At 40.9% G+C, this 72,089-nt stretch overlaps 1 protein-coding gene across 1 annotated transcript; it reads right to left on the bottom strand.

The window, feature by feature from the left end:
- Window positions 1–17,930: 17,930 nt before the first annotated feature.
- On the bottom strand, window positions 17,931–33,311 carry NKAP (NFKB activating protein). The gene is made up of 9 exons (XM_057717908.1): window positions 32,777–33,311; window positions 30,189–30,269; window positions 26,105–26,175; window positions 25,776–25,916; window positions 24,057–24,120; window positions 22,740–22,849; window positions 22,567–22,642; window positions 21,300–21,449; window positions 17,931–18,264 (listed from the first exon to the last, which is right to left on the bottom strand). Exons 1-9 carry the CDS (start codon window positions 33,160–33,162, stop codon window positions 18,090–18,092), a joined length of 1,254 nt encoding a protein of 417 aa, XP_057573891.1. The 5' UTR covers window positions 33,163–33,311; the 3' UTR covers window positions 17,931–18,089.
- Window positions 33,312–72,089: the final 38,778 nt, after the last annotated feature.

The following is a 72,089-nucleotide window of genomic DNA, read 5'->3' as shown; positions in this document are numbered from 1 at the left end:
ATTTACAAACAAGTATGCAATTTCAATTATGACCCTAAAGGACTGTAATACCAAAGGCAGTAGGAAAAAAGGGAAGACACTGGAAACACTGAGCATCACTGCCCCCAAGAAAACAAGAATCTTTTCCATGTGTTTAAGAGTTTCTTTGGAATACCTGCCTGTCCCCCTGTGTACCACCTACCACATGGCTGGGGAGTGTCTCTTTCACTCAGCAGATAAGATGTTTTCCCATCTAGATTTAGTACCCTTTGTTTCTAGAGGCCAGAAAACAGCGCAGGCCCCCAGAAGCCCACTCCTGCCTCTTACCTCTAAGAGCTAGTCTTTGGGGCAAGGTGGGTCAAGTCTCTAGGGCAACTCTGGAATTTTCATCCAGTGTCTGTTTAAGGGTGGTGCATAACGTGGTTATGAAACAGAGCATCAAGGCATCGCCATCAAAAGTCCAGCCACCCAGGAACAGCTCTGCCACAGTACTTGTGTCCTGAGCACAGCATGGTTCAATGAAGCACTCACCCTGTGGCAGACCTCCATGCTCAAGGACAGCTGGAACATTCTGAGAGGTTTTTTTTTTTTTTTTTTTTTTTTTTTTTTGGCACACGGGCTTAGTTGCTCCGTGGCATGTGGGATCTTCCTGGAGCTGGGATCGAACCCGTGACCTCTGCATTGGCAGGCGGATTCTTAACCACTGCGCCACCTAGGAAGCCCTCTGAGAGGTCTTTATGGCATCATGACTCTTAGGGATCTGCCCACCTGGAAATGACTGGCACGGTACTCAGGGTGTATGGCCTTTATGGATGAAGAATGGGCCTCAGTTTAGGAAAGGCCCTGGGCTCCTACCACCTCCTCTCCCTCCCCGGGACAGTCTGGTGGCCTTTTAGACTGGAAGTGAAGTCACTCTGCCACACTTACTGACAACCTGCCCAAATCCAAGATGCCTTGCTACAAGTGACTCACTGGTTCTCTTTTCATGTGAGCACACCTTATCTTCCCAACTAGACTGTAGGTGCACTGAGGGTGGGAACCTTGTCTCACTCAGCTTACTTCACCACAGGGCCTGCCACCTGTGCACTCTGCAGTACTTGGAAGATACGCGCTGGGTGACTGGGCTCACTTGACAGGAGAACATCAGCACTTAGCCAGAGCTTCATTGCTGCGAACTGACAGCCTTGCTAGGCATAGGCAGGGAGGGGAGAGTGAGAAGATGAGAGAAGGGAGTGACGGGGTGACCATGAGGGCACAAGAGGAGGCGGGGGCAGGAACTGAGGGCTACAGGTGTTCAAGTGTAGAAACCAAGGCCCAGGGTGTGGTGAACTTGCTCCTGCGCTGATGGCAATCACCCTACCTAGCACCACCCCCTCCCCCCCAACTGTCCTCAATTCAGGAAGAAGCTGACAGTGACCAAAGCAACTCCTTGCTCTAGTGAGCACATCCTGGGTACATGTTTGCCCCATCTCCCACATGCGGGGGCGCAAGTGAAGCCCCTGCCCTCTCCCTCCCCTGGCAGAAGGAAGGAAGCCCGGAGGTGGGGCGCACACGTCTGACCCTGCGTCAGTGGTCTCCCAGAGGAGACCGCGCACACTCCGCACACTCACCAGGCTGCCTCATGGCAGGTCTGGGTCCACGGGTCTTTGCGCACAGGGTCTGCCTTCTTGCAAGCACCAGGCTGGATCAGGCGCCAAGGCCTGGGCAAGGGCTTGGTGCTGTAGGGGTGTGTGGGAAGGGGGGCTGCCGAGGCTTATTTCCTGCTCCTCCTCCTGCCCCACCTGCTCCTCTCACCTCTGCCCTCCGCCTTGGGGCTCTGTGCCACCTCTTCACACTCATCTGCACTGGGGAGGAAGCATCCGAGGAGGGCATGGTTTGGAAGAACCTGTACTCAGAGCTGCCTGAGAGTTCAAAAGGCCTCTCAATCTGGACAGCCCGGAGGCCAGAATTTGTCGCTTCAGTGAGGGGCTTGGCTGGGGGTAGGAGGTGAAGTTCTGGCCCACTCACTTGCAGCTCCTGCTTCAAAGAGGAGCCTTTCTAATCGGGCTGGGAAATCTCTCCTGGCTCCCCCACGAAAACATTTTGCCTTCTCATCGCTGGCCTGCAAGTCTCTTCTCTGGGCAATTAAGAATCCCACTGCCTGCCTTTTCAGTCCAGGTCCTCACCCTGGGCCTTGCACCAATGGCCCCAGGGCTTCTTAGGAGAGATCTTGCTGCCCCTGCCCACAAAAGCTTGGCGTACAGGAGGCTGGAGCTCTGCCCTTGGGAATGCAGCTACCATGGGGCCTAGTGTTTCCAGTTTCCCCTCTTTCCCCCAGGGAACCCAGCAGGAGAGCAGGGCTGTGGATCAGGGCCTGCTATGGCACTAGAAGGTTCATGGCAGTTGGTCTGATGGACTGTGGGAGTCAGATCAGCAAACAGAACCGAGGCCAGTCCTTCTCATCAATCGTTTTTGTAGATCAGGAGCCTGCGTGCTCACTAATGCCAGCGTCCACACGAGTCCTCCTCCTTCCTTGGCTGCCGGGCATTGGGCCTAAACAGCGAGAGCTCAAGACACACCTGCCCGTTATTTTAGGCACATTCTCCCAGCTTTGGGGAAGTGGCAGGCTTTCTGACTCCCGTACTTTTTAATTCTGCCTGTTATGGTTCGTCTCTTCTTCATCACGACTGTGGTACCTAATGGTTATTGGGCACTGTGGACAAAGAATGCTGCCTGCCATTCTGGTAACCAAAGAATGTTGCCCACCATCAAGCCACCAGCCACTGCAGCTGCCCCCAGTGGTGTGCCCTGTGGGCAATTCAGGATTTGGGGGGGGGAGGGAACAGGACAATGGTCCTAGATAGTTAAGATGCATATCTAAGGAATGATTTCAATGAGCCCAGGCTCTGGCATCTTCCCATACAGAGAAAAGCACTAAAATCATGAGTGATTTGAGATTTTTTTTGTGATTAGCAGTAATCTCTTGTTTGACTACATTTTTTTTTTTCAGCAAAAACTCCTATATATCCTGGCTCCTCCCTTACCTCTTTGGGAACAGTCCCTCAGAGCTCTCTGAGAAGCTGTCTCATGGGCTATAGTCCTCAGTAAGGTCTCTGAATAAAACAAAACTTAAAACTTTTAGGTTGTGCTTTTTTTCCCCCAGTTGATAGCACTTAGAGTGTGCTGTCCTTGTTCTGAGCGCTCTGCATGAATCGCTTCATTTCATCTTCTTATCAACTTTATGAAGTGACTCCTATCAAGATCCCCGCTGTACACATGAAGCTCAGAGAGGTGAAACGACCTGCCTAAAGTCACAAAGCCAGTGTATGGCAGAGCTGGGATTTGAAATCCTGTCTGTGACAGAGTCCGAGTTCCTCCAACTAAGCCACAGTACCTCCCACCCCTCTCCCTCCCCAATCCCATCCCTATCTCACTACACTATCTCAGCGGCACAGTCTCTGTGTGTGGGTCCCAGATCTGTGTGTGTCTTCCAGGCAGTGAGCTCTGCATTTCATCCTGGATAAAGAGGACACTTAACAAAGCACTTTCTTTATTTGGATTGAGACCAGTTGTCTTACGGTGAGAAACCAACCACTCCATATACAAAGCACAGTGGTTAAGGGCAGGGGTTCTGAGACTTAGGGCTTTCATGGATTAAGAAAACCAATAAAACAAAACTGAATTCTAACTTTTGACTTCACCATTTAAAAGAACAATATACTACTACTACTAGCACTACTACTAATACTACTACTAGAAATAATATCTAACCATTATAGAGAGAGCTGATGATGTATCAAGCCTAACAAAGACTGTTCTCAGTCTTTACATGAATTATCTGATTTGATCCTCATAAAGAACCCTATTCTGTAGGCACTGTCATCCCCATCTTACAGACAAAATAACTAAGAAATGTTAAGTAAATCCTTCCTGGGTCTGTGCTGATAACCATTACAAATAAGCTCATCCTTGATTCATAAAAGACATCTTTGAAAACAGTCAAGCACACAAGGGAGATTCTAACCTCAGAATTTGGGAATAAATAAGTAAAAGCTCAGTCAATGAAGTTGGACAGCTCTGGGTTTGGGTTTTGGGCAACTTATTTAATACTCTCTGTGCCTCTGTTCAACTGTAATGAAACCACTAACACCTACCTCATGGGGCTATTGTGAGGAGTACATAAGCCCTCCCCACAGTGACTGGCACATAATGAGGACCCCCAATAAATACCAGCTGCGAGGCTCACTCAGCCCTGGCACAGCCCTGCAAACCCATCTGCCAGGAAGAAGCTGGGTATGCACAGGACAGCTTGGTCAGGTCAGAGTGTTGCTGTGATTGACTATCCCACTCACTAATGGAAGCAGTCAAACATTTGGGCTTTGCTTCCCATTGGTTGAAATTGGCGTTGCCCTGGCAGCACTTGTAAACATTCCAGCTGGGAATCCTGGGGAAAAGCTGCCCAGAGACTCTTTCTGAGGCTTCCCGGACTACTACTGTACCAAACAAGGATCTGGTCACTCAGGTATGGAGGGTTATTAAGGGTGGCAGGGCTCCACAAAAAGGACCTGCAATTGGTCTCCCCATTCACCATTCAGACCACAAACTTGACCTTGGCGCTTCACACCCATTCTGCCCATCTGGCCTCTCATTAGGAAGGAAAGGGGAGAAAAAGAACTAGGAGAGGCCAGTTGGGATGCTTTAGATTTGTGCACAGATGTGTGAGGATAACATCTGAACTGCTTCCTGAGCCCCGCTCCCTGCTTTCCCTCTCCCGTTGGAGCACAGGGCTTCCTGGATCCTTCCATAGACAAGGCCCCCACCTCCTCTGCTAGCTGTTGAAGGGCACAGATTTGGCTTCCGGTCAATTCATCATGAGGCAATTTGCTGAAAGCCAAGTCGCTGAATGACCAAGTAGCCAAACGGGCCATTTTCTGAAGGATCACACTGCTGTATGGTTAAATCACCAAAGCCCACCAAATCTACCAATTTACCAAAAAACTATTGTCTTTAAGTATGGGGTTTACAGCAAATTGCTTTGGCCAAATTGGCATGGGCCTGGGGCTGGGGAGGGCCTCCAGAAACCCTTCCCCCATCCTTCCGTCCCTCCTCGCTCTGGGATGGGCAGCCAGAGAAGATTCTGTTTTCCCCCAGAGGATGACCCTGTCCACCCTACTCCCCAAGTTGCAGCATCAAGGAACTGAGGCAGAGTCAAACTAGCTTAAAATGCTGACATGAAACCCAAATGAACATGACTCAGCATTATTCCTGGAATGTGTAAAGGCTATACAAACCATTCCTGGCCTCATGGCCAGGGGAACTGGGTTGGCTTGTAGAGCACTCACCACACCTTGGGACCCATGATGTCCAGAACGGGAACAAAGGGTGACCCTTCTTGAAAGAGGCTTGCAGAGAGAGAGTAAGCACATTCTGGACGGCAGATGGAAATGTGAGATCAGGGCCCCACGACTCTTTGTGAACCTTGGAGGGAGGAGAGTGGGGCGGTTAAGAGCACAGGCTGTGGAGCTGGATGGTCTGGTATGAGCTTGGCTTCCTAGTTTCACATGGTAACAAGAGTCCCTCTCTTTATGACTCGGCCCCAGCAGGAAATTGTTGGCATACAGAAAGTAGGAGAGGTTGAGAAGGGTTAAGTAAAGGAAATATTTACAAAAGTGTGGGCAGAGGGTAGGGAAAGGAGGGGCAAGTATGGCTCCCCAGGGCTGGTAACGGTGGGGCCATGGGGTTGAGGGGACGGAACGGTTACCCTCATCAGACTGAGAAGTTGTGGGAGAGCTGCCCCAGGACAGGTGGACACCTCCTCCATGCAGCCAGGCACAGGTGATCCAGGAGGAGGAAAGCCCCCGGGGAATACATACCTGGAGCTCACTCTTCTCCCTTCAGCCTGGTCTCCCCATTGTGTGGCTCCTGCTGGAAGCCAGAGGGCGTGGGAGAGCCCACTGCTGCAGTCCCCGCCGGCAGGTCTGTTCCAGGGCAGAGAGCAGGGGAGGTGGGGAGAATGGGCCTGGAAGGGCACAGGGAAGGTCTCCAGCCACGATCTCATAGCGCTGGGCTGAGAGCTAAATGGAAGGAGGCACATTAAGCACCCCAAATTGAGAATTGCTATTTATAGAAAAATAAACAGCTCCCCTGGGAGCGAGAGAGAGCCACTTTCATGTAGCACCTGCCATATGGGGATTGCCTGCAGGGGATTTATAACTGGCACTAGAAGTAAGTCACTACTGCTCAGTGAGAAGACTTCAGTATAGCAGGGAAAGAAAGAATCCAAGACTCAAGGGAAAAAGATGGAAAATGTGCAAAGACTTCTAGCTCTGTGATGAACCCTTTACAGCCCTGATAACTCTAATTTCTACTACCTCAACAAATGGTTAAAGCACTTGGAAAATTATAGTTATCATTTATAAATAAATATCTTATTAAAATAGGAGCAGATAAATATTTTCTGCATAAATCTCAAGCCATGAACCAGCATCTTACTTACTGGTATAACACCAGAAAGCACGCCCACTGAAGCCCCATGCAAAAGAAGCACTCATCATCTCCACTTTCACTTCTACTTTTCTGGAAGTGTTACCCAAAGCTAACACTTACATATTGCAGGAAAAGAGATGGCAAAAAAACGATAGTTTCCGGCAGATAATCGTATACCTGGAAAATCCAAGAGAAAAAACCTGAAAAACGAACCCCTCTGATACTATACTGCCTCTAATCATTTTAATTCACTTTATCTTTAAAGAGCCACATGCCCTCAGTGGCCTAAAGCAGGGATTGAAGTTCTAATAAAGACTCAACTAGAAATCAATATTGTTAGAACTCTAAGGAAGTTAGGAATCATTCGGCTACGTCTTGCTTAAGTCTTCATAGTTATGAGAATTGGAAAATCCTTGGTTTTAAGGAGTAGTGGATCTCAGCAGTCAGGCACAAAGGGTAAACAGTGAGCCTTTCTCCTATCCCAACCCCTCATCCCCTCCCTAGAGGCAACAACCATTTCCTGTATCTTGTGATTCTTCAAGAGATAGTCTGTACTTAGACGAGTGTGTTCACACACACACACACACACACACACACACACACACACACACGTGCTCGCAAAAAGTAACTTCTTGAATTTCTTTTTCCAGTCAAAAGAAAATGGATGCGACTAAAAGTGTGAAATTTCAGAAGGAAGTAGATGTGGACAAAGGTTCTACAAGCCAGATGACAGATACAGAAGACACTCACAACATAACTGAACTAGCTCTAGATATAGTCAAGAATGCCATCACTGCTGCTATCAAGTCCCTGGAAGGTAGGAATCCTGTTTGGGTACCTAAAGAATGCTCTCATTATGTAACACCACACTAGGAAGCAACTAATAAATTCACATCTTGTTTGCAGAAGCTGAAAACCCCATCAAAAATATCGACTGGATCACACATGGTGAATTCACAGAAGAAAGGGGCCGGAAACAAATTGAGGAGTTCGTTTCGGTAAGTCCAATGACCACTCCAGCTTGGCCCACAAGGGAGAAGAACAATGAAAAGGCTCCTGTTTGATGAAAAGTGGAAGTCCTTCTAGGAAGCCTAAGCGATGACATCACGGGCGACCTGAATAAATAAAAACTGTCCTCATCTGGGTTGCAAAATCAAGATGGGATAGTCTTTGAAGGTGAAAAGCACAATTGTATTTCCCAGTGTTTGTATCGTCCTCACTGTATATTTCCCTAGGAAAATCGGATATTCTCAGCTAAGCAATTTCCCCATGCTGCTGCTCTAAATGGGGGCCTAGTCGCTTAAGGAGGGAGGTGCCCGTCTAAAACAGGGGTTCTCCAGCCCCAGCTTTAGAGATCTCATATTTACAGAGGGGATGCACACAGATCACGTCTTTTTGATTTAGGTTTGTAATGTATTCACTGTACAGTCAGCTGCACACGCCCATGAATTCCTTTTCTTTTTCCTCCTGGTCCTGGCTCTGACCTATTTGTGTGGCTTATCCCGGCAGCTCTGCGGAGAGGGCCCTGGGCTGCTTTGCATAACTGGCAGGGTGGATGAAGAAGAATGGCCTGAAATCCCTACTCACTGTATTTCCTTGGAAGGGAAACCAGTTGAAATTGATGGAGGCAAACTCCTCCAGCCTGGGAGAAGTCTCCAGCTGTCTCTTGTTCCCCTGGTCAGCCTATCCAAGCCTTCCGCCCTAAAGGCACTTTCCCAGGCCCAGGAAGGCCCGTCAGGTGGAAAGGAGGAAAGGTCAGGGGTTCCTGGGTCCACACCCTCCATCTGTGATCCAGCGGCACGACTAGCCGTTGCCATTGCAAGGGGTATCAGAAGCATAGTGAAGAGAAACGATGCAAAGTACTAGTTATTCTTGGGCCTTCCTGCTCCAGAGCACATCTCCCATTTGGGCACAGATTTGGCTTCCGGTCAATTCATCATGAGGCACAGTCCCCACCCCCCCAAAAAAAGATTAAATCTGGTATCAGAAGGCTTGTGTGTTTGTGGGGAGGGAACCAGTACGCTTACACATTGCCAGTGGACATAATAATTGGTTAATTTTCTTTAGGAATGCAACCTGGCAACAAGAATGCACAAATAAGTTCTTTATATGAGAAAAACTGGAAAAATCCCCCATGCCTATCACACACTTAAAATATTTTTATAATAAGACATCAGGACTTCCCTGGTGGCGCAGTGGTTAAGAATCACCTGCCAATGCAGGGGGACACGGGTTCGATCCCTGGTCCGGGTAGATCCCATGTGCTGTGGAGTAACTAAGCCCGTGCGCCACAACTATTGAGCCTGTACTCTAGAGCCCATGCTCCGCAACAAGAGAAGCCACTGCAATGAGAAGCCCGCGCACTGCAATGAAGAGTAGCTTGCCGCAACTAGAGAAAGCCTGCACGCAGCAACGAAGACCCAACGCAGCCAAATAAATAAAAACTAAAAAAAAAAAGTGTCCCTGTTTAGACGGTAAATAAAATGGTTACTTCATTTATTAAAAAAAAAGAAAAGACATCATTATTTAAAAAAAAAAACTAGGCAGTCAGGTGTCACGTCAGAATGGTGGATCAGCCTGTACCCAGGATACTTTTATTTTGAAGAGTTTAGTCTTTTTCATTTTCATTTGGGGATCTTTTTGACCAGAAAAGGTAGGGAAAGGGTTTCTTTTTAATAAATATTATGTGTATCTGGTTTGGGTATATTTTGTTTTCTTGAATCTTGATTTAACTATTCAGATACAATGACCTGTTAATAAGCCTCAGTTATCTTCAGAACTTGGATTTCTTAAGTAAAACTTTAGGTGTTGTCCACATACTGCTCATAAGATACCTGAGCTTCTTTAAAGCTTTTCCTAGGGTGGAAATTATTTTGCCTGCCCCTTTTTATTTATGTTTAGTGATAGCCTAACTTTTATGCAAGGTCATGATGGAGAAACAGCACTTGAACCTTAGTCCAGTACTCATTTACTTTTTTTTTTTAGGTTTTATGTATATGCTTGCATTTTTAACATTGTGTTCTGTCCAGTTTTTGTGAAAATGTGTTGCTGGTGTGAAAGAATACATTTCCTATATGAAAACATTTGTTTAATGTCAGGTAACTTTCATTTGCTCAGCATTTTGGGTGTTAATCAGAAATTGAGCCTACTTTAGCAAGAAGGCACGGAACAGTTGGGTTTGGAGAAGCCTAAACATGGTAGCTTCACTGTTTCAGATATACAAGTGCAAAAGCACTCATTGCCAAGTTCTTGATCCACTTATGTCCCAGGGGAGCTTTTTTTTGGAGTGGTGAAGTTTCTGTTTGCATGTTACAGTTCTTTATGGGAACTCTGTATGCATGCGAGCATTCTTGCTTGCACTGTTTTCCTTACTTAAGAAAAAGAAGTTTCAGTTGGCTAAAAGATTATCTTTTATGTAGGACAAAAAAATTTTTTTCATAAAGAGTGTTAAGGGGGTAAGAATAAGTGAGCTAAGCACAATTTTTAATTTAGACTCTGAAAAGGTATATTATTCTAAACATGTTTGGTATGCCCATATAGGCCTTTAAAACAGTTTGTAAGTTAATGACTTGTTTATCTAATGTGCACTGAACATTTTACATTAATACTGTACTGTTTTACATTAATACTGCATGCTTTTCTATGTGAATTGAATAAAAGATGTTATACTGTAAAAAAACAAAAAACAAAAAACAAAACAAAACCAAAACTCAGTGAGCAAAAAGACACAAAGCAGAAAATGAAAATTCCCCTTCCACCCCCACAATACCCAGATCTACTCCCTCAAATGTCACTTACCATCGATAACAGTTTTGTGCATATACTTCCAGATGCCTGTTGATTTTGAGTGTCCAATAACATGTTAATTGGCTAAGCCATCCATGGTAGAGTAGCACAATGAGATGCTGTTTCCTGGAAGTGAGTATATGAAGCAATGTTATGTAAAAATGATAAAACATGGGATAAAACACACTCACTGCACAGAGATAAAAATGGAAAGAGATTGGTCTCATGGAGACAGCTGAATTTACTGTGTCTAAGGCTGCTTTAGAAAATCCTAGAACTGAGACATCTGATATGGTGGAGAGAGCACTGAGCTGGCTGCTCTGGAGCCTGGGTCCCTGTCCCAGCCGCTGTGTTGGACTGTCCCTTCCTATTTCCAGGCCCCAGTATCCTCATCAGCAAAGTGAGTGGCTTTTTAAAATGATCTTTAGGGACCACTCCAATGCTACAAAGTCTGATTGTGTGACAAATTAAACAGTAGGCCTGAGAAAGTATCAAGTAACACAGAAAGGTTGGGGAAAAAAAGGCATGCTCCAATGGGCCTCATGGGGTTGACTGCTGGACTCCTTCACTGAAAGGAATAATGATCTATGTAAGAAGACACAGACCTGATCTCAAGGAATCTAGAGTCTGGTGCTCCTCTCTGGCTTACTGAAACAGCCAATTGGGTATGAGCTGAAATAAAGTGAGCTGAGGTAGAAGGCCAGCCTACATTTTTTTTTTTTTAAGGAAGGCCTGAAGTCGTCACCATCTCTTCCCAAACTCTCTCCTCACATCACTGGGATTGTCAGACAATCCTACTTCCTTCCTTCTGTGGACCTTCATTTTGATTCAGGATCTTTTTCAGGAAGCTTTCTGTGCCCCAACAGCCAGTGCAAGGGTATTCTGTGCAAGGGTATTCTGTTGAACTTGTTGAATACCTCTGGCATTCAAGGCCTGGTGCTAAGACTCAAAGCTACATCATATCTCGTGTGGACCCTAGGTGTTAGTAAGACTTGTGCATTGGATCTGAGGGGGTCTGGAAGATCTCTTGCCTGACCTATTCCTTTTCTGACCTTATTTTACCTACCGCCTAGACTGCATGAGGTGAGTCTGATTTTCCAAAACAGCCTGTGAAATCAGCCTTCTTACATTCTAGTCACACCTTTAGGTCTTGTGGAGTGAGCAGAACACATGTTCTAAGCACTTTCTAATTATTTTCCAATTAACCAAAGTTGTCTTCCAAGTAAGGGTCTTGAAGGAGGTCAGTGTGTATGTGTGTGCAGTGTGTATGTACACACATCTGAGCGTGGGCCCCTGAGCTCCAAAGCCCAATCTCAAGTGATGTCTGCACTACTCACGACAATTTAGCTCCACCTTTTCTCTCCTCTACCCATGGAGATAAGCTGGCAGTTGACTCTAGTTTGAGTTCCAGTCAAATGTGTTAGAAATGGACTCCAGAAGCAGGGCTGTAACCCCTACCGTTGTGCGTTGCCTTCATCTAGAGTACTTGCACAGAAGTCTGCTTTTCTTCCTCTGTGTGCTTTTTCTTTTTTTTCTATGAAACAGAACTGGGAGTACCAAGGCCGCTGGATGCACTACACAGAGCTCTTAAGGAGGGAAGATGTGATTCACAGCTTCCACTACATCTATTGTGTACGCTGGAGCATCCCAACTGCTCGGAGACCCATAGCACAATTCAGTGCCAATGTCTACTTCACCATCAAGATCAACAAAAACAAACCTCCGGTAAGCGCTTCCTTTTGTGCTCTGTTCCCTTCAGTGAGGTTTTGGCGAGGCTAGAGGCTTCTCTTTGTTAAGGCCATTGATGGACCCTTCTTTGTGAAACTGAACAGTCGTATTTCTGTCCTCATCTCGCTTGGGCCATCTGCAGCACTTGTCATAGCTGATCACTCCCTCCTCCGTGAAATGTTCCATTTGGCTTCTAGAACAACATTCTCTCCTGGTTTTCCTCCTGTCTCACTGACCATTCCTTCTCTACTGGTCTACTTGTCTCTCTTCTTCTCTCCGACCTCTTCATGTTGGAATGTCCCAAAACTCAGGCCTTGGATCTTTTCTCCAGCCTCACTTCCTTGATGATCTTATCCAGTCTCCTGGCTTTAAATGCTACCTTTAGCTTATGATTCCCAAATTTCTATCTCTGGCCCAGACTTCTGCCACTTGGATATTTAATAAACATCTCACTTATTGTATCTAAAACTGAACTTCTGATTTGCCTTTCCAGGTCCGACCTACCTGTGCCTTTCTCAGCTCGGCTGGTGGCCAAAATCCCTGGCGCCATCCTTGACTCTTCTTTTTCACTCACACCCACTAGGAAATCCTGTGGGCCCCACCTTCAAAAACAGGCCCTGCATCCAAGCACGTCTTCCCATTCCACCTCTACCACCCTGGGCCAAGACACCATCATCTCTCACCCAGGTTATTTCAGTAGCCTTCTCACTAGTCTCTCTGCTTCCACCCTTACCTGCATCCTCTTTTCAGCCAGCCAGAGAGCCTTGGGAAAATGAAGTTACGTGATGCCTCTGTTTGGAACGTTCCAACATGCTTTTCAAACTTCAAAATGCATGTGAATAACTCAGGGGCCTTGTTACAAGGAAGATTCTGATTCAGCAGGTCTGGGGCTCGAACTTCTGCACTACTAAGAAGCTCCCAGGTGGTGGTGATGCTGCAGGTCCACAGACCGTACGCTGAGTAGTGAGGGCCTACAGGCCTTGTGTGATCTGATCCCTTGTTATTTCTACTTTCCCGTTACTCCTTCCCCCTGACTTACTCTGCTGCAGCCACTCTGATTTTTCTGCTCCTTAAATAAGCCAGGTATAGCCCCGCCTTAGGGCTTCTGCACTTGCTGTTCCCTCTGACTGGAACCCTCTCCCCTGGGTACGTGCACAGCTTGCTGGCTCACCTCCTCCACTGCACTGTCTACCCCCACCCCCATGCTTTTGCTTTTCCTCCATAACACTTTATCACCTTCTGATCTTCTGTGTAATTTCTTATCTTGTTATACTCTGCTCCCCCACCAGAATGTAAGCTCCATGAAGGCAGGGATTTTGGTCTTGCTATAAAACAAGGCCTGGCAAATAGTAGGCACTCAATAAGTACTTGAAGGAATGACTGCTTGTAGCCACTAGGTCAACCATGAATATGAAATACATTGATAGCTGGTGTGAAAGGAGTCCAAATAATATCCATGAATCCCAGGTTAGGGTCCTTAGAACAGGGTTGGTACCAAGCATAATGCCTGGAATAAAGCAGACATAAAAATGTTATTTCTCCTTTGCCTTTATCCTTTCACAAGTTATCTGAGGCTCTGCCTGACTCCAAGGCTTTATATATGACTACATAGGGAGCCAACTTTGTCCTATATTCATCCTATCCTAGTACAAACTTATCTAGTTGAAGAGTCTGGAACCTGGAGTGCTCTGAAGAGGTAAAATATGTGAAGTTCTCACCTCCTGGTCATATACCCCACCATTAGCTGTCTTGCTAACTGGCAAGCTCTAAGATTGGAAAGTGAGGCTGCTGGAGCTAAACAAGACCATGAGCAGAGGCCACACAAAGACAGGGCTTGGGAGCGTGGCTGTTGCTCAGAATTCCAGGTATAACTGTGGAGGGGACACTGGATGGGGAACACTGAGACAGTATTATAACCTAGATTTTTATGCTGCTTTTAAAATGTTTTTGAACCATGTTCATCTATATGGTTTCATTCTTAAGCCGTCCCTACAAGGTAAGTTGGTACTGTTTGTTGAGTAAACTGGAGCACGTAAAGAAGGCACATGACTTCCTCACGTTCCTAGTAGAGAGCACAGCCTCTCCTGACTTGTTTTCCATTTTGTGGATACTCAAGGTATTTGTTGCCAAAAAGATCTTTCGGGGAACACAGGTTTGAAGTGACAAAGAACTACCACCTACAGACCTCCAATTCACAGGGAAGATGAATTCTAGAAATTGAAGAGTGTACTTATGGACCCGTGTACCAGTGGAAAGAATCATGAGTTGGTATGACTGGTCTTGGCTGACAGTTGTCTTTTTCTCTTAGGATACACCAATTGATGTCTCTTATGTCTTTGAGAGCCATTCATTAGTTCACAGGTAATGAACATTAAGAGACTTATTTTAAAAGGGTGGTGGGAAAAGGTCATCACACTCCAGGAACCCAGCAGGTGCACAGCCACGGATAATCTACATAATGGTCACTTCTCTTCTTTGGACCACCTACTCCATTAAGATGGGCTGAAAGTAGGATGCTGCCTTTGTTCTAGAAAATTGTTTTTATTTTTAGTGTCTCGTTTTTCAGTGATTATAAATTTGAGGGTTAATTGCTGGAGTAGGGTGGGCTCAAAGTAGGTCATGTCTGTTGTTTCTATGGGAAACTTCACAATCACATGGAACTAACTCATACATAATAATTCCTTTTACTTGTACAGCAGCTCTCTTAAAGAATCTTTACATATAACCTCATCAATACTTTTACTGAATGGGCCTAAGGAACAGAGACAACCTTTGCCCCCACCCAAAAAAGGCATTTTGCTCACTGGGAATGTAATGGAGTAAACAGGTAATCAATCAATCCCTGGCTCAATGTTTTGTTTCATTTTAAAAGCTTTTGTTGTGTTTGTTTTTCTTCCTCTGCAGACCAGGAATGACTCGCTTTCGAGAAAAATGGCTGAGGGACATTATTGAGGCCAAATATATTTTAATGAATCCAAATATCTTCCAATTCAATACTACTGGAATCTTCCAGAATATTTTAGGAATAGATTTCTAATTGGAGTGTATTAAAAATACGATACTGCACATCAAACCACAGAATATTTATTGAATAATAAACTTGTGGCACACAATCCAGCTGCACTGTTTCTGTTTACATTCATTCATTTTCCAGTTGGCAACTTCCATCACATTAAGCAGAGTAATCAGTAAGTTGTCTTCTATTTTCTAAAAGGTTTTTCCCATCACTATCTGCATCGCTCAGTCTTACAGGTACAAAAGCTGAGTTTAGAGAGTTGCTAAAATTCACCTGTCAGACCAAACTGAGATGGTCCTTGGCTGCTTGTTCCCCCATCTGAGCCTAAGTCTCCACCCTGGACACATCTCTTTCATGGGCACAACTAGGGAACAGAAAAATGGTAACAGTTCTACAGCTCATAATATAACCAGTCTGAAGGGGTTCCCTCACAGACCCCTTTATATACTGCAAGTTAAGCCTCACTTAAACAATACATTCTGAAACTCTGAAACTGGGCATGCTGCCTACCACAACACAGCATCACCACTGTGATGGCACCAGGGTGGCTTGAGTATTGGGTGCAATAAAACAGGGAAGGTTCAGTCGCCACCCTTACTATTTCTTGTCTTCTTCCCATCCTCACACCAGATCATCACTTGTCCCTACGATCCCTGTGAGGCTGTCTTGCCTGGCTGCAAGGTTTTGAAACACCAAAGACAAAATTATGAGTGATTACTTACGGGTACATCAGAATACATATTTATGTAGACAAGCACTGGAAAGGAACACAGAATACTAAAGACAATTGATGGAGTAAGACTGGATAATTTTTCTTTCTTCTTCCTTTTTAACTGTTACATTTGTGCACTAAATTAAAAAGGAGGGAAAATCTCGTCATAGCAACAGGTGAGGAGGTGGGAAGCTAGGTAAGTCTCCTTGGAGAACAAAAAATATATTTCAAATACAATACCTCTCCCATTTGACTTATGACTCAGGTGACTAAAACACAGTTTGAAGCAGTAACTCTAATAGGCTGAAAATAACATACTTTTAGCCCTTTTATTCTTCCCTCCTCTTTCCGAAAGAAAATATGCTACCAAAGCTATTCTTTGGTAGAGCTTTCCTGAAAACACCTTGATGAAAGACATAAATCTGATAAAATTCTGAAATATATTAATACATTTTCTTTCATTTACTCAACAAGCATTTATTGAGTACGTACTCTGGAGGAGACTGGAGAATCCAATGAAAATCTACAATATTCATATATGATAAAATTGTTGCATTTAAACTACCTTGCCTACTGAATGAAAATCAGAGAATAAACCCGTTCAGTCTCTAGGAACCAGTAACAAAAAGTAATGTTCTTAGAGAACAAAATTCATTTTTCATTAAAAAATTTTTTTTGGCCACCAGTGCTGCTTGTGGGATCTTAGTTCCCTGATTAGGGATTGAACCTGGGCCCTCAGCAGTGAAAATGCCAAGTCCTAACCGCTGGACCACCAGGGAATTCCTGAGAACAAAATTTTAAAATGGGGAATATAAATTTAAATTTAGGTTTTATTACACAGGGAAGTGGATAGATTACGACTCACAAATTTGGGACCTACTTTCCTTCTAACTTTTGGAAATAATAGATTTATTAGGCTAGGCAACAATGATGATAAATCGAAATCACTTCAAATTCAGGGATCATAAATGTTGCTGCATGCCAACTGGATGTTTGGTTCATTAACTGTGGATTAAGTTAGACATCTTCCTAGAACATAGGTAAAGTAGTAAAAATTTTTATCTATACTTTGATAAAGTATATAAAGTACACTTTCACTGCCTTGTTTGAAAACTTTAAAAAAACCCACTTTAACCTACTATAAGGAGAGGGCATTTTATAACAGCAAAGTCAGAAATTCCCCATTACTTGGATAATTTAAATTTATCCTAGGCACAAAATAATGCAGCTCAAAACAACCTTAACAAAAACAGCCAAAACTTCTACTATCCCCTCCCCTCTTCACTCGTATGTCCTAACAACTAAACTTGAACAAAAGGAGGGAAGGAAAAAGATCATAATCTCATAGTCCCAGAATTTTCTATTTCTCCAAAACTTAAAAGCCAACAGTAGCCATAAAAAAGTGATAAAGTGAGGGTTCTATATGAAGTTAAAGATTAAATTGAATGACAGATGTAAAAAATAAACTGAAAAGTTTAACAATGCTTAAAATGAAATCTGCTTATTACATAAAGGACAGACTTTTAAAATGTTTAATATCATGTTAGCTTCGTCCTTATGAAACAACCAAGTTAAAACAATGAACTCATTATATGTCTCCTTACTAAACTCCTGACCATTGGAGACTCCCATTCATTTCTAGTATTCAAAGAATGATCTAAACACAGTTCAGATGGAAATAATGTACTTATATTGGCACAACAGTAGACTTCCTAATATTTTATATTTGAAAGAACCATCGTTAAGTAATCTATTAAGAATTTTAAAACTAATGTTCACATTTTCAATTCAACAAGTCTGTGGGTTAGTTTGCTTTTTGGTTTGTTTGTTGGTTTGGGGGTGGAGGTAGGGACTAAAATAAAAATACATTATTTCCAGAGCTGACAATATATTGTAATATACAAGTGAATCTTCAAATTTCAGATTTGCTTTTTTCAGCCATGCCTTCATTCTGTTAACGAAAGTGGCCTCCTGTATGTTTCTATCAAGTCTATTTATAACACATTCAACATAGAGGAATGATAATTTCTCACCAGTTTAGCTGGGGTGGGGTGGGAGGTGGGCCTCATGTAGCGCTAATGGTAGCACTGTTCCATGGTGTGAGAGTTCAGTTTCTCATCTCACCACCACTTTCTCTCAATGCTACCTCCCCCAAAACAGTAGAATTTCACTTATAATTTGGATTTTTAAGCCAGAAAGTTGTTTTGGTCAATCTAAAATAACCCAAAGAGCCTGCTAAAGTTGTATCAATAAGCAGCTTTTTCTAGGACTGAAAGAATTAAATAGAAGGCACCGTAGCACTTTAAAGCTTTTTCAGATCATAATAATCTTTTTGTGTGTATACATGGAACCCAAACTTTCTTTTTTGTTGTTAAAAATATCTGATGAACAATCAGAAAATCCTTATTTGTCCTCTTTTCCTTTAGTTTTTCTGTATACCATCTCTCGAAAACTGGCCAGAATCTTGTTTTCTCTCTTTCGTCTCTCTTCTTGGTTAAAGGATGCAAGGGCTCTCTTCTCGTCAGCACTATAGATCTGGTTCTCTTTTCGCAGTCGCACAGCCTCCATTCGGCGATGCCTGGAGATAATTTTATTTTTGGCTTAATTTCTCAGTAATTATTCTCATAGTGCTTCCTCACTAATCCTTTCCTAATACAGAGTGGTCTATTTAAAAAGCTGACAAATAGAAACTGTTTCTGTAATGGGTTAGATTTTCAAAAGATCATTCACTTTATCTGCTGACACGTCCTTTGATTCATTTCTAGTATTCAACTAATGATCTCTGAGGTTCTATCAATAAAGTGAATGTTATTAATTTCAAATACTAAGGGCCTAAGTCTAGTTCTGTTGTTTCCAGCAAAACAACTAGGTACAGGCAAATTATTAAACTTCCCAAGTGATATGCAGACTTGACAGAAGGACAGATAAAATTTAAGTTGTCATCTAGCAGGTGGAACTTCTTCAAAATTCTAATTTATCATACAACCAAAAGAACCAGGTTTAAATCTACAAATGAATTTTTGGGTGAGTTTTGTGGGTAAATTTGACTTCCTTAGAATCCAGTTGCAGCTCAAAGAAAAGAAAGAAGGGATTTTAGCACAAGGGCCAAATTAGGAAAGTAAAGGGGCTGAGGCGGAGGGAAACTCTTACATCATCTTCAAAAGGTCTGCTTATTTAGAGGGAAAACGTCATGAAAACCTGCCTCTTTTATGTATATGTACCCAATCCTACGCAATCAATTCAAGATGAAGCTTGAACTATGTCTAGAAAAAACAGAGCAAACTGAGTAAGGAGAAGAGGGGAGAATCACTGCAGGTTAGTGTGAAGGTGAGGGAGTGGCAGGTGGAAAGTAAAGCTCAGAGTATAGTGAGTAGAGTGGTTTACCTGGAACAGAAAGTGCTACGGTGAATGATGCTGTAATAAACATCAATGTACACATCTCCTAGTACATGGGAAAGATTCTCTTGGGTTTGTAGGTATGGAGTTGCTACATCATAAAATATGTGAATGCTCAACTTTCCAAGTTGCTGTCAGACTGTTTTCCAAAGTGGTTGTACCAATTTATACCACCACTAGCAATACTTAAGAGATCCTGTAGATCCACATCCTCTCAAATGCTTGGAAATTGTTAGAACTTTGAACTTTTGTGTATCAAATGGGTATAAAATGGTATTCTGTATGGTGATTTCCATTTCCAATGATAATGAACACCTTTTTATGTATGTGTAGGCCATATATTTTTTTTCTTCTGACAAATGCCTATTTGTATCATTTCCCCCCTTTTCTTTTAGGTTGTTTATAGGTATTCTTTAAATACTGCCAATACTAACTCTTTATCAGTTGTGTGTATTACCAGATCTTATCCCAGCTTTGTCTTTTTACTTATTTTAAGATGTCTTTTGATAAACAAAAGTTCTTGCTTTTAACTCAGGCAAATTTATCAATATATTATTTTATGGTTAGCGCATTTTTTGGTCTTCTTTAAGATATGATTCCCCACCTCAAGATCTAATAGGTATCTACTCATATTTTATACTAAATATGTAATACTAAAGTTGTTTTTGATGTTTAAGTCCTTAATCTAGCTGCACTGATTTTTAAATATGGTGATACAGGATTCCACTTTCATCTCTTTCCATTCAGATAACCATTTTCTCCCTGCTCCATTTACTGCCTAGTTCTTTCTTTCCCCACTATTCTGACATACCAGCTTTTCCATATAACGGAGTTCCATACATGTGTGGCTCTGCCCCTGGGCTCTGTATTTTATTCCACTGACAGTTCATTTGTTACCCTACTCTTTCCAGAGTGCTACAAGCTTCATAATAAGCCCTCATATCTGGTAGGGCAAACCATCTTCTTGCTCTTCTTCAGAAGTAAGATGACTATTCTTGGCCCTCTAATCTAACATAAATTTTAGAACCATCTTATTACATTTCATGAAAAACTCGGTTGTGATTTGGATTGGAACTGCACTGAATCTACAGATTAATTTCAGAAGAACTGACAACTTTACAACATTGCCTACCTATTCATGAACATGATATCTCTCCATTTATTTAGGTCTTCTTTAATGTCTCTTAATAATGTTTCATACTTTTTCCTGTAAAGGTCTTGGACATCTTTTGTTGAGACTTATTCCTAAGTCCTTCATATTCCCTGATACTATTATAAATGTTTTCTTTTTATTTAATTACATTTTCTAGTTGTTTGTTGCTGGTACACAGACATGCAACTGGTTTTTCTATATTAACCTTATATCCAACTATTTGTTAAACCTTCCTATTATTTGTAATTCATCTGAAAATTCTTTAGGATTTTCTATGTAAAAAGTCATATCATTCACAAAAAATGACAGTGTTATATCCTCCGTTCCAATTCTTAAGCCTCTTATTTCTTTTTCTTGTCTTACTGGTCCTTAGATATAATGTTTCCAAACGTCAGTCCTCAGAATTCCAAGATTCTGGAGATGCTTCAGGAGTCCTGCAAATATTTGCCTCTAATTTCATTTTAAAATGTTTACCCACTTTTAAAAGTTTATGAAGTTTTAAAAAATCCAAAATGCAGTTTGATTTTGGTACTGAGACCCTATTAGTTTACTCCCCTTGTTCTTCCTGGGACTTTGCTTTTTCTTCCCAATTTTATATTCCTTTTCTCATGCTGAAACTGATTTCTGTCATAATGCTTTCCTGCTCTTCATTCTCAGAGTCCAGAGAACTAGAGAGTCCATGTTCTCCGACTCCACAGAGAACTAGATGCAAACTCAAAATAGGAAACGCTGTCTTATGAAAATGCTTTCCTAACTACCAGAATGCCACATTCCTCATGCGGCAGTGATAAATAACCGAATTTAACTATATCCTCCAGAGGATAAACTATCTGTACCATAATATGAACTAGAAAAGGACACTGGAAAGACTGATTCTTTGGAGACACAGTTGGGTTGCATACCTACTTGGAATTTTAGACAACTACATTTATACCAATAAAACCAATATTAAACCAATATTTATACTCTACTTTTCATTAGAAATGGTCACTTAATGAAAATCTATCACCAAAATATAATTTTGGTAGTGCGAAAGGAAACTGACCTCAATGCTAAGAACATACCTGCTACCGCTCATTACGTAACCCGAGCATTCAAATGATGCAATTTCTTCACTTGTCAAGCCAATTTCACCTCTCCGTGGGATACGTTTTCCAGCTTTTACATATTCAGCCATAGCTGCACCTTCACCAGGTAACAGAGCATGGCCGTAGCTACAAAGTAATACAGAAGTCAGAAGAGGTTCATTATAAAAAGTTCATCATCTAAAGAGAGCACAAAAAAACCATTTCTCTCAGAAAACAGTAGGAATTAACAGTTGCTGGGCAGCATGCTGGGAAGCCCAATGCAAATTACTTTAATTTAGAGAATATTGCACTGTGACCTATATCACTAACCCAGAAATGCAGAGATACTTTGGAAGAATAAAAGAACTGATGTTAGTGAGCATATATTCATGGTTTACAATTGCTTCTGCCTCCAGAAAATTTCTTTTGCCTCCTTCCCTTTAAAAAAAAAAGTAAAGGGACTTCCCTGGTAGTCCAGTGGTTAAGACTCCGTGCTCCCAATGCAGGGGACCTGGGTTCCATCCCTGGTCAGGGAACTAGATCCCACATGCTGCAATGAACATCTCGTGCAGCCAAATAAATAAATCTTTTTTAAAAAAATAATAAATAGATAAAAGATCAAAGTATTAAAAATTTTTAATAAAAAAGAAATAATATATCTCAAATTAACATATTTATTAGACTTATAACCAATAATAATGCTATACAGTAACAGTTCTCTAATAACTTTCATTTACAGGGACTTTGAAAACTACCACCCCTTCATTCAATTCATTGACTTCTTCCTGAATAGCTATTAAATTCAAAGCTTGTAATATAAAAATAATCTCTGTTCTTGTGGAGTTTACATATTAATAAGTATACAACGCTAATCCAATGTAGAATATATCATCCATTGCATAAACGAAAGAAAGCTGTGAGGACTAAAGGATTAAAGAGGGGTAGGAATCACACCTACCTGTGGAGGGAAGGTACTGGGAATCAGCATGTGCCACCTCCTTTGAAAAGGGCTTTGAAGAATGTTAAGCATTTTAACAGGAAGAAATTGGGAGTAGTGAAGAAATCAGGGCTGGGAAAAGTAGGGAAGGCATGTTGGGGGAAGAAATAAGGTGAAAGTGCACAGTGAATACCAGGAAATTTTAGTTTAGCTCAGTTGGAACCCTGGTTCTAAATAAGGGAGTAGAGGAAGATAAGCTTGGAAGAGTAAGTTAGGACCATACTTTTGGGAAGGTATCTTAGAGATTATAAACACACTCTTACTTACTTCAAAGGTTTATCATCTTGAGAGGCAAGTGTTTTGGGAGCCTCTGGGCCAATCAGATCTGAGGGTTCTTCAGGCTCTGCATGAAAGATTTTCAGAAATATATTCACATTCTGACTAATCAGTTAATTTAATGTTTTATCTGTTCTGAGTCAAAGTCTATTAGAACAACCTACTTGATCGATCCTTCCAGGGATTCTCTAGAAACTCTTCTTGGGACTCTTTAGAACTTGAATCACTGGAATCTTTTCTGCTCTTCTTAGACTTCTTTTTCTTGTATTTCTTCCTGTAATGATCACAATTTGATACAAATTGACTTAATATTCCCATGCTAAAGGGCATCTTATTTTTTCAAGGCAATGAAAGACTTATTGAAGTGAACTGGATGCCCAGCTTATTCAAACTTATTAGACAAGAATTTTAATTTAAAAAATCTAACTTATTTAGCCAAATCATGTCTTGCTATAAAAAAAATATCTCTAAGGGAACAATAAAATATAGTTCTCATGTTGTAGAAAGATAGCAGAAATAAAGCAGTTTAAAAAACAGCTCTTACCAATTTGAACATCAATAATTTTCAGTGTAATGGATTAAAATACATCAAATATGTTTGAATCCTTGGGTTGATGATACTAAAAAACCCCAACTCATTATTTTGAAAACTCATAAAACAAAAAAAGTAAGCAATTATTCTGCCCTTTCTATACCAACTATACTTCAGAATAACCAAAGAGTTAATGAAGGTAGGCTTCTTATATAGAATTATTCTACCTAATACATGAAGAAAGAAAACCAGAATTAGACTATCACCATTTTGCAATCCCTAATGAAATAGGGACCTAGACAATGACTATCGATGCCTGTTAATATGACAAAGAGAGACAACCATACATTATCTGCCTCTTGCTGGAAGTACACAGCACCACCTACAAAGTATTCCTGCCAAAATCTCAAATCTGAACCTTATCAAGTGTCTTGACCTATCATCAATCTACAGGAAATACAAAGGACAGAAAACATATTAAGGACACCATAAGAATACAACCAGCAAAATCCATACTGCAGGAAACTCTCCAGGACAAATGATTTTGTTTCTTCTACAAATAAATTGCAGGAACAAAAAGGGAAGGGGAAGCTATCTATTTAAAGAGATGTAAGAGACATATCAACCAATCACAATTTATGTACATTGTTTGGATCCTAATCTGAATAAATTATACCAAAAACTACTGAGAATTTAATGAAGAATTATTGTTAAACATTTTAGGCGGATTAACAGTATTCTACTGTTTTTTTAAAGAATGCCTATCTTTTAGAGAAACTTGCAGCTTTATGGATGAAATGATATCTGGGATTGGTTTCAAAATAATGGAGGGACAGCAGAGACTGCCAATGAGTTGATAATTGTTCAAGCTGGGTGATGGTTGCATGGAAGTCCATTATACTATTTTATATACTTTTGAACTTTTCCATAATAAAAATTAAAAACTGACGATCTGCGTTTCTTCTTCTTTTCCTTTTTCTTGGCTTTCTTTGCTCTCCTTTTTGTATCTTCATCTGCAAATTAAAACACATTATAATTAAGAAAATTTTAACTCTAAAACCCCAATACTTTTGAGTAGATAAATATCTTACTACTCTACCATTTGTTGTTACAGAGAAATTAATTCATTCAAATATTTGTTTCTACTTGTCAGGAAATGTGCTAGGCACACGAGGAATAGACATTAAAGTTGCACGAAGCATTTGCTTATATAGGGTATTATTATTAACTTTATTGCATGAAATAATAGTATTGTGATTAGACAGGAAAATGTCCTTATTGTTTTGAGAGTATATAGAAATATTTAGGGTGGCAGTGTGATATTTGTAATTTACCTTGAACATCTCAACAAAAAAATCCCTATTTGAAGCAAATATGTCAAAATGCTAACAAACCTTAAACCTGAGTGACAAGTACTGTATATGGCATTAATTATACTACTCCCCTTACTTTTCTGAATGTTTGAGTATTTTCATGATGTGTGTGTTTGAGGGGATGCTTTCCAGGAGCTCAGTCTAGTGAAGGAGACAGAGGGAAAGAGGTAAGTAGAATACGACAGGGAAGCATGGATGCTCTGGGCGTACAAAGGAGTCTCAAAATCAGGCTGATTTGGGGAGGGTGGTTGAGGAATGGTTGACCAGGAAAAGGTGACTCTTAAGCTAGTTCTTTTTAAAACCAGTTTTATTACAAAACGTTGCAATGAGTAAGCCAAGCCACATGCAGGGAGAGACCGGCATTGTAGGCGGACGGACTCTCTGTACCAAGTGACTGAGTCAAGAGAAAGGATGTGCAATATCAAGGAGATAGAAACTCACTCTTAGGCCACAGAGGACGCTGTAGGAGAGTGACAGGGTACATGTGATAAGAGAGATCAATAGGGATCTGACTTTACCCTGAAGGCCATGGAAAGCTATGGGAGAGTTTTAAGTAGTGACTGCCATGCTCAGATTTGTAAAGCTCAGTCTTCCAGCAGAGAGGAAGAAAGGTGACAGTGAGGGCCAGGAAACCCAGGTGACATGAGAGGAAGGGGTGCCTTAGTGTAATGTGTCCCCAGAGGAGGCACCCTCTGTCAATCATCAGCAAGGAGAGGGCACAAAAAGGTGGTTTTTTTGTGATGCACTGCCCCACAGGAAGTGTCTTCCATAAATCAGCTGCTGGTCTGAAGGGGGTCGCCTATGGTGTGACTTTTTGAAAACAGCACAAAGGGGCCCACGGAGTGTGAGAATCTCACAAAAGAGCCGCTCCACTGGGCTGATGCAGCCCCTGTGGCTTGGTCTGCACCACACGTCTCTCAGACTAACCCCAACTTGGTTCGATGCCACATACCTTGTACAGCTACACATGACCAATCTGGAGTCACACGGCTTAGGTTTGAATCCCAACTGTGTGACCTTGGATGTGGTACTTATAACCTGCTCCGGGCCTCCATTTCCCCATCTCTAAGATGTGTCCTACAGTGACTGTGTGGATTAAATAGCAATAATGCATATCAGGCACTAGCAGGGTTCCCAACACAAACTCAGTGAGTGTTCAAAACTCTTGGCTAGTATGGGTTTTAAGAACCTTCTTCTAAAATAAGATTTCAAGAAGTAAAACTAGTTTTGAAGCAAGGCTCACAGAAGGATGTTGGCTTTTTTTTGTTTTTTTTTAAGGATGTTGGCTTTCTTACCACTGGAGTCTGTTTCAGAATCAGAGTCACTGTCACTATCATCAGAATATTTCTTGTGTTTCCTTTTAGATGATTTTTTCTTTCTCCTTTTCTTGGATCTTTCTTTTGAATGACTAGACTTCTTCTTCTTCTTCTTTTCTTCTACATAAGAATACAAATAAAAAACTAACTTCTAAAGAAGTATTTCTGAGCATCAATTTTACTGTATTTGAATTAATGAAAAGGAATTGATGACAGACAATTTGAGTAAAAGTAAAGTCTAATGTTCAACTATTTATAAATGTATTTTTTAAACTTCTCAATAAAAAACTTCTATTTTTAAAAAATACCTTCTGAAGTAGACGCTGAAGTGGTGCTTTTCTTTGGCTCTTCATCCTCTACTGGTGTATGTTCATCAGAGCTAAATTTAAAGAAAATGGTAGTAAGAATCAGAAAAGTGATAAAATATGGACCATGGAGTATAAAAACATAGACTTAAAAATTTTCAGTAACAAATTGATTGTCCAAGAACCATTCAAAGCCAGCACTGGACTGCTTTTATAACAGTACAGTGTATAGGTCAACCACCTTCATAATAATAGAATAATCATTTACATTTGCATAATGCTTTCGAGTTTACGAACTGCTGTTCACACTGAAAGCAGTATGGAGGATTTATATTTTCAGAAGAAACCACAGGGCGAGTGCAGGGAAACCGGAACCATAAGGAAAGATGAAAGAAACTGGAGATAAGAAGGCTGAGGGAAGACTTCATAATTTAATTCTACACGTGGAACAGATATATGGTAGAGCAGCAATTGTTCTGTCTCCCCAGGGCAAGAATCTAACACATTACAGTATAAAGAGATTTCATCCTGTTGTAAGAGAATTCTGAAAATGAGTATTATTAACATTCTGCAATAGCTTAAAAGGGAATTACCACATCGTATAGTCTTTTCCTCTGAAGATCACATCTGGAATAATTAGGTATTGCCTCAAAAATTATTTTTAGGATTCCTTTCAACTCTAATTCTTTGAGTTCAGATTCTTTAAGTATTTTAAAGGTATCTGTTAGAACAAGTTTCAGTATCTCCACATAATAAAGATAATATATGACAAGCTCACAGTTAACATCATACTCAGTGGTGAAAAGCTAAACAAGACAAGGATGCCCACTCTCACCACTTTTATTCAACACAGTATTGGAAATCCTAGCCAGAGCAATTAGGCAAGAACAAGAAATAAAAGGCATCCAAACTGGAAAGGAAGAAGTAAAACTGTCATTATTTGCAGATGACATGATATTATATAGAGAAAATCCTAAAGACTCCACCAAAAAAACTGTTAGCACCAATAAATGAATTCAGTAAAGTTGCAGGATACAAAATCAATACACAGAAATTCACTGCATTTCTATACACTAATAACGAATTATCAGAAAACAAAACTAAGAAAACAATTTCATTTACAATTGCACGAAAAAGGATAAAATACCTAGGAATAAATTTAATCAAGGAGGTGGAAGACTTGTACACTGAACACTATAAGACACTGATGAAATAAATTGAAGAAGACACAAAGAAATGGAAAGATTTTCTACGCCCCCAGATTGGAAGAATTAATATTGTTAAAATATCCACACTACCCAAAGCAATCTACAGATTCAATGCAATCCCTATCAAAATTCCAATGTATTTTTCACAGAAATAGAACAGCCCTAAAATTTGCATGAAACCACAAAAGACTGAGTAGCCAAAGCAATCCTGAGAAAGAAGAACAAAGGTCGAGACATCATGCTCCCTAATTTCAAACTCTACTACAAAGCTACTGTCATCAACAGTATGGTGCTGTTATAAAAACAGACATATAGATCACTGGAACAAAACAGATGGCCCAGAAATAAATCCATGCATATATATGGTCAATTAATTTATGACAAAGGAGCCAAGAATATACAATGAGGCAAAGACAGTCTCTTCAATAAATGGTGCTGGGAAAACTGGACTGTTACATGCAAAAGAATGAAATGGACCACTATTTTACACCATTACACAAAAATTAACTCAAAATGGATTCAAGACGTGAATGTAAGACCTGAAACCATAAAACTCCCAGAAGAAAACACAGGTGGTAAGCTCCTTGATATGGGTCTTGGCAATGATTTTTTGGGTTTGACACCAAAACCAAAGGTAATAAAAGCAAAAATCAAGAAGTGTGACTATATCAAACTAAAAAGCTTCTGCACAGCAAAGGAAACCATCAACAAAATGAAAAGGCAACCTACTGAATGGGAGAAAATATGTGCAAATCATATCTGATAAGGGGTTAATATTCAAAATATATAAAGAACTCATATAACTCAAGAGCAAACAAACAAGCAATGTGATTAAAAAATAGGCAGAGGATCTGAATAGACATTTTTCCAAAGAAGACACACAGATGGCCAACAGGTACATGAAAAAATGCTCAACATCACTAATGAAAAGGGAAATGCAAATAAAAACCACAATGAGATATCACTTCACACCTGTTAGGATGAATATTATAAAAAAAACAAGAGATAACAAGTGTTGGTGAGGATGTGGAGAAGAGGGAACACTTGCACCCTGTTAGTGGGAATATAAATTGGTACAGCCACTGTAGAATCCAGTATGGAGGTTCTTCAAAAAATCAAAAACTGATCTACCATATAATCCAACAATCCCACTTCTGGATATATACCTGAAGGAAATGAAATCAGTATCTCAAAATGATACATGTACTCTCATACTGATTGCAGCATTACTTACAACAGCCAAGATATAGAAACAACCAAATATCCACGAACAGATGAATGGATAAAAAAACTGTAAGAAATACACACACACACACACAACACACACCACAGTAGAATATTACTCATCCTTAAAAAAGAATGAATTTTGCCATTTTAGACAACATGGATGGACTATGAGGGCATTTGCTAAATAAGTTAGACAGTGAAAGACAAATATCATATGATCTCACTTATATGTGAACTCTAAGAAACAAAAAATAAAAAACCACCAACCTCACAGATACAGAGAACAGACTGATCGTTGCCAGAGGACAGGGGCTGTGGGGGTGGGGCATGGGTAAAATGCGTGAACGGTATCAAAATGTACAAACTTCCAGTTATAAAACAAGTCATGGGGATGTAATGTATAGCATGGTGACTATAATTAATAATACTGTCAATAATACTGTATTGCATATTTGAAAGCTGCTAAGAAAGTAAATCTAGAAGTTCTCATGACAAGAAAAAAATTTTTGTAATTATGTATGGTAATGGGTGTTAACTAGACTTATTGTGGTGATCGTTTTGCAATATATACAAATATTGAATCATTACGTTGTATGCCTGAAACCAATATTGTATGTCAACTATACCTTACCTCAATAAAAAATAATAGGGGGTAGGAAAAATAATTTTTTAAGAAGAAAAAAGAACTTTCAGATAATAATGCTTTATCACTCTGTTACAAATTACAGATTTACCTGTCAAGCACATTGTCTCAACTCAATGTAAAGAAAACACAGGAATAGAGGAGAGGGAAGAAGCAGCTTATGAATAGCACCAAAAAGAAAAAAAAATAGGGGAAAAGAAAAAGCATTAGGCCTTCAATAATACTGTATACAGGAAACTAAACAAACCCATATCAGTATATTCATTAAGAAAAAAAACCCTTGTAATGCTAATGTCTGGCATGCAGTCAGTTACTGGATTGAGAAATAATAATTCAAAATAATATAAATGTATTTGTTTCAACACTGAACCCGTCTATGAATAGGAAATTAGCATCCCATGAATTACAATTTATTTTTTATTTTTTTTAAATTAATTAATTAATTAATTAATTTCTCTGCTGTGTTGGGTCTTCGTTGCTGCCTGCAGGCTTTCTCTAGTTGCAGTGAGTGGGGGCTACTCTTCATTGTGGTGCATAGGCTTCTTAGTGCGGTGGCTTCTCCTATTGCAGAGCACTGGCTATAGGTGCCCAGGCTTCAGTAGTTGCAGCACGTGCGCTCAGTAGTTGTGGCTCAAGGGCTCCAGAGTGCGGGCTCAGTAATTGTGGCACATGGGCTTAGTTGCTCTGAGGCCTGTGAGATTTTCCCAGACCAGGGATCGAACCTATGTCCCCTGCATTGGCAGGTGGATTTTTAACCACTGCACCACCAGGGAAGTCCTGAATTACAATTTAAAGAGAACAATTAGCATGCTAAAGTCCACTAGGAGCATGTTTTAATGCTTAGGTATGTTCACTGTTTTTAAAACTTAAGGAGTAGAACAGCATACATCACAAAAAAGAGAGGAAAAAGAGAGCTGTAGTTAAAGTTCTTCACTTAACAAAAAACTTGACAATAGGCTCTGGATTTAAACAAATGTTGCACTTAAAAACATATTTTTAAATCACTTACTCTGGTTCTGGATTCTTTGGAGAAAGTCCCCATACTTCAGGAGCTCCCAATTCTCCAATCCTCTCTCTCTCACTTAATCTCCTAGAAGAGATAGGCAGGTAAATTATAACTCCATAGCTAAACTGTTTCCTAAATATATAATAAAATTCAAAGGAGTCCAGTTAAGTCCTATTTTCCCTTTATATTTTAAACTTTAAACTAATAAAAACTTGGTGTAAATATAAACTCAACACTTAGGACCTGATGTTCTGATAGTACTACCAAATGGTACAGATTATAGACAGCCTGACAGGCTGGGCCAGAAATTCAGCCACGGAGACTGTCCAGTGTGTCCCTTCTGCTGCATGCATGACATAGCTCCTAACTGCTCCTTTCATCTTCTACAATATGTGACAGAGACAGTCTTACATTTGGAAATAACTTCATTTGTTTATGTACCCTTATGAAAGTAAAGAGAATTCTCTACTTTTGATAAGGTCAAACCTTCTGTCTTCAGAATTTTTGATAAGGTCAAACCTTCTGTCTTCAGAAACTCAGGAATTAGTGAAGAAAACAAAAACGAAGCATTAGAAGTAGAAAATAAAGGTAGCTCTGAAAGTGAAAGAAAAGTTTTATTTGACAAAAACTGTACTCAATGAGATATGGCGTTTGTTTTCTGTTTTCCTTTTAATTCCTTTTTCAAAAAGGTGTAAATTCTCTTACTCTTGGAACACACAAAAATTTTTGTTTTGTCTTATGTTTGTGATTTCTTCTCTTAATTTTCGATATTACTCATAAAAACACACACAAAACACACAAAAAACTAAGGCTTAATTCCTCAAAGTGTAGTTGTTTAAAAAAAAACCTTACAAAATAAATTGGTTTGATTTTTTAAAAATAAATTATTTTTTCTTCTTTATTCAGAGTAAAAGGTAAAATCATGCAGACGTAGACTCAGGTTTCCTACTTGAAGTAACATAAAATCTAATAGGGGACATACTTATAGCCAAACTTTGACTATATACATACAGGACGAAGAATGCCAGACAGGCTGAAAAGAGCAAGCAGTCAGGTTCTTATCCCTCCTGACACCTGACTTCATCTGTACTCTTAAGATAAATTATTTATCTTCTAAATGTATAAATGCAAATTTCATCCAAGGAATTCTGACACCTTTTGGTAAGGAATGTCTAATAAGGAAACTGGATGCTTTTTGATGGACACAGCCTGGGGGTAACTTTCTGGAAATTATAATTTGGAGAAGTAGGTCTCCAACCTAACTCAGGATTGTTTTTACTGTTTCTGCTCTCATGCACAAAACACTAACAGCTAACACTTAAGGACTATTCATTATGTTCCAGGCACTAAATCATTACAACTGTAAAAAGCTTTTGTGCTAATTTTATCCCCTTTTAAATGGGGATAAACTCAGAGAGGTTAAGTAACTTGCCCAAGGTCACACAACTACTAAGTAGCAAAGGACGGCTTCAAACTCAGGTAGTCTGATTCTGGAGCCTGTCCTCTTCATCACTATGCTTTATTACTTCCCACTCCTGGAAGAAAAATATTCATGAAGACATCTCCCGGCTGTTGAAACCTTAACCTGCCCCTCAATGCCTATTATATTTTTAACTTCTTTTTTTTAAACACATACAGTATGGTAAAGCACTCAGTACAGTGCCTGATACATAGTTTAACACTCAATAAGCATTAGCTGTTAAGACTTACAAAGCATATAACTATAAATGAAGTACAACTTTTAAAAATTGTGAATCACTATATTGTACACCTGTAACTTAAAAACACGCGTACATCAACTATAATTCAATTTTTAGAAAGTAAAAAAATCTTTAAAACTTACAAAGCAATAATTATAACCCCTTTCCTTTGTCCTTGTTAAACTATTCATTTTCCACTCCAATACTCACTCTCAGAGGAGATCTGATCTCACCCTGACCTCATTTTTCATAGTCAAGATTGAGACCACTTAACAAGATCTTTCTCAGTGTAGCCCAGTCTACAGTTTAGCAGATGACTTTTCCTACATTATTCAAACATCTTGTTTCAGAGGTTTTCCTCCCCTCCAATTTAAACCTTTAATCTCAACCCTTCCCAAATCGCCATAAAACAATTCCACTCACTTATCCTTATCTCACTTATCTCAAACCTGTCTGATCATTCAACAAACAATGGTTGCGAGCCTACAAAGTGCTAGGCACTGTGAATTTTGCGATCAGTAAAACCGGGCTCCTTTCCATGAGCTCAGTCTAGTGGGGAATGAAAACACGTTCACGAATGATAACGACACAACCAAGTAAATGCTATATAATTCCGGTCTGAGGCTCTTGGCCTTGTCCGCTACAAGCCAGGAGGCAGGAGGGGGTAGCGGGAGACCGGGGCACTAGATGAAGGGGCCCGAGGATGAGTGAAAACCTGAGTAGAAAAGGGCGAATAAGGCATTATCGTGGCTGGACTTTAGGAAGGGATGAAAATCAGCGCAACTCAGGGAGAGAGAACGAAATGGGAATAGTCGGGAGCGGGATGCACGATAAATCGGACACCGAAGGCTAGTGGGCTCGTGAAAGATAAGGTGCGTTAGTCTCACTCACTTCTGCCGCAGGCTCTCCTCCCTCTCCTTGTCCAGGAGGCTAGGCCATGGCTTGTCACTCCCGTAGGGGCGTGAGTAGCCGCCATAATAGGCGGACGAGGAGGCAGAAGCGAAAGGGGCGCCCCGCGGTGCGGAGGGCCGCTCTCGAGAGCGTGACCGCGAGCGGGAGCGGTAGCACTGGTTTCGGGAGCCTTGGCTGGGGCCACTCAGTTGATGGCTAAGGCCATTTCGGTCCCCGAACCGAGAGCAAGAATGTGAGCGAGAGCGGCGGCCCCGCGGGGAGCGAGAGGATTTGCTGGGCTTAGGGCTCTTCGACGAACTGCGACGCTTCCCCCCGGAGCCCGAGACCTCCCACTCCGGGCTGCGGGAGCCAGACACCGGAGCCATCGCCGTTGCTGGGTCCCCGAAGCAGTGGGAGAGCGGGGCGCGCTCGCGAGCCTGGGAAGATCTCTGTTGCCTTGGCTCCCAGAACTAGCAGCCGCACTACCACCCGAACGTGAGCAAATCTTGGAAACAGTTCCGGGTACGTCGGCAAATTCCTTCCCCGGACCTAGATGGTCCTCCTGCCAATGAGACGGGATGTGTGTATCCGTATAAAGAAGCCGGTAGGGCAACCAGGTCGGCTCATCCTTCGGGTTCCGAATAAGGCTGCTCAAGTCTAAGTTCTGCTGGAGACGTTGTATTTTTGCATCCTTGAGTTAAAATAGTTGAAGGGATGACAGGCCACAAGACTCATGTCACTGAGCGGCCTATGAACAATAAGTACGGTGTAACTGAGTGAGTAAATAAATAAATAATTGTGTCTATGTATGTGGACATTAGAACGCGCGTGCGCGCACACGCACACACCCACCCACACCCTGTTTTTTTTCTCTCCAATTCCAAACAAATTAAAGGGGGTTTATCTAAATTGGTGGAGAGCTATAATGTCTAAGCCCCATATTGCCCAGTTAGCTTAGAGGTTACAAATTCTCTTTTAATGATTTGAGCCTGATACGTTCCGATTAGGGTCGCAGCACAGAGGTAAACTGTATATTTATCCCTCCGCCAAGCATCGCTACCAATGTGCTCCAGCAAAAGGAATTTATAACCCCCTCCTTGTCTAGCTCCTTAAACTAGTCCCATCATATGTGAGAACCAAAAAACAAAAAAACAGTTGCCTGCCATTTCAATAAACTAGGGATGTTGCTTGCCCTCCCTCCAACCACCAGCCACTGCAGCCGCCTTGACCCCCCACCCCCACCCCACCCCACCCCACCCCACCCCCACCCCCACCCTACCCTTGAGGGGAATTCAGGGTTTGAAAAAACAGGGTACTAGCTCTATATAGTTAAGATGCGTATTTAAGGAATAATTGTAATGAGCCCAGATTTTGGCATCTTCCCATACAGAGAAAAGCACTAAAATCATTAACTTGAGATGTCTGGGTTTTTTTGATTAGCAGTAATCTTTTGATGTTTCAACTACATGTTTTTTGTTTCTGTTTTGCAGCAAAAACTCCTATATATCTTGGTGCCTCCCTTACCACTATGCAATAGTTCCTCAGAGCTATCTGAGAGGCTGTCTCCCAGGCTATATTCCTCAGTAAGGTCCCCAAATGAAACATAACTGGCAACTTTTAGGCTGTGCATTTTTCTTCAGTTGATATATACTAGCTCAGCAATACATGGTTAATGGTCATTATTTCCATTCATTTTATACTGTTTTGCATGAAAGCATTAAAACTAATTATACTGACTTTAATGTTTTAAATTTATTTTTTAAAATGTTATTGACAGTCGATTTATAATATTAGTTGTATCTCATAGTTTTGATTTGCATTTCTTTGATGATTATCAATATTGAGCATCTTTTCATGTGCCTGTTGGCCATCTGTTCGTGTTCTTTGGAAAAATGTCTATTCAGGTCCTCTGCCCATTTTAAAATCAGATTGTTCATTTTTTGATATTGAGTTGTATGTACTGTTTATATATATTTGTAAAGAGAACTTTATTATTATTTTTTTTGGTTGCGTTGGGTCTTCATTGCTGTGTTGGGCTTTCTCTTGTTGCAGCGAGCGGGGGCTACACTTTGTTGTGGTGCTTGGGCTTCTCACTGCAGTGGCTTCTCTTGTTGCAGAGCATGGGCTCTAGGGCATGTGGGCTTCAGTAGTTGTGGCACGTGGGCTCAGTAGTTGTGGCTTGTGGGCTCTAGAATACAGGTTCAGTAACTGTGGTGCATAGGCTTAGTTGCTCCAAGGCATGTGGGAATCTTCCTGGACCAGGGATTGAACCGTGTCCCCTGCATTGGCAGCCAGATTCTTAACCACTGCACCACCAGGGAAGTCCCTGTTTATATAGTTTGGATATTAATCCCTTGTTGGTCATATCATTTGCAGATGTTTTCTTCCATTCAGTAGGTTGTCTTTTCATTTTGTTGATGGTTTCCTGTCTACTGACCTTAATTTTTGAAGGCACAATGAGTTTGCTGTGGGAATTATTTGTTAAAAATTATTTCCAATTATAAAGTGCATTTAATGGTAGGAAATCAATAATGATAATAGTAATGGACACCATTATATTGAGCACATTCTATGTGCACAGCACTTTACGTGTAATATCTGTATTCCTCATAAGAACCAGGGTTAATATTCTTCTTTTCAAAGTTTTAAAAAAAATGAGTCTCAGAGAGACAAATGTGCCACAAATCAAGTAGATGGCCAAGCTGAGATGCAAACCAGGATATCTAAAAAGCCCAGGTTCTCAGATGGCAATGAAAGGTGGTAGAACATTTCTCCCTTTTCTAATCTCAATCAATCTCTCTACCACCCTTGATGTCTTCTTCCATCCTATACCCCATTTCCTTCCCCGCCCCTCCCCTGCCACTGCTGTGGAAATTCTGGATCCAGTCTATCAGTAGTTAGATGGCCTCTATGGCTTTCCTCTTAAGAAGTAACCTATCAGACCATTAAAACTAATGCCCTGGATTATTGGAAATCTCCTTTTTTTGGAATTTAAGAGAAAGATGTACAATATAATGTTAAATGGAAAAAGCGGACCACACTCCTGGATATCTTCTATGTAAATACAATTAGTCATGGGGTGAGGACTAAGAACTGAATTAAGAGAAGTTATATGATTTGGGATGGGGATTTAGGGAAATTTCTAATAAGACAGTTTTCAGTGGAAAACTTATGCCTAACTTTTGTAACACCTGGCTGTACACTTTCACATCAATTGCCTATAAAAGCCAACTTTGGAACAGTGTTTGGTCTACCTGCCCAATGGCTGGTAGGCATGTATTTTAGTTCCAATGAGAAACCCTACCCCTACACCTCTGATTTGCATGTTATTCTTATTGCTCAGTTTCTTTGGAGCAGCCTGTGTTTTTTGAAGAGGAAGTGAGGAGAAAGCCAGAGCACACAGGCACGTATAGGTAGACAATGGAGTCAGCAAAGGTTGAGTCCTGTGGAAACCCAGCCCAGCCAAGAAAAGGAATCATTCACACTCACATTGATTCGTTCTTTACAGGAATTAAATCATTTGTGTGTTATGGGCTATGAGGGCATTCAAATTCCATTAACTACTTCTCTTTGCAATCTGAGTTGCCTGGACAGGTTCATGACTACCACCCAGAGCAAAAAGGCAGGGATCTGGGTTGTGGAAGTGGGGGTTGAGGTGGTAGAAGTTAGGGGGACTCTTTTGTAGTCTGTGTCCGTTTGAATTTGTAGGTGCTTTCCAATTATACCAACAATTCTTTAAGAAGTTGCAAGACAGGACTTCCTAGGTGGCGCAGTGGTTAGGAGTCCGCCTGCCAATGCAGGGGACACGGGTTCGATCCCTGCCCCAGGAAGATACCACATGCCGACAAGCAACTAAACCCATGTGCCACAACTATTGAGCCTGTACTCTAGAGCCCATGTGCCACAACTACTGAAGCCCATGTGCCTAGAGCCCGTGCTCTGCAACAAGAGAGGCCACAATGAGGAGCCTGCACACCACAACAAAGAGTAGCCCCCGCTTGCTGCAACTAGAGAAAGCCCGTGTGGAGCAATGAAGACCCAACACAGCCAAATAAATAAATAAATAAATAAATACAAAGTTCCAAGACTAGGGACTTCCCTGGTGGTCCAGTGGGTAAGACTCTGTGCTCCCAATGCAGGGGGCCAGGTTCAATCCCTGATCGGGGAACTAGATCCCGCATGCATGCTGCAACTAAAGAGTTCACCTGCCGCAACTAAGACCCGGCACAGCCTAAATAAATATTAAAATAAAAAAGAGGTACCCTGGGGAAAGTAAAGCAATAACTTGTGGTGGAAATCCTAAGCAGGCGGATTCTTAACCACTACGCCACCAGGGAAATCCTAAGGGCAAATGTTAAACATGGTATTTGATTTCCTTGGGCTGCTGTCTTTTTTCTTCCTCTTCCTTCTCTTCTCTACATCCCCCTTCCTCCTTCCTTTGCTTTAAAAATGAAAGAACAGGATTTCCCCAGAAAACAGCTCTGCAAAATTTAACCAACACCACAGGAAGGACTTTTATATCTAAATTTAACCAACACCAAACGAAATACTTTTATATCTATTATCAGATAAACTACACCCAGAAACCGAAAATCCAAAATAGGCACATCTTGAAAACATTGGATTCAAACGAGTGGAGATGCTAGCAATATTCATGCTTTGATCTTGTCTTGCTTTATAAAAAAATTAATAGACTGTTTTTTTAGAGCAGCTTTAGGTTTACAGAAAAATTGAGCAAACAGTACAGAGAGTTCTCATACACTCCCTCTCCTCCCACGTGGCTTTCCCACCCCCCCCCTCCCGTTTCCCCTGTTATTAACATTCTGCATTGGTACATTTCTTACAGTTAATGAATCACATTGATGTGTTACAATTTTTTTATAGTTTTATTTTTATTTATTTAGGCTGTGTTGGATCTTCTTTGCTGTGTGTGGGCTTTCTCTAGATGTGGCAAGCGGGGGCTACTCTTCGTTGTGGTTCGCGGGCTTCTCATTGTGGTGTCTTTTCTTGTTGCAGAGCACGAGCTCTAGGCCCATGGGCTTCAGTAGTTGCAGCACTCGGGCTCAGTCGTTGTGGCGCATGGGCTTAGTTGCTCTGCAGCATGTGAGGTCGTCCTGGAGCAGGGATCGAACCCGCATCCCCTGCATTGGCAGGCGGATTCTTAACCACTGCGCCACCAGCGAAGTCCCGATATATTACAATTAACAAAAACCTATAGCTTACATTAGGGGTCACCTCTTTGTGTTGTGATTTCAATGGATTTTGTCAAATGCTTAACATCATGTATCTACCATTACAGTATCATACAGAATAGTTTCACTGCCCTAAAAACCCCCTGTGTTCCACCTATTCATTCTTACTCTTCAGCTCTCTTCCCCTTCCCCCACGCTCTAACTCCTGACAACCTCTGGAATTTTTACTGTCCCTACAGTTGTACCTTTTCCAGATTGTAATATAGTCGGAATCAGACTGGCTTCTTCCACTTAGAAATATGTATTTAAAGTTCCTCCATATCAAGACTTACCTGGTGGTCCAGTGGTTGACTCCTTGCTCCCAATGCAGGGGGCCCGGGTTCCATCCCTGGTCAGGGAACTGGATCCCGCATGCATGCTGCAACTAGGACCCAGCACAGCCAAATAAAGAAATAAACAAGTAAATAAATATTTTTTTAAAAGTTCCTTCATGTCTTTTCATGGTTTGATAGCTCATTTCTTTTTTCTTTTTTTTTTAATTTACTTTTTTTAAAATTAATTTTTATTGGCGTATAGGTGATTTACAGTGTTGTGTTAGCGTCTGCTGTATAGCAAAGTGAATCACTTATATTGATACATATACATATATCCGCTCTTTTTCACATTCTTTTCCCGTATAGATCATTACAGAGTATTGAGTAGAGTTCCCTGTGCTATGCAGTAGGTTCTTATTAGTTATCTATTTTATATATAGTAGTGTGTATGTATCCATCCCAATCTCCCAATTTATCCCTCTCTCTGCCTTCTCCCTTGGTAACCATAAGTTTGTTTTCTTTTCTTTTTTAAAAGTATTTATTTATTTAGGCTGTGCTAGGTCTTAGCTGTGGCACACGGGATCTTGGTTGCAGCACGTGGACTTCTTGGTTGCGGCATGTGAACTCTTAGTTGTAGCATGCAGACTTCTTAGTGACTATTTCTGTTTTGTAAATAAGTTCATTTGCACCATTTTTTAAGATTCCACATATAAGCAACATCATATGATATTTGTCTTTCTCTGTCTGACTTACTTCACTCAGTATGACAATTTCTAGGTCCATCCATGTCGCTGCAAATGGCGTTATTTCGTTATTTTTTATGGCTGAGTAATATCCCATTGTATATATGTACCAAATCTTCTTTGTCCATTCATCTGTTAAAGGGCATTTAGGTTGCTTCCATGTCCTGGCTATTGTAAACAGTGCTGCAGTGAACATTGGGGTGCATGTATCTTTTCGAATTATGGTTTTTCTCCAGATATATGCCCAAGAGTGGGATTGCTGGATCATATGGTAGCTCTATTTTTAGGTTTTTTTCCCCAGATCTTTATTGGAGTATAATTGCTTTATACTGTTGTGCTAGTTTCCACTGTACAACAAAGTGTATCAGCTGTATTTATACATATATCCCCATATCCCCTCCCTCTTGAGCCTCCCTCCCACCCACCCTGTCCCACCCCTCTTGGTCACCACCAATCACGAATTGATCTCCCTGTGTTATGCAGTTGTTTCCCACTATCTATCTATTTTACATTTCGTAGCGTATATATGTCAATGCTACTCTCTTACTTTGTCCCAGCTTCTCCTCCCCTTCCCAAGTCCTCAGATCTGTTCTCTACATCTGCATCTTTATGCTTCCCCTGCCACTGAGTTCATCAGTACCATTTTTTAGATTCCATATATACGAGTTAGCATACGATATTTGTTTTTCTCTTTCTGGCTTACTTCGCTCTGTATGACAATCTCTAGGTCCATCCACCTCACTACAAATAACTCAATTTCATTCCTTTTTATGGCTGAGTAATATTCCATTGTATATATGTGCCACATCTGCTTTATCCATTCATCTCTTGATGGACATTTAGGTTGCTTCCATGTCCTGGCTATTGTAAATAGTGCTGCAATGAATGTTGTGGTACATGTTTCTTTTTGGATTATGGTTTTCTCAGGGTATATGCCCAGGAGTGGGATTGCTGGGTCATATGGTAGTTCTACTTTTAGTTTTTTAAGGAACTTCCATACTGTTTTCCATAGTGGCTGTATCAATTTACATTTCCACCAACAGTGCAGGAGGGTTCCCTTTTCTCCGAACCCTCTCCAGCATTTATTGTTCCTATATTTTTTGATGATGGCTGTTCTGATTGGTGTGAGGTGATTATTTTTAGTTTTTTAAGGAACCTTCATACTGTCCTCCATAGCGGCTGTACCAATTTACATTCCCACCAACAGTGTAGGAGGGTAGCACATTTCTTTTTTATCACTGAATAATATCCCATTGCATGGATGTATCATAGTTTATCTAGTCACCTATTGAAAGACATCTTGGTTGCTGCCACGTTTGAGTTATGAATAGTTTGATATGAATAGTTTTGATTATGAATAGTTACTATACACATTCAAGAGAAATTTTTTTGTGTAGACATAAATTGTCAACTTACTTGGGTAAATATCTAGGCGTGGGATTGCTGGATCGTATGGTAAGAGCATGTTTAGTTTTGTAAGAAACTGCCAAATTGTCTTCCAATGTAGCTGAAACATTTTGCATTCCCACCAACAGTGAGTTAGAGTTCCTGTTGCTGCACATATTTTCCAGCATTTGGTGTTGTCAATGTTTTGGATTTTAGCCATTCTAATAGGTGTGTAGTGAAATTTTGTTTTAATTTTCAATTTCCAAATTACTGATGATATTGAGCATCTTTTCAAATTCTCATTTGCCAACTTTATATCTTCTTTGGTGAGTTAGCTGTTCAAATATTTTGCCCACTTTTCAAAAATTTATTTATTTATTTTATTTTTATTTATCGGCTGTGCTGGGTTTTCATTACTGCGTGCAGGCTTTCCCTAGTTGTGGCAAGAGGGGGCTACTCTTCATTGTGGTGCGCAGGCTTCTCATTGTGGTGGCCTCTTGTTGTGGAGCACAGTCTCTAGGTGCGCAGGCTTCAGTAGTTGTGGCATGTGGGTTCAGTAGTTGTGGCTCACAGGCTCTAGATCTCAGGCTCAGTAGCTGTGGCACAGGGGCTTAGTTGCTCTGCGGCATGTGGGATCTTCCTGGACCAGTGATTGAACCTGTGTCCCCTGCATTGGCAGGCAGATTCTTAACCATTGTGCCTCCAGGGAAGCCCATTACCCACTTTTAAATAGGGTTGTTTGTTTTCTTGTTGTTGCGTTCTTTATATATTGTGAATACAAATCTTTCATCTACATGTGTTTTACAAACATGTCCTTCCTGTCTGTGGCTTGTCTTTTCATTCTCTTAACAATGTCTTTTGCAGGGCACACATTTTTTATTCTAATGAAGTCCAAGTTATCAGTTTTCCTTCATGGATTGTGCTGTTTGTGTTGTATCTAAAAACCCATTGCCAAACCTGAGGTTACCTAGATTTTTCTCCTATATTATCTTCTAGAAGTGAAAGGTGTAAGATTTTTTTTTGGCATGTGAATGTCTAGTTGTTCCAGCAGCAGGTGTTTCTTTCTGCATTGTAGTATCTTTGTTCCTTTGTCAAAGATCAGTTGACTGTATTTATATGAGTCTATTTCTGAACTCTCTATTCTGTTTCATGGATCTGTTTGTTTATTCTTTTGGCAGTACTACACTGTCTTGATTACAGTAGCTTTATAGTGAGTCTTGAAGTTGGGTAGTGTCAGTGTTCTGGCTTTGTTCCTCTTCAGTATTAACTTGGCTATTCTGGGTCTTTTGCCTTTACATATAAACTTTGGGATCAATTTGTCCATTTCCACAAAGTAACTTGCTGGAATTTTTATTGGGATTGTGTTCAGTCTATAGATCAAGTTGGGAAGAGCTGACATCTGAACAATATCAAGTCTTCCTATTCATGAACGTAGAATATCTCTCCATTTATTCAGATCTTTTGATTTCTTACATCAGATTTTTATAGTTTTCCATATATAGATATTGAGATATTGCACATATTTTGTTAGGTTTGTATATAAGTACCTCAGTTTTGGGGTGCTAATATAAATGGTGTGTTTTTAATTTCAAATTCCAATTGCTAATTGCTGGTATATAGGAAAATGATTGAATATGTCCTGCAATCTTGCTATAATTATTTGTTGGTTCCAGGAGGGCTTTTTTTTGGTCAATTCCATGGGAATTTCTACCTAGACAATCATGTTGTGTGAGAACAGACAGTTTTATTTCTTCCTTCCCATTCCCTATATCTTTTATTTTACTTTGTCTTAATGCATTAGCTAGGACTTCCAGTATGTTCTTCAATAGGAGTGGTTAGAGGGGACATTCTTGCTTTGTTCCTGATCTCAAGGTGAAAACATCTAGTTTCTCATCATTAAGTATGATGGTAGCCATCTTTTTTTTTTTTTTTTTTTTTTTACAGATACCCTTTATTGTGTTGAGGAACTTCCCCTCTATTCCTAGTTTGTTGAGAGTATTTTTTTTCCCTTGGCTGCCTCGTGCCGCTTGTGGGATCTTAGTTCCCGGACCAGGGATCAAACCCAGGCCCATGGCAGTGAAAGTGCCAAGTCCTAACCACTGGATCGCCAGGGAATTCCCTATTGAGAGTATTTAGCAAGAATTGGTGTTGGATTTTGTCCAGTGCTTTTTCTGCATCTGTTGATATGAACTGTGACTTTTCTTCTTTAGCCTCAAAAGTCAACTTTTGAGTATGAACCAGCCTTGCATACCTGGGATAAATCCCACTTGGTCATCATGTATTGAATTTAAACCTTTTCATACATTGTTGAATTTGATCTGCTAATATTTTATTGAATGCTTTTGCATTTATGTTCATGAGAGATATTGGTCTTCAGTTTTCCTTTCTTGTAATGTATTGTCTCATTTTCGTATTAGGGTAATGCTTACCTCATAGAATGAGTTAGGAAATTTTCCCCCTCCTATTTTATAGAACAGATTGCAGAGAATTGGTATCATTTCTTCCTCAAATGTTTGGTAGAATTCCCCAGTGAACCCATCTGTGCCTGGTGCTTTCTGTTTTGGAAGGTTATTAATTATTATTATTATTTTAATTAATTACTTAATTAATTTATTATTTATTTATTTATTGACTGCATTGGGTCTTCGTTGCTGCACACGGGCTTTCTCTAGTTGCTGCAAGTGGGGGCTACTCTTCATTGTGGTGCGCAGGCTCCTCATTGTAGTGGCTTCTCTTGTTATGGAGCACAGGCTCTAGGTGCATAGGCTTCAATAGTTGTGGCACATGGGCTCAGTAGTTGTGGCTCACGGGCTCTAGAGCACAGGCTCAATAATTATGGCACATGGGCTTAGTTGCTCTGTGGCATGTGGAATCTTCCCAGGGCAGGGCTCGAACCCGTGTCCCCTGCATTGGCAGGCGGATTCTTCACCACTGCGCCACCTAGGAAGTCCTGGAAGGTTATTAATTATTGATTGAATTTAAAAAATAGATTTGGGCCTATCAGAGAGTCTATTTCTCCTTATAGGAGTATTGATAGATTGTGTTTCAAGGAATTGGTGCCAGGACTTCCCTGATGGCACAGTGGTTAAGAATCCATCTGCCAGTGCAGGGGACACAGGTTCAATCCCTGGTCCGGGAAGACCCCACATGCCTCGGAGCAACTAAGCATGTGCGCCACAACTACTGAGCCTGCGCTCTAGAACCTGCGAGCCACAACTACTTAGCTCACATGCTGCAACTACTGAAGCCTGTGCGCCTAGAGCCCATGCTCCACAACAAGAGAAGCCACTGCAATGAGAACCCCATGCACCGCAATGAAGAGTAGCCCCGCTTGCCGCACACAGTAACGAAGACCTAATACAGCCAAAAAAAAAAATAATAATAAATAAGTAAATAAAAAATTCTCTTAAAAAAAAAAAAGAATTGGTCCCTTGCTTTTTAAAAAAATTATTTATTTATTTATTTATTTATGGCTGCATTGAGTCTTCCTTGCTGCATGTGGGTTTTCTCCAGTTGCGGAGAGTGGAGGCCACTCTTCGTCGCTGTGCATGGGCTTCTCATTGTGATGGCTTCTCTTGTTGCAGAGCATGGGCTCTAGGCATGTGGGTTTCAGTAATTGTGGCACTTGGGCTCAGTAGTTATGGCTCACAGACTCTAGAGCACAGGCTCAGTAGTTGTGGCACACAGGCTTAGTTGCTCCGCGGCATGTGGGATCTTCCCAGACCAGGGCTTGAACCCGCATCCCCTGCATTGACAGGTGGATTTTTAACAACTGTGCCACCAGGGAAGTCCTGGTCCCTTGCTTCTAAGTTAGCAAATTGTGGCCACAGAGTTGTTCATAAATTCTTTTATTATCCTTTTCATGTCCACAGGATCAGTAGTGATGGCCCCCTTTTCATTTCTTTTTTTTGTAATAGTACTTGATAGCCCCCCCTTTTAATTTATTTTTTATTCTTTTATTTTTATTTTTTGCCCACACCATGTGGCATGCAGGATCTTAGTTCCCTGACCAGGGATCAAACCCATGCCCCCTGCACTGGGAGCACAGAGTCTTAACCACTGGGCCACTAGGGAAGTTCCCCCCATTTTCATTTTTGATATTAGCAATTTATACTTTCTCTCTTTTTACCTTCATTAGCCTGGATAGAGATTTGTCACTTGTATTAATATTTTCAAATAAGAAGCTTTTTGTTTCATTATCTCTATTGTTTTCCTGTTTTCAATTTTATTAATTTTTGCTCTAATTTTTATATGTTTTCTTCTGCTTACTTTAGATTTAATTTTCTCTTCTTTCTCTAAGTTTCCTAAGGTGGACACTTAGATTATTAATTTTAGATCTTTCTTCTTTCCTAATATATGCATTCAATGTGATGAATGTCCCTTTATGCACTGATTTCATTGCATCCCACAAATTTTGACAAGTTGTATTTCATTTCCATTTAGTTCAAAATGTTTTTTTCAAATTCTCTTGAGATTTCTTCTTTGACCCATGTGTTACTTAGAAGTGTGTTTAATGGCCTTGAATGTAGCCTATCTTAGTGAATGTTCCATTTAAACTTGAGAGGAATGTGCATTCTGCTATTGCTGGATGAATTAATCTATAAATGTCAGTGAGATCCAGTTTACTGATGGTGCAATTAGTTCAACTGTATCTTTACTGATTTTCTACCTGCTGTATTTGTTTTTTTTTAAGCCCTTTGTTAGAATATAATTGCTTTACACTTGTGCCAGTTTTTGTTGTACAACAAAGTGAATCAGCTGCATCTACACACATATCCCCATATCCCCTCCCTCCTGCGACTCCTTTCCACCTTCCCTATCCCAGCCCTCTAAGTCATCACACATCATCGAGTTGATCTCCCTGTGTTATGCAGCAGCTTCCCACTAGCTATCTATTTTACATTTGGTAGTGTACATATGTCAGTGCTACTCTCTCACTTCGTTTCAGCTTCCCCTTCGCCCTCTCCCACCCCGTGTCCTCAAGTCCGTTCTCTACATCTGCATCTTTATTCTTGCCTTGTCACTGGGTTCATCAGTACCATTTTTTTAGATTCCATATATATGAGTTAGCATACGGTATTTCTTTTTCTCTTTCTGGTTTACTTTGCTCTGTATGACAATCTCTAGGTCCGTCCACCTCACTACAAATAACTCAATTTCATTCCTTCTTATGGCTGAGTAATATTCCATTGTGTATATGTGCCACATCTTCTTTATCCATTCATCTGTTGATGGACATTTAGGTTGCTTCCATGTCCTGGCTATTGTAAATAGTGCTGCAATGAACATTATGGTACATGTTTCTTTTTGGATTGTGGTTTTCTCAGGGTATATGCCCAGGAGTGGGATTGCTGGGTCATATGGTAGTTCTACTTTTAGTTTTTTAAGGAAGCTCCATACTGTTTTCCATAGTGGCTGCACCAATTTACATTTCCACCAACAGTGCAGGAGGGTTCCCTTTTCTCCGAACCCTCTACAGCATTTATTGTTTCTAGATTTTTTGATGATGGACATTCTGACCGGTGTGAGGTGATACCTCATTGTGGCTTTGACTTGTATTTCTCTGATGATTAGTGATGTTGAGCATCTTTTCATGTGTTTGTTAGCCATCTGCATGTCTTCTTTGGAGAAATGTCTATTTTATTTGCTGTATTTGTTAATTACTAATAGAGGGGTGTTGGAGTCTCCAAATACTATAGTGATTTGCTAATTTCTCCTTGCAGTTCTGTCATTTTTTGCCTCATATATTTTGACTGTGTTGTTAAACATGTACATGTTAAGGACTATTATGCCTTCTTGGAAAATTGAGGTCCTTTATTGTTAAGTAATGCCCCTCGTTATCTCTAATAATTTTCCTTGTCCTGAAGTGTGCTTTGTCTGAAATTAATATGGCTATTCCAACTTTCTTTTGTTTAGTGTTAGCATAGTATATTTTTCTCCATTTCTTTACTTTTAATCTATCTGTGTCTTTATATTTCAAGTGGGTTTCTTATAAACAACATATATTTGGGTCCTGTTTTTTTTTTTAATCCAATCTGACATTCTATGTCTTTTAATTAGCATATGTACGTCACTCCCATTTAAAATGATTATTTGGGGCTTCCCTGGTGGCGCAGTAGGTAAGAATCTGCCTGCCAGTGCAGGGGACACGGGTTCAAGCCCTGGTCCGGGAAGATCCCACATGCTGCGGAGCAACTAAGCCCATGCGCCACAACTACCGAAGGCCACACTCCTAGAGACCGTGCTCCCCAACAAGAGAAGCCACCACAATGAGAGGCCTTCACAGTGCAACAAAGAGTAGCCCCCCCTCCACAACTAGAGAAAGCTCACACACAGCAGTGAAGACCCAACGCAGTCAAAAATAAATAAATAAATGATAAAATAAATCTTAAAATAAAAATAAAATGATTATTTGGATTAATAGCTACCATTTTTGTAACTGTTTTCTATTCATTGTCATTGTTCTTGGTTTCTATTTTGTCTTCCACTCTTTTTCTGCCATCTTTGGTTTTTTGTGTTTTTTGTTTGTTTGTTTCTTTGGGTTTTTTTTTTGGCCACGAGGCTTGTGGGATCTTAGTTCCCCAACCAGGGACCGAACCCAGGTCCTCAGCAGTGAAAGCCCGGAGTCCTAACCACTGGACCGCCAGGGAATTCCCATGCCATCTTTGGTTTTAATTGAGCTTTTTATGATGATTCAATTTTCTCTCCTCTCTTAACATATCAGTTATACTTAAATTTTTTAGTGGTTGCCCTACAACTTGCAAAATACATTTACAATGAACCTAAGTCCATTTTCAAATAACACTATATCACTTCACTGGTGGTGCAAGTACCTTATACATAGTATTCCCAATTCCTCTCTCCTGTACTTTATAACATTGCTGTCATTCATTTCACTTATCCATATGCTATGATCACTGAATACAGTTTTGTTAATATTATTTTGAACAGTTATCTGTTAGATCAATTAAGACTATGAAAAATAAATTTTTATTTTACCTTCATTTATTATTTCTCTAACACTCTTCCTTTATGTAGACCTGAATTTCTGACCTTTATCATTTTCCTTCTCTCTGAAGCAATTTTAACATTTCTTACAAGGCAAGTATACAGGTGACAAATTCTCTCATTTCCTGTTTGTCTGAGAAAGTCTTTATTTCTCCTCACTTTTTAAAAAAATTTTATTTATTTATTTATTATTTTTTGGGGTACACCAATTTCAATCATCTGTTTTTATACACATATCCCCGTCTCCTCACTTTTTTTTTTTTTTGAGGAAAATGTTCTTTATTAAGGATCAGCTTTAAGCAAGATTTTTTTTTTCACTTTTCATTTTTTTTTAAATTATTTTTTTGGGGGTACACCAGGTTCAATCATCTGTTTTTATACACATGTCCCCGTATTCCCTCCCTTCCTTGACTCCCCCCCCTCGAGTCCCTCCCCCCCCCGCCCCAGTCCTCTAAGGCATCTTCCATCCTTGAGTTGGACTCCCTTTGTTATACAACAACTTCCCACTGACTATTTTACAGTTGGTAGTATATATATGCCTGTGCTACTCTCTCGCTTCGTCTCAGTTTCCCCTTCACCCCCCGCCCCCTCCCATACCTCGAGTTCTCCAGTCCATTCTCTGTATCTGCATCCTTGTTCTTGTCACTGAGTTCATCAGTACCATTTTTAGATTCCGTATATGTGAGTTAGCATACAATATTTGTCCTTCTCTTTCTGACTTACTTCACTCTGTATGACAGATTGTAGTTCTATCCACCTCATGACATATAGCTCCATCTCATCCCTTTTTATAGCTGAGTAATATTCCATTGTGTATATATGCCACATCTTCTGTATCCATTCATTTGTTGATGGGCATTTAGGTTGCTTCCATGTCCTGGCTATTGTAAGTAGTGCTGCAATAAAGATTATGGTACAAGTTTCTTTTGGGATTATGGTTTTCTTTGGGTATATGCCCAGGAGTGGGATTGCTGGGTCATATGGTAGTTCTATTTGTAGTTTTTTAAGGAACCTCCAAATTGTTTTCCATAGTGGCTGGACCAACTTACATTCCCACCAACAGTGCAGGAGAGTTCCCTTTTCTCCACACCCTCTCCAGCATTTGTGGTTTCCAGATTTTGTGATGATGGCCATTCTGACTGGTGTGAGGTGATACCTCATTGTGGCTTTGACTTGCATTTCTCTGATGATTAGTGATGTTGAGCATCTTTTCATGTGTGTGTTGGCCATCTGTATGTCTTCTTTCGAGAAATGTCTATTTAGGTCTTCTGCCCATTTGTGGATTGTGTTATTTGCTTTTTTGGTATTAAGCTGCATGAGCTGCTTGTATATTTTGGAGGTTAATCCTTTGTCCGTTGTTTCATAGGCAACTATTTTTTCCCATTCTGAGGGTTGCCTTCTTGTCTTGTTTATGGTTTCTTTCACTGTGCAAAAGCTTTTAAGTTTCATGAGGTGCCATTTGTTTATTCTTGATTTTATTTCCATGATTCTAGGAGGTGGGTCCAAAAGGATCTTGCTTTGATGGATGTCATAGAGTGTTCTGCCTGTGTTTTCCTCTAGGAGTTTTATAGTGTCTGGCCTTACATGTAGGTCTTTAATCCATTTGGAGTTTATTTTTGTGTATGGTGTTAGGAAGTGTTCTAATTTCATTCTTTTACATGTTGCTGTCCAATGTTCCCAGCACCGCTTACTGAAGAGGCTGTCTTTTTTCCATTGTATACTCGTGCCTCCTTTGTCAAAGATAAGGTGCCCATATGTGTTTGGGCTTACTTCTGAGTTCTCTATTCTATTCCATTGATCTTCCTTTCTATTTTTGTGCCAGTACCATACTGTCTTGATCACTATGGCCTTGTAGTATAGTTTGAAGTCAGGAAGCCTGATTCCACCAACTCCATTTTTCCTTCTCAAGATTGCTTTGGCTATTCGGGGTCTTTTGCGTTTCCATACAAATTGTAAGATTTCTTGCTCTAGTTCTGTGAAAAATGCCATTGGTAATTTGATCGGGATTGCATTGAATCTGTAAATTGCTTTGGGTAGTACAGTCATTTTCACGATGTTGATTCTTCCAATCCAGGAACATGGTATGTCCCTCCATCTGTTTGTGTCGTCTTTGATTTCTTTCATCAGTGTCTTAAAGTTTTCTGCATACAGATCTTTTGCCTCCTTAGGCAGGTTTATTCCTAGGTATTTGATTCTTTTTGTTGCAATGGTGAATGGGAGAGTTTCCTTAATTTCTCTTTCTGCTCTTCCGTTGTTAGTGTATAGGAATGCAAGAGATTTCTGTGCATTAATTTTGTATCCTGCTACTTGACTAAACTCATCAATTAGTGCTAGCAATTTTCTGGTAGAGTCTTTAGGGTTTTCTATATATAATATCATGTCATCTGCAAAGAGTGACAATTTTACTTCTTCTTTTCCAATTTGTATTCCTTTTATTTCTTTTTCTTCTCTGATTGCTGTGGCTAAAACTTCCAAAACTATGTTGAATAATAGTGGTGAGAGTGGACACCCTTGTCTTGTTCCTGTTCTTAGAGGGAATTCTTTCAGTTTTTCCCCATTGAGAACGATGTTGGCTTTAGGTTTTTCATATATGGCTTTTATTATGTAGAGGTAATTTCCTTCTATGCCCATTTTCTGGAGAGCTTTTATCATAAATGGATGTTGAACTTTGTCAAAAGCTTTTTCTGCATCTATTGAAATGATCATGTGGTGTTTATCCTTCAATTTGTTGATATGATGTATCACGTTGATTGATTTGCGTCTATTGAAGAATCCTTGCATCCCAGGGATAAACCCCACTTGATCATGGTGTATGATTTTTTAATGTGCTGTTGGAGTCTGTTAGCTAGTATTTTGTTGAGGAGTTTTGCATCTATATTCATCAGTGATATTGGTCTGTAGTTTTCTTTTTTTGTGACCTCTTTGCCTGGTTTTGGTATCAGGGTGATGGTAGCCTCGTAGAATGAGTTTGGGAGTGCTCCGCCTTCTGCAATATTTTGGAAGAGTTTGAGAAGGATAGGTGTTAACTCTTCTCGAAATGTTTGATAGAATTCTCCCGTGAACCCATCTGGCCCTGGGCTTTTGTGTGTTGGGAGATTTTTAATCACTGCCTCAATTTCCGTACTTGTGATTGGTCTGTTCATGGTTTCTATTTCTTCCTGGTTCAGTCTTGGAAGATTGTATTTTTCTAAGAATGTATCCATTTCTTCCAGGTTATCCAATTGATTGGCATATAGTTGCTTGTAGTAGTCTCTTATGAGGTTTTGTATTTCTGAGGTGTCCGTTGTTACTTCTCCTTTTTCATTTCTAATTCTGTTAATTTGCATCTTCTCCCTTTTTTTCTTGATGAGTCTGGCTAAAGGTTTATCAATTTTGTTAATCTTCTCAAAGAACCAGCTTTTAGTTTTATTTATTTTTCTTATGGTTTCTTTCCTTTCTTTTTCATTTATTTCTGCTCTGATCTTTATGATTTCTTTCCTTCTGCTCACTTTGGGGTTTCTTTGTTCTTCTTTCTCTAGTTGTTTTAGGTGTAAGGTTAGGTTGTTTATTCGATCATTTTCTTGTTTCTTAAGGTAGGACTGTATTGCTATAAACTTCCCTCTTAGAACTGCTTTTGCTGCATCCCATAGGTTTTGGGTTGTTGTGTTTTCATTGTCATTTGTTTCTAGATATTTTTTGATTTCCTCTTTGAGTTCTTTAGTGATTCCTTGGTTGTTTAGGAGTGAATTGTTTAGCCTCCATGTGTTTGTATTTTTTGCAGTTTTTTTCCTGTAATTGATATCTAGTCTCATGGCGTTGTGGTCTGAGAAGATGCTTGATATGATTTCGATTTTCTTGAATTTGCCAAGGTTTGATTTGTGACCCAAGATGTGATCTATCCTGGAAAATGTTCCGTGTGCACTTGAGAAGAAAGTGTAGTCTGTCGTTTTTGGATGGAATGTGCTATAAATATCAATTAAGTCGAGATGGTCTAATGTGTCATTTAAAGCTTGTGTGTCTTTATTTATTTTCTGTTTGGATGATCTGTCCATTGATGTAAGTGGGGTGTTCAAGTCTCCCACTATTATTGTGTTCCTGTCGATGTCCCCTTTTATAGCTGTTAGCATTTGCCTTATGTATTGAGGTGCTCCTATATTGGGGGCATAGATATTTACCATTGTGATATGTTCTTCTTGAATGGATCCCTTGATCATTATGGAATGTCCTTCCTTGTCTCTTTTCATAGTCTTTACTTTCAAGTCTAATGTGTCTGATATGAGTATTGCTACTCCAGCTTTCTTTTGACTTCCATTTGCATGGAATATCTTTTTCCATCCCTTTCCTTTCAGTCTATATGTATCCCTTGGTCTGAAGTGGGTTTCTTGTAGGCAGCATATAGAAGGGTCTTGTTTTTGTATCCATTCAGCCAGTCTGTGTCTTCTGGTTGGATCGTTTAAGCCATTTACATTTAAGGTGATTATTGACATGTGTGTTCCAATTACCATTTTCTTAATTGTTTTGGGTTTGTATTTGTAGGTGTTTTCCTTTTCTTGTGTGTCCTACTTAGAGAAGTTCCTTTAGCACTTGTTGTAAGGCTGGTTTGGTGGTGCTGAATTCTCTTAACTTTTGCTTGTCTGGAAAGCTTTTGATTTCTCCCTCAAATCTGAATGAGATTCTTGCTGGGTAGAGTATTCTTGGCTGTAGGTTTCTCTCTTTCAGGACTTTCAGTATATCCTGCCATTCCCTTCTGGCCTGCAGAGTTTCTGTAGAAAGGTCAGCTGTTATCCTTATGGGTTTTCCCTTATATGTTGTTTGTTGCTTTTCTCTTGCTGCTTTTAATATTTTTTCTTTGTGTTTAATTGTCGTTAGTTTGATTAATATGTGTCTTGGTGTATTTCTCCTTGGGTTTATTCTGTATGGGACTCTCTGTGCTTCTTGGACTTGGTTAATTATTTCCTTTCCCATGTTGGGAAAGTTTTCCACTAGAACCTCTTCAAATATTTTCTCAGACCCTTTCTTGTTTTCTTCTTCTTCTGGGATGCCTATAATTTGAATGTTCGTACGCTTAATGTTATCACTGAGGTCTCTGAGACTGTCTTCTAATCTTTTTATTCTTTTTTCTTTTTCCTGCTCTGTGGTGTTTATTTCCCCCATTCTATCTTCCAACTCACTTATTCGTTCTTCTGCCTCAGTCATTCTGCTGGTTATAGCATCTAGAGTATTTTTAATTTCAGTTATTTTGTTATCCATTGCTGTTTGTTTTTCTGAGTTCTTATGAACTGTTTCTTGTACTTTCTCTATTTTGTTATCGAGATTTTGTATCATTTTTACTATCATTACTCTAAATTCTTTTTCAGGCATTTTTCCTATTTCCTCCTCATTTATTTGGTCTTGTGGGTTTTTTTCCTGCTCCTTTGCCTGCATGGTGTTTCTTTGTTTCCTCATGGTTGTCCAAACTTTTGGGGTTGCTTGTCCTGGCGATAGAGGTGTTTATAGAAGACTGTCCAAGCCTCAGACTAATGTCCAAGTATTGGATTAAACGAATATTAAGTCTAGGAAACACATACATGTATAAGACACACAATTACTGAATCCGTTAGGACATAAGGCTCTAGAAAGACCTGACAGAACCCCAGTGTGCTATCAGATATTCAAAGAGAAACCCAACAGAAATTGACAACTGAAACAGAACAAATCAGAGACAAAAGCAAAAGCAAACAAACAAACAAATAACACCTTACACATACAAACATTAATCCAGGGAGATTTTGTAAGCTAGGATCAAATATAGAAAAGAGCCAGAGTACCACCAGAGAGAATGGAGATTCTCAGAATGTAATTAGACAACTGTACTAAGAACTAAGATAAAGACAAAAGCCTAATATTAAATACCAAGGCAGTGTGTCATCTGGAGAATAGAGCAAGGAGTCTGAGCAGACCGATAGTGTTGCTTATAAGTATGTTAAGATAAAATACACTTAAAATGGCTGGAAGAAAGGGGAACAGAAGAGCGTAATGTGGTTGGAAATATGCAAATAAAAAGAAAGGAATAGAAATGTATAAAAGATAGGGATGAAAGGAAAGTATGAGAGATATATTGTCCGTACTACCAAAAACTTAGCTAGATATAGAAGTATATAAAAAGGCAAAAAAAAAAGAATAAAAAATATCATTAAAAATTATGTTATAAAACTTGTAGATCCCTTAGGGCTAAGATCGTATTTAATAAAGAAAAAAAAAAAAGAGAGAGAGAGAAAAAAAGAAAAAAAAAAATCCAGAACTGATCGCAGAATGGACCAGTTCAATAGGTATTGATACTACTATTTCTGTTTCCTTAGCGTCTCAGCTGTAAGTGTCCTTCTCCTTGCCTTGGGTTTTTTTTGCATTATTCTGTGACCAGCAGAGGTTCCTTTATTGTTCGTCTGTAAGCGTCGGTGTGTGGGGAGGGAGAGGGTACAATAGTGGCTCCTTCTCCTGGGAGTGAGTGTGCAGTGGTGCACTGTTGTTTCAGTCGGGCTTGGAGGTGCCTGTTGCAGAGGGACGCTGGTGGCTCAGGCGTAAACAGAAAGTCTTAGAGTTGGGCCTCTCTCGGGTTTTTTTTTTTTTTGGTTGCTGTTGTTTTTTTTTCTTTTTCTCTCGGCAGCCTCCCTGCTGCTGGCGTTGCAAGGGGTTTTAATCGAGCCCCGCCCGAGCACCTGAGGGTGCTTGTTATCCCTGAGCGCCTTAGGTGGCCCGCAGGAGGGCGTCTCTCCACTGCCTGTTGCAGAGGCGCCGAAAGAGAGAGAGAGGCTACGTGTGCGGCTCCTCCCCCCTGCTCGTGAGCCTGCAGCCTCCAGCTGCCACCGTGGCCGGGCAGCTCTCAGGGACAGGCACTCCCCTCTGCGGACCCCCTCCTCCCCGTACCCCCCCCCCGTCCGTCACCCCACCAGCAACAATGTTTCTCACCCTGAACCAGCTCCCCGGTTCCCACGCTCCCGCTCCCGGACCCCCCGTTCAGCCGCGGATCAATGTTTCGGTCCGGAATGCTGAGCTGCGCTGCGGACCCTCCGCATGTCCCCCACTCCCTCCCGTCTGCCACAGCTCCGCCGCTTCACCCTCCTCGAGCCGTCGTAGATGCCTCCCTACCGGCCACGTCGGGCCCCCCGCAGTCCCCTCTGGTGTCCGAGGCCGTCCGCTGGTGTTCAGCTGGCTCTCAGTGGGAACCACTGCGTCCCTCCGTGCACTCCCAATGCATCTGCGGAGAGGGATGCACTCCACGTTTCTCTACTTCGCTCTCCCTCTCTATTTTGTTTTTAAAAAAATTCTTTTTTCTCTTTTCTTTTCATTTTGGGATGTTTCTATTGTCTTTTGGGACGTTTCTATTTTCATATCTTTTACCTCACTGATTCTTACATGCCTTGTCCAGTCTAGTGATAAACCCATCAAAGGCATTCTTCATTTCTGTCACAGTGTTTTTGATTTCTAGCATTTCCTTTTGATTCTTTCTTAGAGTTTTTGTGTCTCAGCTTACATTACTCATTTGTTCTTGCATTTTGTCCACTTTTTTCATTACAACCCTTAGTATATTAATCATAGCTATTTTAAATTCTAGATCAGGGAATTCCTGGGTGGTCCAGTCGTTAGTACTCAGCACTTTCACTACCAAGGGCGTGGGTTCAATCCTTGGTTGGGACACTAAGATTCTGCAAGCTGCACGGTGGGCCAAAAAAAAAAGTTACTTTTACTCTCCCCTTGCTATAAGCAGGAGGTGACAATTTGGTGCAGGTTCCTATAGGTAAAAGTCATGAGAGTGTGGAGTCCCCTTAAGGAACTCTGCCCCCAGTGTTATCTCTCAAGGTAGTCCATACTGAGCTTCTAGAAATTCCTCAATTACAGTTTAAGGTGTTCCTACTCATACTGGCTCCAACTGTGTGTTTCTGTTCTTGGGCTTCTGTTCCTGTTAGGCTATGTTTCTCTTTAACTGTCTCGTCTGTCTATGCTTTTCTTTAACTGTCTCGTCTGTCTCTCGAGTTTTCAGGGCAGCAGTTTGCCCTGTGATTTCAATTCTCTGATCTACCTGAGAAGAGTTGCTTTTAGTTTGTTCAATTTTTTCTTGTTGTGAAGATGAGAGTGACTTCCATACCCTTTACATTTTGGGCTGGAAACTGGAAGTTCTTGTCTTGCTTTTTAAAAGTGTGAGAGTTCTATATATCCATAATATTGTGTGTTCACACACTGCTTATCATTCACATATGGAAAGGGACATTGTGTTTTCTTTGAAAAATAACAGCTTAATCCACTAACTCAAAAAAAAAACCCAACCACTTTTCATTTTTCTTTTCTTATTGTATGTGTCTCATATGTTATATGTTGCCTTAAATCCTAAGACAGAAAATAAATGGATGAATGAATGAGTAACCAAAAAAGATAGTTTAAAGCAGAGAAAAGGGAATTCATTTAATTGGTGCAGGTACAAGAATAAATGAGAAGTACCTGGTTCATGCCCAGTGGTTTATCCAGAAGGATTGTATGGTAATATGTTAAAGTGAATCCTTAGTTCATCAGAATGTCCAAGGTATGGTGTTATTCTGGTCAATGGAATGTTATGATGAACTAAGAATGAACACACATCTGTTTATTTCCATCTGTTCTATTGAAAAGAAATGTGAAAACATTCACTAGTGCATTGTCGCTCAAATTCAGAGAATTTATTGAAATGAATTGAATATTTGATTCAGTGAATTCTGTTGTAGCCAAATAGTCACCTGTGTGACTTTGGGTATATTATTTAACCTCTCTCTGCGTTAGTTTCCTCCTCTGCAAAAAAAAAACAATGATAATTCATGCATATTGCTTAGCACGGTACTTGGCACACATTAAGCCCTCAGAAAATTATAGCTGTTTTTATTGTCATTATTCATTATTGTAAAGCACCACCTAGCCAGCTGTATTGAGGGAAACAAAAAATGTAAAAGACTCAGTGGGTACTTCAGGTACTTTACTGTGCAGGTAAGGGACACAGGATTTACATCACAAAACAGTTGTTTCATTGGGAGGCCATTGTTTATGACCTTCTTGCCACATGAGTGATCTACACTGCAGGTCTGTAGAAGTGCAGGGAGGGGAGACACCAGGTGGACAGGCTAGGATGAAAAAGGAAGGACGAAGGATGAAAGGAGAAAAAGGCAAGACCTGAAGGAATTGGCTAGGTGAAAAAGGGGGAAGAAGAACAGAACAAGCAAAGCTGTAGGGTCAGAAATGAGTATGTCGTGTTCTGGGGATCCGCTGTGAGGTTGCAGTGTCTCAGAGTCATCATTCCAGAGATCAAACTTCATTCAGAAGACTACAGCTAGAAAATTTGACAGAATGTGTGGCTGAATCCTGGGACTTTCTCTAAACAGTTACAATGAAAACAGGAAAAATAAAAAAGATAAAAACTCAACAAAAGGAAAAAAACCTCTTTCCTGGCAATTTGCCTTTTCCTGCAGTAAATATGCAATCTTATGAACCAAAATTTCCTCCTAGTATGATTCTATGTAATTGAGATATTGCTGTACAATATTACAAGACTACCAGTGGTGAGGGAGAGCAAGCCATGCTTGTGCAAAAGGCCCTAGAATGGCAAGGGAGTGTTAAGAGCTGTTGAAAATACCATTTGTCTATTGCCTGTGGATTAAAGTCTTCTCGTGGTTCTCAGGGAAAGGAATGGTGAGAAGGAGCAGGGTGAGGCTCATGGACTTCAATTTATGGCCTTGGATTTGGTTGCTGTTCTTGGATGGCCACCTCATGACTACGAGCTCTCTTTCCTTATCTCTTTACACTCCCATCTTGGTGTGGTCAGCTTTCTATTTCTCTTTTTCTTTTTTTTTAAACTGGAGTATAGTTGGTTTACAATATTGTGTTAGTTTTGAGTGTACAGACAGCATAGTGATGCGCTTTTCTTTTTTGCAGATTATATTCCATTATAGGTTATTACAAGATATTGAGTACAGTTCCCTGTGCTATACTGTAAGTCCTTGTTGGTTATCTATTTTATGTATAGTAGTGTGTATCTGTTAATCCTGTACTCCTAATTTATCCCTCCCCCACTCCCTCTCCCCTTTAGTAACCGTAAGTTTGATTTCTATGTCTTTGAGTCTCTTTCTATTTTGTATAGAGTTTATTTGTATGATTTTTTAGACTACACATATTAGTGATAAATAGTATTTGTCTTTGTCTTATTTCACTAAGCATAATATTCTCTACATTCATCCATGCTGTTGCAAATGGCAGAATTTCATTCTTTTTTATGGCTGAGTAATATTCCATTGTATATATGTACCACATCTTCTTAATCCATTTGTCTGCCGATGGACATTTCAGTGGCTTCCATGTCTTGGCTATTGTATATAAATAGTGCTACTATGAACATTGGGGTGCATGTACCTTTTCAAATTAGAGTTTTTGTTTTTTCCAGATATATAACCAGGAGTGGAATTGCTGGATCATGTGGTAGCTCTATTTTTAGTTTTCTAAGGAACTTCCATACTGTTTTCCATAGTGGTTGCACCAATTTACACTCCCATCAACAGTGTATGAAGGACTTCCCTGGTGGTCCAGTGGCTAAGACTCTGCGCTCCCAATGCAGGGGGCCCGGGTTTTATCCCTGGTCAGGGAACTAGATCCCACATGCAGCAACTAAAGATCCTACATGCTGCAATGAAGATACCACCTGCTGCAACTAAGACTTGGCACAGCCAAATAAGTAAATAAATAAATATTTAAAAAACCCCAAAAACAGTGTACGAGGTAAACACTTTTAAACTGAGTGTTAAGCAGAGTTTTGAAACTATAGAATGCATTCATCTAATGGAAGGGCAGGTTTGGTCAGAGAGACCCCTGAAGTCTAAGTCTCTATGTTAAATAAATAACAGAACCAATTTAGCACCTGGCAATATTTCTGTCTGACTCCCTATTGGAGTTAAGGTTTTGATGTGGTGGATGGGCCCATAGAATTAATTGGATATTCTTATTTTTTAATTTTTAATTTTTATTTTTGGCCATGCCACGTGGCTTACAAGATCTTAGTTCCCTGACCGGAGATTGAACCCAGGCCCTGGCAGTCAAAGTGCTGAGTCCTAACCACTGAACTGCTAGGAAATTCCTTAATTGGATATTCTTAGAAATTTCATCTGGTTAAAATGAAGAAATAGGACCATTCTGGATGTTTCTTGAGGTGTTGGGGTTGGGGACCTGGGCTAGGGCCACTCGCAGTGAGACCCCCCCCCCCCCAATTTGACTTTCCCTCCTTCCTTATGAATATTTCAATCCTGGTGAAATCCCTTAAGGTGACCAGTTGAGTTAAAAGGAGGGTAGGCAAGAGAGAAAAAAAGAAAAAAGAGCTCTGTAGCTTGACCTTGTGATGGGGGGCTATGGAAGGGAATGTAAGGAACTCATCTGCACATGAACCTGAGTCTTGTTTTACCTTTCTCTTATAAAGCCCAGCCAGCCAGAGCCATCTCCTTGTACCCCCCTACTATCCAGAGCAAGTGCCGAGCTGCCAGCCCCCTTCAGTACCCAGCTCCCTAAACCTGATCAATAGCTCTGGGCCCAGCTGTTGACATGGATTTCTTTTTCCCCTAGAGTCTCCTTTTCCACTTACTATGAAAAAGTATCCTTTGTTTCACCCTTTGTCTCTCTTGTTCAAGGGAGAGATGGACAGAGACTTTTCTTTGGTCTCTACCTTGTCCCCATTTTTTACACCTAAACCAAGATTATTGGGCCTGGAATGGGAAGAGGTCATGCTCCAAACCTGCCGTTCTCATAGCAGCTCTAATTTGGTCTGGGGGCTGTGCTCCAAATGGGTCTAGGCATATCAGTTACATACCCATGCCTGAATGCCACCACTTCAATGTCTTGTGTCCCTTGATTTTGAAAGCAAGAGTGTGTATAGGAGACGTGTTTTGTACATCTAGAATCTAAAATATTGGCATGTAAATGTTAGCAAATCAGACATTTCCTACTCTCTGTGTGGTGGTGGGGGCGGGGCTAAGTGGATACAGCTCATTGCAGTTGAAACTTATATTTACACCATCGCACCCAGGGTCCCCACCCCATAGCTTTGTGCTGATGTCTGAGAAGAAGCAAGTGTGACATGGATCAAGGCAAACCATCAATGATCAATTTCAAAGTGAATATTAATTGCCTAATGACAGTTTCCAAGCTATTATCCTACTTTCTTAAAAAAGCGAATTCAACACAAGCTCAGGGCTGGCGCTTGCTCATGGGTCCTGCCACTAGTTGGCAGTCTTGGCTTTGCAAGGAGATTGGGAGAAATGAGGGCTGTTGTAGTGGAAGCACACTCGGCCTTTTGTGAGGAGGGTACAAATTGCATCACTCTCAGGGCCTGAAACTGTGGACACCAGGAGGCCGAATGCCTCTGCAGGGGAGGTTGATTCCTTTTCCTAGAGGTAAAATGGCTCAGCGATCAGGCTTTGGTGGGAGCTTTGAGTCTTCAGCCCTTTGAAAGAAAGAGTTCTTGGGTAGGATGGAGGTGTAAGTGCTGAGGAGCTGAACTTGGACTGATGTGCACTGCCCGTAGCTGGATCATACAAGGCCCAGCAGAGGACATGGCCACCAAGAGGCTGGTCTTCTCTGGGATGAATTCTGTGTGCTTTCTTGGGCTGGCCACTCCACTGCTCTGAGCCTATGTCCCAAATCTGTAAAAGGAAGGGCGTGAACTGGATGACTTCAAAAGTCCCTTGCAGTATGGAGACCACCATGGTCTCTTCCTTTAAACTGGGTACAGAAAACAAAAGCACTTTGCCTAGAAGAGCCACATGACCCAGTGGGACTGGTTCTCTGTGGTTGCCAGCCTTTCACTGCAGTGCCTGTGAACATTCATCTCTTTTGCCAAATGAAGATATCTTGTGTGAGGGTTCCACAAAGGAAAATGAGAATATGCCTTCTGAGAAAGATGATCTGGCTGAGACAAGGATTCACTCTCATTGGGAGACCCTACTGCTTTGACTTAATGGGAGGGAGTGGAAAGTCTCAAATGAATCCCCAAATAAAAGTAATGCCATGCAGCATTCTTAGGATGGGGGGTATGTCATGAGGGTTATCATAGTAACTGACTCCTGAGGTGTGCACTCCAGGTTTTGGGAACCCCAGTCCATGTTGTGGGCTACAGGAAGTCAGATGAGACCAGCTTGGGCTTACCAGTCAGGAAATCCAGTGAAGAACTCTATTTTAGCTCCATTATTTCACTTTCAGGATTCCAACATTTCCTAGAGGGATCACATCAGCACCAGATGACGGCATGGTAAAACAGCAGTTCCATATGTGTGCTCAGAGCTGCCCAATTATAAGCACAACACCCCATGATCAGATCTCAGGTAAAAATACTTCTGTTCTTTAAGAAAAAAAAAACCTTCAGAACAAATGCCATTCCCCTTCCTTGTATACATTTTAGGTAACTCTTCGCTTTATTTAAAAACTCACTTTTCACACTTGTCTCGAAGGAGACATGTATTATTTGATGTGAAACAGCTTTAGAAACTTTAGAAAGCAAGATCTGTACTGTAAGATGCTGAAACTACTGCACTCTTCCCGAGACTGTGTTTATAACTTTTCAGCCAAAAGTAACATCTGCAAAGACTGCCTATCTTGGGTCAACCTATTTGCTGGTAGCCACTGTTAAAGACTGTTTGACAAATCAATATTATTTCCCTATATGAAATATAAGGAAGTATATGTTAAGAGAAATACTTTTTGTGGGAATAATTTTAATAAATTTATTTATTTATTTATTTACTGGCTGCATTGGGTCTCCTTTGCTGTGCGGGGGTTTTCTCTAGTTGTGGCAAGCAGGGGCTACTCTTCGTTGCGGTGTGCGGGCTTCTCATTGCCAGGGCTTCTCTTGTTGCAGCGTGCAGACTCTAGAGCGCAGGCTCTACTGTTGTGGCAAACTGGCTTAGTAGATCTGCAGCATGTGGGACCTTCCCGGAACAGGGCTCAAACCCATGTCCCCTGCATTGATAGGTGGATTCTTTCTTTTCTTTTTTTTTCTTTTTAATAAATTTATTTTATTGACTGTGTTGGTTTTTCATTGCTGCACATGGGCTTTCTCTAGTTGTGGCGAGCAGGGGCTACTCTTCGTTGTGGTGCACGGGATTCTCATTGCGGTGGCCTCTCTTGTAGAGCACGGGCTCTAGGATCGTGGACTTCAGTAGTTGCAGCACACAGGCTCAGTAGTTGTGGCTCACGGGCTCTAGAGCACAGGCTCAATACTTGTGGCACACGGGCTTAGTTGCTCCTTGGCATGTGGCATCTTCGTGGGGCAGCGATTGAACCCGTGTCCCCTGCATTGGAAGGCGGACTTTTTACCCACTGCGCCACCTAGGAAGTCCGATGGGTGGATTCTTAAGCACTGCGCCCCCAGGGAAGCCCCTGGGACTAATTTTAGAAGACCCGTCCCTTTTAGCACTTAGACTGAGGAAAACTCACTCTCTGCAGCAATGTTTTGCATATTCCCTCTGGCCCATCTCGTCACCCTGCCTCAATTCTTCTGGAATCTGGAAGAAGTAGAGGTGCGTTAAAAATAGTATCTATGGCTCTTTAAGACCCATCAGTTATGGGAAAGGGCATTGGCTATTCTTCTAGGTAGTCCGAGTCTTTGCGAATGTGTCAGGCTAAATATGTGTGTTAACTGCAGGATTTGTGCTGAGTGCTGTCTGGCTTCCAGTCTCAGTATGGCAAAGCCACGTGCTCAACTGTCAACAGAGAATAGAAGGGGTGAGAATTTGGTCTGACAGTGTCTGTGGCTTTTGTTTGTACAGACTCTGTCGTTCTTTCCTTGGGGTACTTGAAGTTTGAGGAGTCGGATGTTTAAGAAGGAGGTCAGGGCAAGTAAGAGATTTTGTTTTCAAAATTCTCTGGTGAGGATGGCAGTGGGCATGCCCAGGGGCATTCCCAGATGTTCCTCTCTCCCAGCAGAGGCTGGGCCTCAGGGTGCACTCACCTCCTCTCTGTGCAGAAGGCCCACATTCCACACAGTTGCTCTGCTGACGTATGATATCCACAAGTGCGAAGGGAGAGAAGAGGAGTGAAAGTAGTGGACAGCACAGCATAAAGCACTTGCTTCCCCCCCAAACAGAGCCTCTCTTTGCACTGGGAGCATCTAAGCTGTGAAACTGGTTTGCGATGAACCCTTGTGAGAGGAAATTCCCATGTAATCATGGCACCTTATCTCAGCAGTCACTTCGTACTAGGACCTTCGTGTCCTGCTACAGACACTACCTTAAAGAAGCCTTGCATTGCTCCAAGCCAAGGTTATACTGAGAACTTAATGCTTTAAAAAACAATGGGCCTGAGGACTTCCCTGATGGTCTAGTGGTTAAGACTCCACGATTTCACTGCAGGGAGCATGGGTTCAACCCCTGGTCCAGGAACTAAGATCCCTCATGCTGTGTGGTGCAGCCGAAAGAAAAAAAACCAAAAAAAGATGACGGGGATAGGTAGAATATTTAGTTGAATCCAGGAAGTTGAAAAACATATTCTTCTCAAGTCTACCTGCTTCTTTCTTGTTGGGAAAATCAGATAACACTACAGGTAACTGTGTCCCTAGGGTGCTAGATAACTAGAAATAAGTAGAGATAAGTAGAAAAATTTACAGATGTCCAGGACCTGGAAAACACGTCTTTCTTTCAAGTCTAAATTCAAGTTACTTGTGGAAAAAAGAGCAAATAGTATGGTTATCTAGTGGTACCTAGGTAATTAGTTAAATTAAGGGAACCAGAAATCATCAGAATAAATACTTGATGAGGCTGTTCAGCAAAACCTTATCCTGGGACTTCCCTGGTGGTCCAGTGGTTAGGGTTTGAAACCACCCTAACCACTGCAGGGGGCACGGGTTCCATCCACTGGTTGGGGAACTAAGACTCTGAAATATAACTTTTATTTCTTGTGATAATAATGAGTTGGTATTATCAGTGAGTAGTGGTACCTATCTATTTATTTAGTTAGAAGTAACTAGATAGTCCTTAGAAGAATAATTTGAAGCCATGAAGCTGAAATCCATTTCTCTCAAGACTAGTAATTCTTGTTGCAGTAATGAGTTAGACTATAGATAATTATTGGTACCGAGGTAATTTGTTTACTATGGATAGCTAGAGAAAACCAGAACTTAGGAAAAATCTGGACGTTGAAAACCAGTCCTCACAACACATTCTTATCTCTTGTGGGAATAAAGATTTAGTACTGTGGATAACTACTGGTAATGAGGTAACTAGCTAACTACGGACAAGTACAGGTAAGTACTTGTAGCCGGAATGTGGAAAACACAGTCTTCTCAATTCTCAAAATTCTCATTTCTTATTGAAATGCTGCATCAGTAATAAGATAACCCTTAGTAACCAGGTAAGTAATATACCAGATATCTAGAAAAGGTTGAAGCTAGGATGCTAGAAAACACCCTGCTCAATTCTTTTTAAAAATTTTTTATTTTATTATTTTTAAATTTATTGGCTGCGTTGGGTCTTCGTTGCTGCCCGCAGGCTTTCTGTAGTTGCAGAGAGTAGGGACTACTCTTCATTGGGGTGCACGGGCTTCTTATTGCAGTAGCTTCCCTTGTTGCGGATCAGGGGCTCTAGGCACGTGGGCTTCAGTAATTGCGGTGCGTGGGCTCAGGAGTCGTGGCTCGAGGGCTCTAGAGCGCACAGGCTTAGTTGCTCCGAGGCACATGGGATCTTCCCAGACCTGGGCTTGAACCCGTGTCCCCTGCATGGGCAGGCAGATTCTTAAGCACTGTGCCACCAGGGAAGCCCTCCATGCTGATGTTTTGAATATTCAGTTAGTAATGTAGAAAACGACAATTGCTTAGGTCAGATGTAAATAGGGATGATCATGTAAAAACAGAATAGCTATCTGAAGCCAAAAGGCTAAAAACATTCTTCTTAACTGTTAGTGTTTATCAAAGCCACAATAAGATACCACTTCACACCTAGTAGGATGGCTGTTACCAACAAACCAGAAAACAAGTGTTGGTGAAGATGTGGAGAAGTTGAAACCCTGTGTATTACTGGTGGGAATATAAATGGTGCAGCCACTGTGAGAAAAGGGATAGTGGTTCCTCAAAAAATTAAACACAGAATTACCACATGATCCAGCAATTCCACAGCAGTTCCCTAAGAAGTGAAAGCAAGGACTTGAATAGATACTTGTACACGCATTCATAGCAGCGCTATTCGCAATAGCCCAAAGATGGAACCAACCCAAATGTCCATCGACAGATGAATGGGCCAGCAGAATGTGATGTATACATACAAGGGACTGTTACTCAGCCTTAAAAAGGAGTGAAATTCTGACAGAGGCTACAACATGGATGAAGCTTGAAGACGTTAAGCGAAGTGAAATAAGCCGGACACAAAAGGACAAATAGTGTATGATTCCATTTATGTGAGATACCCGGAGCAGTCAAATTTATAGAGACGGAAAGTAGAACGCTAGCTCCCAAAGGCTGGGAGAAGGGGTAGTGGGGAGTTTTTGTATGGAGTTTGGAGAGGTGAGAAAATTCTGTAGAGCGATGGTGGTGATGGTTGCACAACAATGTGAATGTACTCAATGCCACTGAACTGTACCCTTAAAAATTGATAAGATGATACATTTTATGTATGTGTATTTTATCACAATAGAATAATGTTAGTCTTAATTTTCGTTGGAATACTGATTTTGTACTGTAGACACTGGCACTAGGCGTCTAGGTACTTAGAGATACCTAAAATAAGTAGTTGAAGTCAGGAGCGTAAATGTAGGTTCTTCTGGGCCCTAAATTCTTTTTCTCCTGGTGGATTAATGAATCAATAATATAGCTAAATAATAGAACTTAGGTTACTAATTAGCTAAACAATATTAGTATACGGAGTGAAGCCCTGAATTGGAAAACATATCCTTCTCAATCTAACTTTATATTTCCTGTTGAAAGAACTCGTAAGTCTGAGATGAATAGTGGTACGTAGGTAACTAGTTTACAGTTCTCTAGAGATGGAGATAACAGAGAGATCTACAGATATCTAGAGAGAACTACTAATACTCGTTGATGTCAGAAAGGTGAAAAATACGTTCTTCTAAAGTGTCAGTTCTTATTTTCTTTTGGAATAATGAGCTAGTAGTGTCGACTGAAAAAAGTGCACAACCTAGAAGTCAAGAATTATGTTTTACTTGTTGGACAAAACTGAGGATTTAAGCCCAGAAGACAGCCTCTCAGATAGCTCTGAGGGACTGTTCTGAATAGGTAAAGCAGGAGCCAGGATATACAGGGGTTTCGCAACAAAACCCAGGTAGTCAGAACATCAAAAGATTACTGTTAATTAAAGAAAACTGGACATCGCAAGTTAACGAGAGGCTCTTTTCCCTGTATGGGAAGATGCAGGAGTCTGGGCTCGTTGAAATCATTCCTTTTATAGGCACCTTAACTATCTAGGGCCAGTATCCTGCTTTTCTCCATCCTGAATCCCCCAGGATGCACTGTTGTGGGTGGCCTCAGTGGCTGCTGGCTTGATGGCTGCAACATCCTTTGTTTACTGATATGGCAGGTAACATTTTTCATCCACAGTACCATAGATATGTAAGGGGACCTAGATGATTTGTTAACTATAGATAACTCGTGATACCTAGAATAACCAGTCCAAAGCAGTAAGGTGAAGACCACAATCATCTGACGTCTAAATTCTTATCCCTTGTTCTAATAACAAGTTGATTGTACAGATATCCAGTGGAATCTAGGTTATGTGTTAACTAGCGCTACCTAGAGTAAACCAGAAAGATGAATTGTAGATGTTGTTCTGCAGCACCTTAGAAAGTATCTGGGTCAGAGAGCACCAAAGGGCAGCCGTGAATTGTGGCCTTATTGGCCCAGGGCTTATCTTACCGAGGGCTAGCAGATGTTAGGCACAGTTTCACGGGGCAGGTAAAGCAGCCAGGCTCTAAATGGATAAAATATGTTTAATTTGGATATGTTTTAAACAATCGGATGTGTAAAAATTGGTTTGGTTCCAGCAGGCTTTTGAGGAAATGGGTCTCAGCCTCCAGTGAAGAAAGAAACACCTAGTGGCCAATGGACAGAGGCCATTTGTGGCTCATTTAGATAACAGAAGGTAAAGCCCCCAAGCTGAAAAACACCATCCTCTCCACCTTAAATTCATATTTCTTGTCGGAATGAAATATTAGTACTAGAAATAACTAGTAATACCTAGGCAACTACTTTCCTCGAGGGACCTAGAGATGACTCAGAAAATTGGTGAATCCAGGAAGGTATAAAATCATTCAACACTAGCTTCTTTGCATCTAAATGCAAGGTAAATGCAGTGCATGAAGTAGCTACCTATTCTAAACATGGCTATAAAAGACACTTGGGACGATTGCGGAAATTGGAATATGGACTAGATATAAGATAATATTATCACACTATTGTTAATTTTGTTAAGATGTAATAGCATTGTGGTTATGTAGGAACATTTCCTTTTTGAAGGAGATGTATAGTGGAAGTATTTAGAGTTATAAATATCATGACAACTGTAACTAGTTTTGCGAGGTTCAGGAGACGACAGAGAAAGCAAATATGACATATAAAATTTTTGCAATATAGGTGAAAGTTGTGCCAGGGCATTGTTGTTCTTGTTTCTTTGAAATCACTTGACACCCAGCCCTGTGATTTGTTCAGCTTCCTCCCAGTTTGAAGAAATAGTGCAGGAAGAATCATCTGCACCTTACAACCATTTTCTCCTCCCGGCCTCCTTGGACCTGGTAGGGGATGTGGTGACTTGTTCCCGACTGTGCTGCCAGCTGTGATAGGAGAGCCAGGCTCCACCATGGGAATGTGTGCCAGCTGCAGTTATATGGAGATTCTCTCCATATAAGATGTTGGGATGTGTGAACTTGACAAACAAGCAAAAAAAGCCACTTCATTTGTTAAAATTAATTAAGTTTATTGGCTGTGTTGGGTTTTCGTTGCTGCACACGGGCTTCCTCTAGTTGCAGCGAGCGGGGGCTGCTCTTCGTTGTGGTGCACGGGCTTCTCGTTGCGGCGGCCTCTCTTGTTGTAGAGCACGGGCTCTAGGCGCGTGGACTTCAGTAGTTGCGGCACATGGGCTCAGTAGTTGTGGCTCACGGGCTCTAGAGCACAGGCTCAATACTTGTGGCGCACGGGCTTAGTTGCTCCGTGGCATGTGGCATCTTCATGGGGCAGGGTTCGAACCCGTGTCCCCTGCATTGGCAGGTGGGCTCTTTACCCACTGCGCCACCTAGGAAGTCCGATGGGTGGATTCTTAAGCACTGCGCCCCCAGGGAAGCCCCTGGGACTAATTTTAGAAGACCCGTCCCTTTTAGCACTTAGACTGAGGAGAACTCACTCTCTGCAGCAATGTTTTGCATATTCCCTCTGGCTCATCTCGTCACCCTGCCTCAATTCTTCTGGAATCTGGAAGAAGTCGAGGTGCATTAAAAATAGTATCTATGGCTCTTTAAGACCCATCAGTTATGGGAAAGGGCATTGGCTATTCTTCTAGGTAGTCCGAGTCTTTGCGAGTGTGTCAGGCTAAATATGTGTGTTAACTGCAGGATTTGTGCTGAGTGCTGTCTGGCTTCCAGTCTCAGTATGGCAAAGCCACGTGCTCAACTGTCAACAGAGAATAGAAGGGGTGAGAATTTGGTCTGACAGTGTCTGTGGCTTTTGTTTGTACAGACTCTGTCGTTCTTTCCTTGGGGTACTTGAAGTTTGAGGAGTCGGATGTTTAAGAAGGAGGTCAGGGCAAGTAAGAGATTTTGTTTTCAAAATTCTCTGGTGAGGATGGCAGTGGGCATGCCCAGGGGCATTCCCAGCTGTTCCTCTCTCCCAGCAGAGGCTGGGCCTCAGGGTGCACTCACCTCCTCTCTGTGCAGAAGGCCCACATTCCACACAGTTGCTCTGCTGACGTATGATATCCACAAGTGCGAAGGGAGAGAAGAGGAGTGAAAGTAGTGGACAGCACAGCATAAAGCACTTGCTTCCCCCCCAAACAGAGCCTCTCTTTGCACTGGGAGCATCTAAGCTGTGAAACTGGTTTGCGATGAACCCTTGTGAGAGGAAATTCCCATGTAATCATGGCACCTTATCTCAGCAGTCACTTCGTACTAGGACCTTCGTGTCCTGCTACAGACACTACCTTAAAGAAGCCTTGCATTGCTCCAAGCCAAGGTTATACTGAGAACTTAATGCTTTAAAAAACAATGGGCCTGAGGACTTCCCTGATGGTCTAGTGGTTAAGACTCCACGATTTCACTGCAGGGAGCATGGGTTCAACCCCTGGTCCAGGAACTAAGATCCCTCATGCTGTGTGGTGCAGCCGAAAGAAAAAAAACCAAAAAAAGATGACGGGGATCGGTAGAATATTTAGTTGAATCCAGGAAGTTGAAAAACATATTCTTCTCAAGTCTACCTGCTTCTTTCTTGTTGGGAAAATCAGATAACACTACAGGTAACTGTGTCCCTAGGGTGCTAGATAACTAGAAATAAGTAGAGATAAGTAGAAAAATTTACAGATGTCCAGGACCTGGAAAACACGTCTTTCTTTCAAGTCTAAATTCAAGTTACTTGTGGAAAAAAGAGCAAATAGTATGGTTATCTAGTGGTACCTAGGTAATTAGTTAAATTAAGGGAACCAGAAATCATCAGAATAAATACTTGATGAGGCTGTTCAGCAAAACCTTATCCTGGGACTTCCCTGGTGGTCCAGTGGTTAGGGTTTGAAACCACCCTAACCACTGCAGGGGGCACGGGTTCCATCCACTGGTTGGGGAACTAAGACTCTGAAATATAACTTTTATTTCTTGTGATAATAATGAGTTGGTATTATCAGTGAGTAGTGGTACCTATCTATTTATTTAGTTAGAAGTAACTAGATAGTCCTTAGAAGAATAATTTGAAGCCATGAAGCTGAAATCCATTTCTCTCAAGACTAGTAATTCTTGTTGCAGTAATGAGTTAGACTATAGATAATTATTGGTACCGAGGTAATTTGTTTACTATGGATAGCTAGAGAAAACCAGAACTTAGGAAAAATCTGGACGTTGAAAACCAGTCCTCACAACACATTCTTATCTCTTGTGGGAATAAAGATTTAGTACTGTGGATAACTACTGGTAATGAGGTAACTAGCTAACTACGGACAAGTACAGGTAAGTACTTGTAGCCGGAATGTGGAAAACACAGTCTTCTCAATTCTCAAAATTCTCATTTCTTATTGAAATGCTGCATCAGTAATAAGATAACCCTTAGTAACCAGGTAAGTAATATACCAGATATCTAGAAAAGGTTGAAGCTAGGATGCTAGAAAACACCCTGCTCAATTCTTTTTAAAAATTTTTTATTTTATTATTTTTAAATTTATTGGCTGCGTTGGGTCTTCGTTGCTGCCCGCAGGCTTTCTGTAGTTGCAGAGAGTAGGGACTACTCTTCATTGGGGTGCACGGGCTTCTTATTGCAGTAGCTTCCCTTGTTGCGGATCAGGGGCTCTAGGCACGTGGGCTTCAGTAATTGCGGTGCGTGGGCTCAGGAGTCGTGGCTCGAGGGCTCTAGAGCGCACAGGCTTAGTTGCTCCGAGGCACATGGGATCTTCCCAGACCTGGGCTTGAACCCGTGTCCCCTGCATGGGCAGGCAGATTCTTAAGCACTGTGCCACCAGGGAAGCCCTCCATGCTGATGTTTTGAATATTCAGTTAGTAATGTAGAAAACGACAATTGCTTAGGTCAGATGTAAATAGGGATGATCATGTAAAAACAGAATAGCTATCTGAAGCCAAAAGGCTAAAAACATTCTTCTTAACTGTTAGTGTTTATCAAAGCCACAATAAGATACCACTTCACACCTAGTAGGATGGCTGTTACCAACAAACCAGAAAACAAGTGTTGGTGAAGATGTGGAGAAGTTGAAACCCTGTGTATTACTGGTGGGAATATAAATGGTGCAGCCACTGTGAGAAAAGGTATAGTGGTTCCTCAAAAAATTAAACAGAGAATTACCACATGATCCAGCAATTCCACAGCAGTTCCCTAAGAAGTGAAAGCAAGGACTTGAATAGATACTTGTACACGCATTCATAGCAGCGTTATTCGCAATAGCCCAAAGATGGAACCAACCCAAATGTCCATCGACAGATGAATGGGCCAGCAGAATGTGATGTATACATACAAGGGACTGTTACTCAGCCTTAAAAAGGAGTGAAATTCTGACAGAGGCTACAACATGGATGAAGCTTGAAGACGTTAAGCGAAGTGAAATAAGCCGGACACAAAAGGACAAATAGTGTATGATTCCATTTATGTGAGATACCCGGAGCAGTCAAATTTATAGAGACAGAAAGTAGAACGCTAGCTCCCAAAGGCTGGGAGAAGGGGTAGTGGGGAGTTTTTGTATGGAGTTTGGAGAGGTGAGAAAATTCTGTAGAGCGATGGTGGTGATGGTTGCACAACAATGTGAATGTACTCAATGCCACTGAACTGTACCCTTAAAAATTGATAAGATGATACATTTTATGTATGTGTATTTTATCACAATAGAATAATGTTAGTCTTAATTTTCGTTGGAATACTGATTTTGTACTGTAGACACTGGCACTAGGCGTCTAGGTACTTAGAGATATCTAAAATAAGTAGTTGAAGTCAGGAGCGTAAATGTAGGTTCTTCTGGGCCCTAAATTCTTTTTCTCCTGGTGGATTAATGAATCAATAATATAGCTAAATAATAGAACTTAGGTTACTAATTAGCTAAACAATATTAGTATACGGAGTGAAGCCCTGAATTGGAAAACATATCCTTCTCAATCTAACTTTATATTTCCTGTTGAAAGAACTCGTAAGTCTGAGATGAATAGTGGTACGTAGGTAACTAGTTTACAGTTCTCTAGAGATGGAGATAACAGAGAGATCTACAGATATCTAGAGAGAACTACTAATACTCGTTGATGTCAGAAAGGTGAAAAATACGTTCTTCTAAAATGTCAGTTCTTATTTTCTTTTGGAATAATGAGCTAGTAGTGTCGACTGAAAAAAATGCACAACCTAGAAGTCAAGAATTATGTTTTACTTGTTGGACAAAACTGAGGATTTAAGCCCAGAAGACAGCCTCTCAGATAGCTCTGAGGGACTGTTCTGAATAGGTAAAGCAGGAGCCAGGATATACAGGGGTTTCGCAACAAAACCCAGGTAGTCAGAACATCAAAAGATTACTGTTAATTAAAGAAAACTGGACATCGCAAGTTAACGAGAGGCTCTTTTCCCTGTATGGGAAGATGCAGGAGTCTGGGCTCGTTGAAATCATTCCTTTTATAGGCACCTTAACTATCTAGGGCCAGTATCCTGCTTTTCTCCATCCTGAATCCCCCAGGATGCACTGTTGTGGGTGGCCTCAGTGGCTGCTGGCTTGATGGCTGCAACATCCTTTGTTTACTGATATGGCAGGTAACATTTTTCATCCACAGTACCATAGATATGTAAGGGGACCTAGATGATTTGTTAACTATAGATAACTCGTGATACCTAGAATAACCAGTCCAAAGCAGTAAGGTGAAGACCACAATCATCTGACGTCTAAATTCTTATCCCTTGTTCTAATAACAAGTTGATTGTACAGATATCCAGTGGAATCTAGGTTATGTGTTAACTAGCGCTACCTAGAGTAAACCAGAAAGATGAATTGTA

Source organism: Hippopotamus amphibius, chromosome X, assembly GCF_030028045.1.
Source record: "Hippopotamus amphibius kiboko isolate mHipAmp2 chromosome X, mHipAmp2.hap2, whole genome shotgun sequence".
In the NCBI taxonomy this organism is placed as follows: domain Eukaryota; kingdom Metazoa; phylum Chordata; class Mammalia; order Artiodactyla; family Hippopotamidae; genus Hippopotamus; species Hippopotamus amphibius.
The sequence above is the reverse complement of the archived record's forward strand: the minus strand, read 5'-3'. Positions and strand labels throughout refer to the sequence as shown.

What these genes read in the sequence shown, in the direction of transcription:
- NKAP (XM_057717908.1), bottom strand. Translation starts at nt 33,162, where the DNA reads ATGGCTCCGGTGTCTGGCTCCCGCAGCCCGGAGTGGGAGGTCTCGGGC. An exon ending in GAGGAGAGCCTGCGGCAGAA is followed by an intron (nt 30,270 to 32,776) that starts GTGAGTGAGACT and finishes TATCTCTTCTAG; the next exon opens with GAGATTAAGTGAGAGAGAGA. An exon ending in AAGAAGAAGAAACGCAGATC is followed by an intron (nt 22,850 to 24,056) that starts GTCAGTTTTTAA and finishes TGATCATTACAG; the next exon opens with GAAGAAATACAAGAAAAAGA.